Consider the following 71435-nt stretch of genomic DNA (forward strand, 5'->3'; position numbering starts at 1 on the left):
CCATGCGATGGTTCTGATCATCTTCGCTTTCTCTGTATCCGAGAGTTTGGTTGTGTTCGTCGCTCTGAGGACTGCCTACAATGCGCTGCGGTGCCATTCAAACAAGGGGCAACTTTCCGTTGCCATTCAATGCACCGCGGTGTCATTCAAACAAAGGGCAACTTTCCGTTGCCATTCAATGCGCTGCGGTGCTATCCAGACAAGGGGCAACTTTCCGTTGCCATTCAGAACGCCGCAGTGTCATTTCAAACAAGGGGCAACTTTCCGTTGCCATGCAGTGTCCTTCAGACAAGGGGCAATTTTCCATTGCTGTGGATCTGAGATTGTGCATCTCAAGAGTAGGTTCCGTGATCGTTGAGCAGTGGTCGTTCGCAAAAATAGTTTTTGAAAATTTTTACTAGGGTTGACTAAATCTTCTCGAAAAGTATCCCATTTTCAAAACTGGACCATTTCTTGGACCTAAAAGAGGAAAATTTTCAGTGCTCACAGCCTAACTTGCATGATTTTAAATCAGAAAATTGAACAAGCATGTTTATCTAACTCTCATTTTGGTCAAAATTTTTAGGAGAAAACTAAAACAAAAAAATGGTCAAAATGATGAACTAGGGGCACAGTTGAGTCAGGCTTCCTGTCTTTCCCATTGTCAACATACTTGCCAAGAAGGGCACTCTACCTGCCAGAATAGGGCACAACTGAAGTTAACAACAAAGGGCTGAAAGCTCTCTCATCCTCCAAGCAACGAGGTATCAAGCCAAGTGCGAAGCACGAACCGGAATGGGACAAGATATTCCACTCCCTTATCTGGACAGATCTGATCACGTCCGAACTCCCCAACAGAGCATCATCAACCGATGTTAGCTGCCGATTTGCTACACATCCTGTTGCAGCGCAACCCCTCTGAGAGAGGAACTCACTGCTATGAGCAGAAGAAAGAGAATCTAGCAGAATGCTAGGGGCGCGAGCCCACAATTTGCTGTTCATCCATCAACCACCCAGGGGAGGGATGAAAAACGAGAGATTGAAGAATAGAGAGATGTACAATGAGAGAAAAAGTGAGAAAAGGGCTTTTTCAGAAAACAAGAGATTGAGTGCCAGAGTGATGTGAGAATCACAAATGAGAAAGGGTGGGAAACACTACCCGGTGAAACAGGCTCCCTGTGCACGTCTGAGTGTCGTGTCTTTTTGTTTTATCTCGATTCTTGTTTTGAGTCGTTTCGAGTGTTACTCGATGTGTCTAGGTTGCGTGCCTTTTATTTCCTTGTTGAGTTGTCTTGCTGTGTTCAGTCGTAGGCTCAATACCTGGTCGAGAACTCATTTATCAATTTCAAAATAAAATCGTTTTGCGCTCCGAGTGCCGTGCCGTTCTCCACATCTGTGCAAAACAAGATTCATTCTTTCATAAAATCTCAGGATTCAACCCAGGTCACGTCAGAACAATAGGACTATGACCTATTTGAAGCTATATGGGTTCAAGACTACAAAGCAAAAGCAAAAGAGGAAAATGTCGAGTATCTGAGTTTGTTTCAACTTCAGTAAGTTCCGAGACTACATTCTGTGTGTACCTCTTCAAGTCTTGCCAAAGCTCCGAAGTATGAGTGTGCCTCTACCTCAAGCTCAAGATCAAGTCTGCTTCAAGCCAAAATGGCAATCGAAGTGCTCCCTCAGAAAACCAGCCCCTGCCAGATGCATCTTGGCTGTGTTTGCAATGAGTTCCTAGGAGACCAACTGCGACGGTGGAAACTAGAGTTCGGATGGCTATTGCCTAGAATGCAAAGGTTCGGGATTTCCGAGACTAAAGTCTGGTTTAAATACCCAGGGGTCTATCCTCGGCTTGAAATCTATATGGCAACCCCATAGATTGAGATAACAAGTGAATGCGCCTCGATTCTAGATACTGAATCAACCTAGTCTGTCACCCCGTTGGAGAATAGGGAAAGTTGTGAACATAGCCAGGAAGGAAAGGTAGTAACTGCGGTTTGGAAGTACCAATCAAGAAAGTGCAAGGAGAACCCACTCTTTTCAGCTCAAAATGTTTCTGCGGAATTTTCAACTCATGTCTTCGATGTGTAGCTCATCGTCAGTCGGCATGCACGAGGTGTATCCTTTTTGGAATGTATCGTGACCCCTCCGAAAGGTAAATCGAAGGTTGCGTTTGGAACTTGGTCTACTTAAGGCTTGTATTCCCTTATTCAGTATTTTTTTGTTTCAAACGGGTGTTGTCACGCGCGTTCCACTGGTATTGTTATGCTCATTCGTTGCATTGTTATACACATCTATCTGGCATTGTTATGCTCATTCGTTGCATTGTCATGCACATCTATCTAGCATTGTTATGCTCATTCGTTGCATTGTTGTGCACATCTATCTAGCATTGTTATGCTCATTCCTTGCATTGTTATGCACATCTATCTGGCATTGTTATGCTCATTCGTTGCATTGTCATGCACATCTATCTAGCATTGTTATGCTCATTCGTTGCATTGTTGTGCACATCTATCTAGCATTGTTATGCTCACTTGCATTGTTGTGCACATCTATCTAGCATTGTTATGCTCATTATTTGCATTGTTACGTACACTTCACCTACATCGTTATGCACCTTTTCACTTGCAATTGTCGTCTTTTCTCCTCTCGCATGCGATGCGTCAGGGCATCTTTGGTTTCGAACATTCGGATGAGTTCCGGTGTTCATTCATTCCTTTTCTCTCTTGCATGTGATATGCTGAGAGGTTTTCTCTTGCGTGTGATACGCTGAGAAATTTTCCTTTTCTCTCTTGCATGTGATATGCTGAGAGGTTTTCTCTTGCGTGTGATACGCTGAGAAATTTATCTTTTCTCTCTTGCATGTGATATGCTGAGAGGTTTTCTCTTGCGTGTGATACGCTGAGAAATTTACCTTTTCTCTCTTGCATGTGATATGCTGAGAGGTTTTCTCTTGCGTGTGATACGCTGAGAAATTTATCTTTCCTCCCTTGCATGTGATATGCTGAGAGGTTTTCTCTTGCGTGTGATACGTTGAGAAATTTTCCTTTTCTCTCTTGCATGTGATATGCTGAGAGGTTTTCTCTTGCGTGTGATACGCTGAGAAATTTACCTTTTCTCTCTTGCATGTGATATGCTGAGAGGTTCTTCTCTTGCGTGTGATACGCTGAGAAGTTTCCCTTTTCTCTGTTGCATGTGATATGCTGAGAGGTTCTTCTCTTGCGTGTGATACGCTGAGAAATTTCCCTTTTCTCTCTTGCATGTGATATGCTGAGAGGTTTTCTCTTGCATGTGATACGTTGAAAAATTTACCTTTTCTCTCTTGCATGTGATATGCTGAGAGGTTTTCTCTTGCGTGTGATACGCTGAGAAATTTATCTTTCCTCCCTTGCATGTGATATGCTGAGAGGTTTTCTCTTGCGTGTGATACGTTGAGAAATTTCCCTTTTCTCTCTTGCATGTGATATGCTGAGAGGTTTTCTCTTGCGTGTGATACGCTGAGAAATTTACCTTTTCTCTCTTGCATGTGATATGCTGAGAGGTTCTTCTCTTGCGTGTGATATGTTGAGAAGTTTCCCTTTTCTCTCTTGCATGTGATATGCTGAGAGGTTCTTCTCTTGCGTGTGATACGCTGAGAAATTTCCCTTTTCTCTCTTGCATGTGATATGCTGAGAGGTTCTTCTCTTGCGTGTGATACGCTGAGAAGTTTCCCTTTTCTCTCTTGCATGTGATATGCTGAGAGGTTCTTCTCTAGCGTGTGATACGCTGAGAAATTTCCCTTTTCTCTCTTGCATGTGATATGCTGAGAGGTTTTCTCTTGCGTGTGATACGCTGAAAAATTTATCTTTCCTCCCTTGCATGTGATATGCTGAGAGGTTTTTCTCTTGCGTGTGATACGTTGAGGAATTTATCTTTCCTCCCTTGCATGTGATATGCTGAGAGGTTTTCTCTTATGTGTGATACGCTGAGAAATTTGCCTTTCCTCTCTTGCATGTGATATGCTGAGAGGTTTTCTCTTGCGTGTGATACGCTGAGAAATTTGCCTTTCCTCTCTTGCGTGTGATATGCTGAGAGGTTTTCTCTTGCGTGTGATACGCTGAGGAATTTGCCTTTCTTCTTTTGCGTGTGATACGCTGAGAAGTTTACCTTTCCTCTCTTGCGTGTGATACGCTGAGAGGTTTACCTTCTTCCTCTCCTATGTGTGATACGCAGAGAGATGTTGTGTGTAAGACTCCGGGTATTCTCAGTAGTCGCTTTTAGCCTTCTCCGCGTGAGACGCAGTGAGAATTGCATAATTTTCTTACATTCTTAACTGCATGAAATGTAGTTGTTGCTTTGCATTTTTGCTTAAAACTGTTGCATCTATTGTGAATATGTGCTTCATTACAGCTTGCTGCATTTGCATGATCATTGAGTCACCTTCGACGTCTTGCATTACCAGTTGCATTTTGCCCCCCCTGCCTGCGGGCGCATCTCTGTTTATCTTACCTGTTTGTCTAAGTCTTCGGCCTTGTCAAAATTGGGTCGTCTCTGGGCTTTGACATTCACTCCCGTCACGTGTGACTTTCGAGTTCTGTCAAAGAGGGGCAACTGTAGACACCCCATTTTTGACCGACCTTAAGACTCAGACGTCACCGATTAAGCGCTCGGTGATGTTGCATATTGTGCTCGTTCAGAAGTTTCAGAGTCTCGGCTGCGAGCCTTGCCTCCGGACTTCCGGATTCTTTTGTACCTTGCCTCGGTTCGCGAACCAGACTCGATTTTCTCTGTTTCTTTTCCTGAGGGGAGGGAGAGGTCCCGTAGACCATCTCTCAGTGGCCGTGGGATACATTTCGTGGTCGTAGGCCATTTTGCCCGTTTCGGAGCCCGGTTCCCGATTTTCGGAGCCGTCAGGCAGTGTGCCTCGGTTCGGGACTGCCTAACCACTTCCATTTGCTCCGGTTTTTGGCATGCGTATTATTTGCTCCCTTTTGAGGGACACTGTGGTCCGAGAGACCAACTTCGTGGTCGGACACCACTTCCGGTGCCTAACAGCCCACTTTCGGGGCCCCGAACTGCGTGTTTTGGCTCCCGAACCTTCATTCTGCATTTTTGGGCTCCAACCCGAACTTGAGATAGTCATATTTTGAGGTCCTTTTCATGTTTGATTAAGGACCTTTTGTTGTTTGAGATCTCTTCCTATCACTTGCTTCTTTAACGCTCTTTTAGGCCTATTTTTGCGCGGTATTTTAGGCTTACTTGTGAGCTGTTTTGGACTTAGTCGTAAACTACAAAGTGTCTTGTTTTGAGCCCCTCTTCAACTTTGTTGAAGGGCTCTCGGTCATTTGGATCCAGCAGCTACCACTTGCCTTTATATCCCACTTTTTGGCTTTTTTGGAGGGAAACTTGGATTGTTTTCCCTCCATTTTTTTCCCTCCATTTTTTCCCCCCATTTTTCCACCCCTTTTGCCTATATATACAGCACCCCAGGTCTGTATTAAGGGTTAGAAAAAAAACTATTTGGAGCTCCTATATTGTATCTCTATCTCTCTATAATTCTAAGCTTCAAAATCCTTAAGTTCCTACACCCATTTCTTCACCACCACCAAGCACCACCACCACTACTCCATTCCAATAGATAGGAGTGGCTTTCCAGCAGCTAAGAGGCAGCATTTTTCAGTCCTAGAGGCAGCAAATGTTGGGTCTTCAAGGGTGAGCACTCTTCTCCCTCTTTCTAGCTCATTTTTGCCTCATTTTTTAGCCTCTTTGCTTGCTGTTTTGAGCTCCGACCAAAACATAAAATGCCATTTTTTTTAGCTATATTCCATGTTTCATTAAGGGCTCAACCCTGTTTGAGCCCCCCATCTTGTACTTGCTTCAATATCTTCCTTGAATGCTGTTTTCTTGCATGCTTTGGCAGCCCATTATGCTTCCATTTTTGGTCATTTTACAGAGCTATAAATAGTCTTATTTTGGCCCATTCTTCATGTTTCATTAAGGGCCTTTGGCTGTTTGATGGATATTTAGTATACTTTGTGCTTTGGCCATCTTTTGGCCCATTTCTTGCATAAGAGCTTAGCCATATCTATATTTGTTTTTGGGGTTTTTACAGTTCTGTAAATATGCATATTTTTGGTCCCTCTTCAATGTTGTAGAAGGGAATTTTTCAGTTTGGGCTTTGCATATACCACTTGCTTCTTTGGCCACCTTTTGGCCCATTTTCTTGCATAAGAGCTTAGCCATATCTATGTTTGTTTTTGAGGTTTTTACAGTTCTGTAAAGTGGCTTATTTTTTGCCCCTCTTCAATGTTGTTGAAGGGCCCTAACCTATTTGGAGTTAGCAGCTGTGAGTTGCTTCATAATCTCATGTTTAGGGCCATTTTTGCATGCCATTGTTGCCCTATCTTTGCTTGCTGTTTGGCCATGATTTGTACTGTAAAAATGCTTATTTTGAGGCTGCCTTGCTTCTGTATTTTCATCTCGTGTACCAATTATGCATGCTTTGTATAGCTGTAGTTCATTCTATGCGCCTAATTTGCATTTCGGGAGAGATTCCATGCATCGGGTGTACTTTCGCCTCATTTCGGGGCTGTTTTCCCCCACATTTCAGTGCTGAAATTCCATTAGCATGTTTGCATATCATTTTCCATGCTATTGCATTGCATATGTCATTGCCTCGGTTTGCGTGCCCGTGTGCACGCATTTCGAGGCATCTCATTTTCATAGCATTGTGCATGCTAGGCTGTATCTTAGTTGCATTCATGCATGTCATGCATATTGCATTGTGTTCGGAATAGGAGTTAGCCCGGGCACGGGAAACGAGGTGCGTTTCGTACTCCGAGTGACGGAACGCGTCTCAATTCCCCAGTCACCGACACTCCGGATCATCCATGATGGAGTTAGGTTTTGTTGTGTTTTCATGTACATTCATTCTACATTGAATTGCGCAATTCGGCTCCTCGGCCATCATGCATCAATATGCGTGATTGGTGGCACGAGGATCGAGGCATGCATATATTTGTGAAATACATTGCTATGCCCCTTTCCTGCTCTCTGTTGCAGCAAAAATCAAGAATCAGTAACTTTCCGGAGTTTGGGGCGCATTTCAAGAAAAAGTGCAAACAGAGGCTAATCGGGGCATCGCCATGGATTTCCGCGCAAAGGCAACCCGCACATGCATCATTCATCACCCGGAGAAGAGTCAAGGCAGTCCCTGGCTTGCATGCCAGTTTATTTATTTTTTTAGTTAATTCGTTAATTAATTAGGAATTTGTACATTATTTGGACTGTATTATTTGGACTGTACTATTCTTTTATTCGGGACTGTATATTTATTCGGACCCTCTGCGCGAGGGCACAACTGTAATAAGTGTGCGTGAGTGTGATGTATGTCTTCCAACCCCACGTCTTTCTTCCCTTTTATTTACCCGCTTATGATGGTTAGAATAGGGCATATTTCAATTAGCATACAGTATGACAGCATGTTTGCATCATTCATCTGTTTTGCATGCACCGGGCTCGGCGCATCATACTAACTGCATTGTATTTCAATTTCAAAGTTGAATACGTGTTAGCTGTAGCATTCCATATGCCATGTTTAGAGTAGCCGAGCCTGCTATAGTTGCATTTTTGCATGTGTTGCATTAGGCATTTCTGTATAATTAGGATCATGCATGGATTTCTAATTAACTTCCTTTTTTGGCTTGGAGTACCCGGTGAGCTTTATGCTTTAGCATCCTTGCATGCGTGTGAGTGACTGCCATGAATAGCATGCTTACCATGAGGCTATTTGCTTATATGATATAACTGCTTGAATGCCTGTGGGTGAAGGTTGGGTTGTTTGGATTGGGACAATTCATCAAATATTTGTTTTAAGCCCACTAGATAGTGGCAAAACCATCTTTTCTAAGCCCACCCGAGGGTGGCAAAATCTGCATTTTAAGCCTACTTGCGAGTAGCAAACCACCTTTCAAATAAACAAACATGAGATGCTTTGTTCCAATCCAGGCGACCTGGTCTATACTTGTATGCTGTGTGCATCACATAGTAACCTAGGCTAATAACCGGAATAAGGACACACAAAGTTTTCAAAAATAGATATCATGGTTAGTAGAGGCCGATCTTTGATCGGGCGAGCGGGGGTGCTCACGAAGTGACCTTCCCCAATCGTACCCAAGTTCCCGAACCGAGGCAACTTTGGTGATGACGGACACGTGGCCTTTGGCACCGAGTCAGGGTTTCCTAAATTTCCCAAAACAAAATATTTAGGTGGCGACTCTGTATCTGGCAAAGCAGTCCATGTTTGGCACTTCTTTCAAAAAAATCTGTTTTCTCAAAACGATTTGCCGGATTTGGACTCTTTGGTTCAGACTTAGAACCGTGACAAATTTGAGAGTCCTGAGTTGTAGTGACCCCAATATGAACGGAACGGGAGCTCGTTCCTCCCGGGGCGTTCGGGGACGTCTACAGTGCAGTGTAGAGTTTCTGTAATAGAAAGATCTGGATCCCTGCAGTATGGACTGGAGGATGCTATTCGCGCCCGTGGGACAGCACTAGCCTAGGTAACACTGAACTTGCTTCTTGTAAGAGGAGCTAATTTGAATCCGCTAAATTAATTAGGCTCAATAGCCCGAGATTGGCGAGCCCGAATTTATCGCAAGTTCAAGATTGGTGGGCCCGGATTAATCACCATCAAACAGGCCGAATCACTCTAAGCCTCGAAAGGATTCGGATCCACGAACTTAGAGACTTACTCGGGCTCGGACTCGAAAGGGTTCGGATCCACGAACCTAGAGATCCGAAGCACTTGGCTTCGAACGGATTCAGACGCAACCTAGAAGTCGCTCCGTTAATGAGTCCCAGAACACTTGCGGGCTCGGAGCTTTCCGGGATCTGCGAACCAGAACCATGGGCGTAATGGAGTCCGAACAAAGGACCCAATCCTGAGGACGATGAGTGGAGATAAATTCACTCTTCGGTTAAACTAGCCTATACCCGGGTCGAGGTGGCACGATCTAGGGGGTCCCTGAGACTCGGCAATATTTGCGGTAGGGCATTCTCTTGAACTACTCCTGACCCTTATGCGGCAGGACGTCCTCTGGGACTACCCCTGACCCTTTGGGATGATTGGGGATCATTGGTTAGGTGTGGCTAAGAAGAAGGGTTCGCCGAGGGGTTGATCTCCTATTCCGGGTTTTCCTCATCCTCGGAGAGGTCACCTCCTCGGACAAGGTGGTTAGAGAGAATATTCCCCATGTGCCTTGCACATGGGCTCCATCCTATATCATGAGGTGCCTATAAATAGCACCCACCCATAACTTTACAAGGGATGAATTTTGGAGAATTAACTCTTGGGAAAGAACTAATTTCCCTTCTCCATTATCAATCTTGAGAGTGAAAGTGAGAGATCCATAGGAGAGTCTTGCCATTATTCTCTCTCTAGCCATTTTACTTTCTTCACCCAATCTCTTATCTCCATCATCTCCTTTACTCTTGTGTTCTTGAGTTGAGACTATTGAAAAATCTAAACCTCTCATCATCTTCTAGAGAATTCGAAATTGTTCTTCAAAGATCTTCGAAGACATTCGAATTTTCCAACTCCTTTCTTGAACCCTCTCCAACACTTCTAGTATACAATGAAGTGCATGAGAACATCTATGTCTGATTACGTATTGCACAAATGAAATCAGACCTGAACATCTCAAATTTTCTCATTTGCCAAGATTCCAGAAGTGTATTTCTGCAGAAGATACACTCCAAAAATGAAAACAAAAAAGGCTCAGCCTTAAAAGAGAGAAGAAAAGTAATGATTTCAGTGTTCAGAAATGACTCCTGTGTCTGTTGTGGGAGTACTGAATTTCAACATTTCAGTTTTCATGTGGGCTAGATTGGATCGACCATGGTTGCAAGTTTGGAATCAACCCATATCTCACCATCTATGGTTTTTCGTGCGAAATGACGATCAACTATTGTTGGTTTCAATTCCTCTTCTTATGGAGGCCATATTAGAAATTCATGAGATTTGCAACATCTTGAATATTTTCACATCGGAGCACCTGATTTTCGCATCTATTCCAACTAAGATACTAACAACTAAGAAGTCAATAACTGTTTGATGGATCACAGAAGCAAAATTCCAGTATATGCGGAAGTAATAAGAATGACGATTAACTAGAGAATTGCAATTATTTGGTTGTGTTTTTTATTTTTTGGAAAACAAAAAATCAATTGTCTTTGTGAACTGTTTCTCAAAACAACCAAATTTTCTGGAAAAACCAAAAAGTTGTTTTTCGAAAACTGTTTTCTCACAACAATGAAAATGACATGAAAGCAATGGATATTTTTGAATTTCTCACAGACTACTTTCTTTCTTTAAATATCTTTATTATTTTTGTTCATTGGTTACATGAATTATGATTTTACTTGTTGATATCTTTATGTTAGTCAATTTTAAATTTAAATGTTTTAAGTGTCTAAATCCCCAACAGGACCTAGGGATGTTGTATATGCTTGTCTATAAAACACATATAATGAAGCAAGAGTGACACAAGACTCCTAATACATAGTAAAGGCAAGTACCTTAGTAACCTCACCACAATAGCATAGGACCCAACACAAAAAACCAGAAAGACTAGTCTGCAATTTAACAATGCAAGGATTTATTTGCGGGTATGATCAACGAGTCAATTTCACTTTCTCTACCATTGTATGTATGTACTTATCAAATATTCAATTAAAAATAGTGACTTTGGTCAAATGATTTTCCTGTGAATATTCTGATGTCTTTTCAACAAGCAACTGGAAGGAGATTCAATGAGGTAATCCAATACCTCATGAATTCTTGATGGTCAATGAAATACAGGAGAATTGTCCACTGATTACTGTTACCAACTTTGGGGAGAAGCTTTTTTGCTAAAATAACCAAAAAATGACAAAAGAGTTAAAATGTTACATTCTACGCATCAATCAATCACTTTTTTCCTCACAATAATCATCTATTCAACTAAAAAAACTATCCCAAATATACTGACTTTTTTCATCTCATAAAAAAGTCAGAAGTCAAAAAATTGCTAAAAAAACAACGTTTCCAAACCGGCTCTCAATATCGGATTTGGATTGGGATTCCAATTAACAAATAATTGGATCGGATTCTGTGAAATTAATCCAATCCCAATCCATTTACAGCCAACAATGAAATTCAAGAACAGTTAATTATATACCTGCTCAATATTAATTAAATAAATGTTATTTTATTTAATTTTGAGCGAGTTTTTCAATGCTACATGAATATGTACTTAGTCCCATGAAATTAATGGTGCAGTGCAGAGTTTCTGTAATAGAAGAAGAAGACATATTGCTTGAAAGATCTGGATCCCCTCCTGTCCATACTGGTGGATGCTATTTGTGCTCGTGAGGCAGCACTAGCCTAGGTAACGATGAACTTGTACAGGAGAACATCTTTGTGTCTGATTATGTTTTGCACAAACGAAATCAGACCTGAATATCTCAGATTTTCTCATTTGCCAAAATTGTTGAAGTGTATTTCTGCAGAAGATATGCTCCAAAAATGAAAGCAATGGGTGTTTTTGAATTCTTCATTGATTTTATTTCTAAAGACATGAAGATGAAGAAAAAAAAGTGAAAAAACAACCAACTAGACCTAGTTTCATTGAAGGATTCGTTTGGGAAGTGGGTTGACTTTTTGATTATTTTAACATGAAGTTAAAACGTCTGGTTTGAGATAGGTTTTTGGCTTTTTTGATTTTTGTGAGAGAAAGAATGTAATGATTATGGATTGGATGTGACATTTTGTCTCGCTAAAAACTATTTTATCTTTTGTGAATAAAATAACCCCCAAACTCAACCTAACCCAATCTAACTCAACCCAAGTTGCCAAACGAAGGCTTAGACAGGACTTTAAGATCAAGACTCAAGGATGACTGTAAGGTGGTTAGAAGTAATTAACCTAGTCATGGTGACCATGGTACCACTGATTATGATTGTGAGTTTTTGGCCCTTCTCTTTTTCTTTTCTTTTATTTATTTATTTATTTTTCGCTTTTTTTGTTTTTTTGGTTGCATGGGTTTATACGCGAAATAATGTAAACTTTTTAGGACTGCTATGTCATTGTTTATCATTGCTCTCTGTTTGAGTTATATAAATATAGGCAGGGGCGGAGGAAGGATTTCTTAATTGGGGGCCAAATTAATATTATAAATGTGGACTTAAATAATAAATAAATGAATAAATATCCACTAGCTATAACCATTTATGAAGCAACAAAGATTAAAATTCTTTATATATTAATACCATGATATAACGAAAAGTGTGTTACAAAATGACTATATCTTGTCTCCTTTACTGTAAAACTAACAAAAAGACACATAATTTCTATTTATGAAGTGTCTACATCTTGACATTCAACTTGTGGATTTTTTGAAGGATGTTGTTCAGGAATTGAAGTCTCAATATTTGAGTTCAAGTTAGGCACATCAGATGTTGAATTATCAACACTCTTTCTTTTAAAGAATGCATCAATTGTTTTTAGCTTCCCCATGACATGGACACATTTAAGCTTCTGATAACCTGCAAATTTTATTTATACATTATTTTTTTTATGAATCTGAACTTTTGATAACTTCAAATTTTATTTATATTACAAGCACATATCATCTTTAACAATATACAAAATATTAAATAAATTCAAATATAAAATATACAATTTATATAAACAGATTAAAATTAACAAACATAAAAACAGGGAGACTTACCTTCTATTGAGAAAAAAGGAGAAATACTGATGATAGTGATAAGTGAGAACATGTCCAAAAGCTGGGAGTCATCTTCTCTACTAATCATAAGGAAAAAATCAAAATAAAAATGAATATCTCATTCTCTATTTATTAACTAAATATTTTAATTTTAAAATAAATTAATAAAAACAAAGGGAGTTCATGAGTTATTGAATGTTACCTTTCTTTGTCAATTGCTTTTTAAAAGGTGGGTTTTGCCGTTAAGAGTTATTGGTTCTCCTAATTCATAGCAGAAAAAAAAGAAGAGAAAACCCTTTCAAATGAGAGCTCTATTATTATTATTTTTTTTTTGAACTGCTCTAATCTGAGATGTTTGCTTGTTTGTTAAAGCTCCAAACTTCCTCCACAAGCTTGACATCCCATTCCACCACGTGACTCGCTTGTGAGTTGTAACTTGTATCACATGACTTTTATTTGTTTGTTAGTTTTTTTTATTCACAGATATTGGTTTGTATCATTGGATGAGGTGGGGCCCAATCTTTGAAATGGGAGGGAAAGAAGACCAAAGGTGAATACAAACAAGGGGGCTACCGTTAAGAGATTACATAAAAAATATATATTTAACATATATATATGTATGATTTTTGTTGACTTTGCAGGAGCCGGGACACCCCCCTCCAACTGAATATAGGATTACTTGCTGATCAAAAATGTATATATATATATATATATATATGGGATTACTTGTGCCTAGGGGTGAGCATGGTCCGGATTGGACCGGATTGGGATAAAACCAGGACCAATCCGTTATCTACGGTTCCTAAAAAATTGGAACCAATCCAATCCGTTTAAATCATGGAACCAATCCGAACCAATCCATTTAAATACGGATTGGATCGGTTTAGGACCACGGATTCACATAATTAAATAACAAAAATATATTTATAACACTTTAATTTTATAAAAATATAAATATAGCACTATATTAGTTCCACAATAGCAACATATTTTTCTATAATAGCGACGTACTGTTCTAAAATTTAAACAACCATAAGAAAATTGGTTTCACTACAAGTATTTAAACCATTACAACTTAAAACTAAAAACCAACAAACAAGAGTAATAAAAGAAAATATTATACGATTTTAGGTTTGAGTTTAGATTTTATATAGAATTAAGAGAAGATACTATGGGGGGATGTATAATAAAAATATAGACTATTTGTATACGGTTCGGATCGGTTCCAATCCGGAACCGTGGGGTTCAATCCGGAACCAATCCGTAAACTACAGATTTTTAATTCTTCAATCCGGAACCAAACCGTGGATTCAAAAAACCAATCCAAACCTATCGGATTGGACTGGACTGGATCGGATTACGGATTTCACGGATCACTTGCTCAGCCCTACTTGTGCCTTTCATCAATCTCACATATTACTTACTGTCCTTAATTTTTTTATTATTTTTGTTCATTGGTTACATGATTTATGATTTTACTTGTTATATGTTTATGTTAGTCAATTTTAAATTAAAAATGTTTTTAGTGTCTAAATCCCCAACACTGCCTAGGGATGTTGTAGATCATTCTGTCTACATAAACATATTACCTTTATTTAAATGAAGCAAAGTGAGACAAGACTCCTAATACATAGTATAGACAAAAAACAGAAAGAACATAGGACCCAACACAAAAAACAGAAAGACTAGTCTGCAATTTGACAATGCAAAGATTTATTTGCAGATATGATCAACAAACTAACCACAACAACATAGGACTTAATACATAAAGCAGAATGACTCGTCTGCAATTTGACTAATGCAGAGATTTATTCGAATATATGAGCAGGAAATTACATCAATAAATTACTCATTTTTAGGACTGCTAGCAGGTTGTTGACGAGCTCTGAAGTAGACCATTAGTTTTCTCTTTGGGAGGCAGATTTTCTTTGATAACAGGGAAGTTAACATAGGCATTCTTCCATTTGCATAAAATGGCACTACTAGAAAAATCATTTTGTGCTACTATATAATTTGCGACCACTTAATCAACAGTCGCAAATAACCAAGTCATTCCTTATTTTTAATTTTTAATTTTTTTTTTTTTTGAATAACCAAGTTACCTAGTTCTAGAAAAATTAAAACAGTTGTTCTCTCTCTCTCTCTCTCTCTCTCTCTCACGCATTACAGACCTGCATAGCTCTGCTCTCTCGCTCTTCCGCTCGCCATTGTCATTTGAAGATCTCCATCGGTATGAATCGCTCTCTCAATCTCACTCTCTCTCTCTGTCTCTCAATTTCCCTTCCAATCTCTATCTATCAATCTCTGTCTCTCTCGATCTCTCGTTTTCTCGAGTTCTCAAGCTTGTAATGTACCTGTCAATTTGAAGAATTTTCAGGTGATTTCATTGCAAATTAGGTGATTTCATCGGTGTCTTGTGAGAATAGAAGTAAATTTGCAATCCTCAACCTCCTCTATCGCCTCTGCTTCTCTCTATCTGACTTAGGAAATCTAGGTGTTCAATTATTTGCAATTCTTTCTTTTCTCATCTGAAACGTTTCTATCTATTTTCAATCTCTATTGTTAACATATAATATACCTTATACTTTCATAGCTGTACATGTGCATTAGGAGCTGTAATGTACATGTGCATTAGGAACCAGCAAAGGTGTAAAGGAGGCCAACACCCACTACCAGCAAAGCTTTAGATTACACTTTTATATTATTGTAATATCTTACCTTATGCCTTCGTACTCCATTGTATCTTTCTCCTCTCTATAAATAGAGAGACCTAATTCTCTTGTAAATGTAGATACACAACAAGCATACATTATTCAATAATACAATTCTCTATTTATTTTTATACATTTATTCTAACATGGTATCAGAGCTAGGTTAAGAACCTAATAATTTTCGTTCCACCGGCGGGCGGCAATCTCGCCTTAGCCGCCCGCCGGACAAACCCAAAATTCCCTAATTTCTTCTTCAATGGCAGATTCTTCAACAACACCTCACCACCTCATCACCCACACACCACTCATACACCCACGGGTTTAGCTTCTCTAGGATACACACTACACACACCATTCACATATACACCACACAGCACACAACACACGGGGCTGGTTCTCTCCTTCCACACACAACACACGGCTGCCAACATACACATGCATGGACACACGGCAGAACAACACACATGGAGACCCGGTAGCCACTCTCTCCCACCATGCACACACGCACACACAGCAAACACACAAACCAACCACACCCACAGACACCCAAGCACATACCCACACAGCTCTCTCTCACCTCTCTCTAGCTGGGTCTCTCACGAGACACACCCATCACACAGAGATACACATACACGGCCTCTCTCACGAGACACACCCATCACACAGAGATACACATACACGGCCTCTCTCTCTCTAAAAAGAGGAGACCCAAACACCACTGAAGGATCCAGAAGGTCGGATCATCACCAACAACACCAGAGACGCCGCCGTCTCTCAGCTCAAATCCCTCCGCGACGACATCGTCTCCGGCAAATCCAAGTTCGATGACGTCGCCTCTCGTTTCTCCGACTGCAGCTCCGACCCAGACAGTCCTGTTTAACTTCGTCGTTGGTATTTTTTTTTTTTTTTTTAGCATCTCTCTCTCTACTCCCCTCTCTCTCTCTAGGGTTTTGGAATTGTGTCAATGGGGGGGTTGGACAGATGGCCGTTTAGACAGAGCTCACGCCTCTTTGTTCTGCTTTGGAATTTCTGTCTCTACTCCCCTCTCTCTCTCCACTATATCCCCTCACTCTCTGTCTCTCCTTATTTCACGGGTTTTTTTTTTTTTTTATGTGGGTCTGAGGCAACATTTCAGAATACAAAAGGACAGTTATTCTTTTCTTTTCTTTTCTTTCTTCTCCACCCAGGCCACCATTCAGAACACAACCACATGCTTCCCTTTCTTTTCTTTTCTTTATTCTCCACCCACACAACATATAGAATATATTCCCCACATGATTCTCATCATTCATCCCACTCCAAAAAAAAAAAAAAAAAAAAAAACCTCACCCCGATCTTTCTCACCTTACCCATCCAATAATATTGGCTTTTATCTATTTTCTTTTTATTATTTTATTTTATTTTTCTTATTCTCCAAAAACCCCAACACCAAAATCAACACCACAAACATTCCACACACTTGTCATTTCTTCATGCCGGGGATCAACCCCAATCACACTTTTCCACCAAAAAAAAAAACAAAAAAACAAAAAAACAAAAAAAAAAAAAAAAAAAACCAACAAACAAACAAACAACCAACCAAATCAACAACCACACCCACCGGCGGGATTTTTCTATCCCTTCTCTACTCTGCCGCCGGTCTCTTCTTCTTGCCTCCGTCCTGAGCGGGCCTTGATAGTGTTGCCTCCGTGTTTTCCACGCCGCCGAGCACGTTCACTCCCCCATACTCCTCCACTGCAGCATATGGAGGACCTCCAAATCGGAACATCACGGTGGCCTTCCGCTTCAGCTCCTTGTTTTCTGCCCTTAGCACGCTTATCTCTGCTCGCGCATCCTTATACATGCGTTGGAGCAGAGCCAGCTGGGAGTTTAACTGCTGCACCTCATTTGTCCTACTCTGCAGCCGGTGCGACAGATTTGTGACCGCCGTCATGGACTCCACACATGCCTTCAAAGTATTCTGATTGGCCTCCACATCCGACTGCACATCCATTTTTTGCTCCACAGACCGCATCGGAAAGTTCAACGGAGCAAAACCGGAAGCGCTTGGTTGAGTTTCACTGGCCACCGCACCAGCTCTCTCTCCTGTGGACTCATTGAGATCGGGAAAGAGGGTGAGCAGTCCACGGGAAGACGAGGCCATTTTCTCTCAGCAAAACGACCTCTCTTTCTCAGCAAAACGAAGAATTTTTCAGAAATCTCTCTCAGAAAACAGAGTGTTACAGAATCTCTCTCAGGATATCTCTCGCAGGTTTTTTTGCCTCAGCCTCAGCCTCCGTCTTATAGCCGAGGCAGCCATGTGCATCGCGCGCCTCTTACCACCAGCCGACAACACGGGCGCGCAAGCCAAGGCGCTCACGTGCCTCGCCATCATTTTGGCACGCCTTTTGATGCATCGGGCACGCCTTTTGACAGATTGGGCACACCTTTTGAGGGCACAACTTTTAAGGGCTCGATATCTACATCCATGTATATTTTTTGGGCAGCCTATATACACACTCATACAGTGTCTTCTACACCAGTCAGCTTTATCAATCCCTTTGTTTCAACCTCAAATAGGTTTCTACCTTCACACCTATTTGAGTTTGAGGGGGGGTTATACACAGTATCATGTATAAGTCGCCCATGGCGCACTCCCTAAGTCGCCCCCTTGGTGCACCACCACAAGATCCTATAACGGTCCGACATGACCCCGTAAACTGTCCCGACATTGATTCCGGTCAGCTGCTACATCGGTCCGACATGACCCCGTAAACTGTCTTCTACAACGGTCCGACATGACCCCGTAAACTGTCTTCTACAACGGTCCGACATGACCCCGTAAACTGTCCTGCTACACCGGTCCGACATGACCCCATAAACTGTCTTCTACATCGGTCTGACACGACCACACAGTGTCTGCTACAACGGTCCGACATGACCCCGTAAACTGTCCTGCTACACCGGTCCGACATGACCCCGTAAATTGTCTTCTACAACGGTCCGACATGACCCCGTAAACTGTCCTGCTACACCGGTCCGACATGACCCCATAAACTGTCTTCTACATCGGTCTGACACGACCACACAGTGTCTGCTACAACGGTCCGACATGACCCCGTAAACTGTCTGCTACAACGGTCCGACATGACCCCATAAACTGTCTTCTACAACGGTCTGACACGACCATACAGTGTCTCCTATCCCATTTTTAATTTTATTTGTCAGCTTATCTTTCTGTTTTGTTACTCTCTCCAAACTCAAGTTGGCTAGTACCTATCCTCCTTGAGTTTGAGGGGGGCTGTTAACATATAATATACCTTATACTTTCATAGCTGTACATGTGCATTAGGAGCTGTAATGTACATGTGCATTAGGAACCAGCAAAGGTGTAAAGGAGGCCAACACCCACTACCAGCAAAGCTTTAGATTACACTTTTATATTATTGTAATATCTTACCTTATGCCTTCGTACTCCATTGTATCTTTCTCCTCTCTATAAATAGAGAGACCTAATTCTCTTGTAAATGTAGATACACAACAAGCATACATTATTCAATAATACAATTCTCTATTTATTTTTATACATTTATTCTAACATCTATCTCGATCTGAGAACTTGTTCAGCTCCTTATGCGATCAGATTGATCATAAACTTTTGTTTTTATCGAGTGAGACTTGAATCTCAGTTTGTTTACTGTCAAAATGTAATAAAACGAGAGCAAAAAACGTCTTTTTATTGTTTTTTTTTTCATTTTTCAGAGCCAAAACAATACTATAACCAGATTTAGAAATTATTTTTCATTTTCTGTTCTTTTTCCATTTACTTCAGGAATACTGAATAAAATCGACAATTTTCCCATTCTTCTATCAATGCTATAGCTATATAGATACACATTATATATAAATATATATATATACACACTTTAATGCACACCAGATGCTGTAATTGTTTAAAAAGCTTCATTCACTGTTTCCATGTTCTAACTTGAACATCTGCATTCTGTTATGTCCAAATTATGGCTTTTTTTTTTTCTTCTTTTTTTGTCCCTAAATATGATGGTTGTGCTCAAGAAAAATGATTTTTTTAAGGCTTTTTATTTTCATTTATAGAAGGGATGAAGAAAAATAGTAGATAAGGAAGCAATTCAATTAGTTTTTCTTCTGCGATTCATAGCCACGTGGCATTTCTGACAAGTGTCTCTGCTTCCTAGGTCATCCTAGTTTCTATTAGACCATCCTTGCACATGTTGAAACTTGAAAATTTCAGGAATTGACCTTTGCTTTGTATATTTTTATTTTTTCCTTTAAATTATTTGTGTGCATGGTACTCTATTTTTATTATCTTATAATTATTTCCTCATTTGACATCTTGGGGATGTATTTATAATGATAGATTATTAGTAAAATGTATTTGATAAGTGTGCCTCAATTTTGTGTGATTCTTAAAGAAAGTTTCTTAGATGTTTCAAAATAAAAATTTCAGGTTGTTTCTGCATGCAATAACTTAAATGAATGCTTTAGATGTAATGACAAATTAATGCTTTTGTGAGAGTTAGGTGTTGCATCAAGGATTTTGCTTCATCTTGTGTTCACATGCAATATTGTGAACAGGACCATTTTTGGTCTGAAGTCTGCAAACTGATATAGATATACCTATTTTTTATTTTATTATTTGTCTCCTAAATGAATCAATTAAATGACAGCTTTATCTTAAAAAATTAATTTCTATTTGCTAATGATCTGTTGTCTGTTTGCAAGTTTCATGGTTGTGTAATTTAGAAACATAATATAGTACTAAACAAGACTTCTAAAGGCAATGTATGTTAATTATTTTGCAGACCCATTTCATTGAGATCTTAGATATGACACATGGGAGCTCAAGAAGCAATATGCACATTCTTAATATAGCAACAAGGTATGTCCCTCAGTTTAATGACTTTGTGTTACATCCTAATTGGTGTAGGCATCACCTCAGCATTTTTGTGCCTTCCCTTCCTACCCTTGACCTGCATTGATACCTTTGTGTCACCTGACATTGCTGACATTACTAAGGCCTAGTTTGGAAAGATTGAAAAAAGACAAAAAGTCAAAAAGTGACTATCCTATTTAAGTCACATCATCTTATTTAAGTCACATCACCTCTCTAATACATCACTTCAAACCCAACCCAAACTCAACCCATATTTCATAAAAAGTCAAAAAGTGCACTTATTTAGTCTTCCCAAACTAGGCCTAAAACACGTGTGCTTAGGCCATATGAGGGGAGTTGTAGCTACCCATCAGTGTGGCTTTAGGGATACATGGACAACTGGGCACTTGAGGCCTGGTCAATCATATATTTCTCGAATTGATTTAGTCTCTAATGACTATGATTGGACATGTGAGTTATGACAAATGAAGTTTCTGGCCAGTCCCACAGTCTTGTTAGTCCTTGTGAAGGACATTGTGTGTGTCAGTATCTACAAAATTTGATGTTCCATGCCTAATGATTTGGGAAATAAATTTGATTGAAAATCAATAGTTGTATGTCAATAATATACAAAATGGAGAGTCAAGTTTTAGATGTTTACATTTATTAAAGCAGATCAACAACACATTTGAGCTATAATTTTGTGCACGTAGAAGGTGCTAGCGTGAGGAAGGTCAAAAAAGACATCACTAGAGTAACTTTTTATTCCATCATTGTATGATATTACTTTAGGTGTTGTCAAGGCTACCATTATTGGAATGATTCTTTAGGAAAACTTGTGCTGCCTGTTGTTATTCTTTGGGCTTCCATCATGTATCTTTTTCTGTATTTAGTTTCTATCCTTCCAGTTGTCCAGAAGCAACACCAACTTCTTGTGACTTTGCTCCTATGTAATGCATGTGCTATGGAGATTAGTGAATGGAATTTATGTTTCTAGTAAATATATGAAACATTATGAGCTGTTAGATAGATATAATGTGGATAGTTTTGGAAAATAAAGGAGCATTAGTTACATATGTTGATGTAATTAAATATATATGTATATGTGAGTTGTAACTATTGTTTAGACAGAGGAGAAACATGTGAATTTCTAATAGTAATAGGTTTACATAAAAAAATCAATACCAAGCCCTTACCTTTTTGTAGTTCTGATCTGTGAGTACGGAAATTTGATATCAATATTACATTGGATTAGGACCATAAATCCTGTTTAAGGCTGATTAGTTATAGCAGTTCATCTTGTAGCAGAACACTGGGACACTATTTTGTTGCATGTGGGAGCTAACCTTTCTAATGTGACTAGTGCTGAAAGGCATACTCAAATGGAGTTGATAAGTTCGTATATCCTTGCTTGTTGCTTCCTAAGGAGCTCGTATTGTAGCCAAAAACCTCGAAGTTCTCATAAGCATTGTACATTAACGTCCTAGTGGTGCTGGTTCGAATCACGGAAACAACCTCTATAAAATAGCGGTTAGGTTATGTACATTTTGTCCTCCCCAGAACCCGCTTTACTGGGAGCCTCATCACTGGGTCAACCTCTTTTGTGTTAAATATGTTGGTAAATTAGCTTTGATGGAGGAGAAAGAATTTACGTATCTGTTGTCCATGAGTTGCTATAATTTATTCCTTGTAAGAATGCTCCTTTGTTATAAGACAATTATCCAAAGCTGAAGAAATTCCTAAATTGTTGGATTGGTGATTTGTTTTATATGGATGGTAGTTATTCTCAACCTCATGATTTATTAGTGCTATCTATGGAATACACTTGTGCTGTGCAGTCAATACTAATCACTCCAAGTGCTGCCATGTACTTCTGCCATGTACTTTTGTACTTTATTTACTAGCAGTGTTATGGGACCTTGGAGAGTCTCAATCATAGGATCAAGTTTAATAAGAGTGCCCCTTTATTGGCTCCATATGCAACATACTAATGGTCAAGTTCTGGCACTTATTTTTGCGTTGAAAATTTGAACACAATTGTCAATTTGTGACTTATTGGTTCTTATTTTTCAATATTTAAAATGACATGACACAAACTCAAAATCATTGGATTTCATACATTGACTAGTTTTTCCCCCCCACCCTTTGTGGTCGTGTTCTTTCTAGAATCCTAGATTGTGATACTTTTTGCACATTCTTCACTCCTCTAGGTGGTTTTCTTATCGGGAGAACTCTTGTTGTTCTTGTGACTATGACACTAGGGACATCAATGGCCGCTCATCAAGGAACAGTAGCTATGGCTGCTCATCAGATATGCTTACAAGTATGGTTGGCTGTATCTCTCCTTACAGATGCACTGGCAGCATCTGGTCAGGTACAGAATTCTGTTTGTAAAGAAATTTTCTTAAATTGTTATGCGCTCTCTCAATACACATTTACAATCTTTGGACTATCATTTTCCCAGTAAAAGTCATATTATCTGATTTGGGATGGAACTTTACTTGTTGATGCTGATTCCACTCAATACTGTTAGAACATGATCTATGGTTTATATATTCTATTTGTCTTATTATTTGTGATGTTCATGTGATTTTGATATTATCTATCATTTTTTTACTGTCCCATTTAAAGATATTCCTGTCACCTAGTTTTACTTGCCATAAATTTTGGAATTATACAAAATTCTTAGTCTCACTTCAGCATGAGGTCTGTAATCTCCTAATCACTGTCATTTTGCTTTTAGCCATATAGCAATAAACCATATGGGTTTGGGGCCAACTTGAGAGAGCAGCTGGCTTTAATGGGCCTGTTTTTGGAACAACTTCGGTGATCTAAACCGTTCACTTTTTAGAACTTACTAAGTAAATCACAATGATCGAATATCGATAGTTATATGTTTTAATCACATTTATCTTAAAAAAAAATACACAACAAATATAATTTCAAAATAGTATTGAATTTTTTTTATACAAATGTGATTCAAGACATATAGATACGGATTTTCGATCATCTTATGTTTTGTATGAATATTCTAACAAATCTTAAAAGGTAAAAGATTTGAATTATCAAAGTCGGCCCCAAAATTAATCCATCAAACCTAATTGTTCTCTCAAATTGGGTTTGGTGCTATTATTTTTAGCAGAATCTTATTTGCTATTATTTTCACACTACTAGAAATATAACTTTTTACATTTATTTTTTTGCGGTTGACTGTTTAGCGGTTGCAAAAAATCACTTTTTACATAAAAAAATAAAATAAAAAAATCACCCAATCGTGTTGTTAACTAAAACTTGACCTATCTCCCCTTTCACTCTTATTTCCCAAATCTGTCTCCAACGGTGGTGTATGAACTCTCTCTCAAAATCTCTCTCGCTCAACTCTCTTTTTTGACTCTCCACTCTCTCTCGCTTGAATCTCACTGTCCACAGTCAAAGCTTTTCGTATGTATTGCCATTCTCACACTCTTCGGAGCTTCCAACGCAAATTAATCAACCACAACACATTGCTCTGTATCTCTTCTTCATAAATATCGTTTCTTTATCTTTGTAGCGATCTTCTTCTTCTTCATCTCTCTCTCTCTCTCTCTCTCTCTCTCTCTCTCTTCAATCGCCAGAGTTTCCATGGCTGCTTATTCCGCTGCCGGATCGGCCTTCGTCACCTTCAAATTCGCCGAAATTTCTGCTCATTCTGGCAATTTGAAACTCTCTAATTTCCGACATTGCTCTCCGATTTCAAGCTGAGTTGGATCTAATTTCCGACATTGCTCTCCCATGGGAAATTTCTCATCTGTCAACAACTCTTCTGATCCCATGGCTTCCAGAAGGACTCCAAGCCGGAATCCGATAAAGTTGGCAACAATGTCTACAATTCCAATGTTTGTCTCCTCCGAAGAATTTGTTACCCTTGAGTTGGGCTTCTAGTGTTTTCAGGAGCTCACATGCTTCTTCCGTGGTCTTCGCTTGTTCATTGTCTTTGCTCCACCAAGCCTTCCATACTGCAGGCAAGTACTCATAGTGTAGAAGTCAGTATCTTTGAAGAGCAAATGCATGAACAACTGTGTGTGGTATATATTCAAATGCATGAAAAAAGAAAAGAGAAAGTAGAGTGTGTTATATATTCGAACTTTATATTCCACATCTAGAATAACTCTGATCCATAAATTTCAAATTTTGAGTATTTTTTTTTTTGAGTACCCGTATAGTACCGACATTGATTTGTCTGTCTTCTAAATTTAGTTTGTGCACGTAACATTATCATAATCCTAGTAAAGCAGCCCTCAAATTGTTTGAGATCACACCAGAGTGAACATACCTTCTCATCAATGTACTCCAGAATCACAACCAACTGGCAAATAGGCTTCCCATTGTGCAACAACACTGGAATCTTTTTGTGAACAAGGATAGTACTTAAGAAGAAGAGGACTCTTGTTAGTTATATCTTCTTCAATGACTTCATATTCGACACCTTTCATTTTCAGAGCAATCTCAACTCTGCAAACAAAGGGCTTCCCCAAACACCAAACAACTTGACTTGTTCTGCCATTTCAACACTTGTTATTTAGAGCTATTACTCTCAAGAGTGTGTTTGTATGTGTTTGAAACTTTGAAGTTGATTATGCGTCTGGATTTGATGAGTTCTTATAAAGGAACTTTGCTATTAGTTACTTAGCCAGCAAGATTATATGTCTATTTTGATGACTCCATTTACTATTTTAATCAAATACGTAGTTGGTAATTCGAAACCTCTGGTAGCCTTGGCAGAGGATATAAAATGATGGAAAAATGGGATAGTTAAAGACTCATTTCTGGTTTTTCATGTCCATTTACTATATTGATCAAATATGTTGTTGGTGATTGGAAACCTCCAGTAGTCTCAGCAGAGGATATAAAAATATGAAAAAATGGGAAAGAGTCAATGAATCTCATTTCTGGTTTATGGACCCATTTCAGTCCATTTTATGAAATCCACAAGAAATTTAACAAAAGTACTTCAATTTACTCGCAACACAAAACACAAGAACGAGTAATACATAGAAAAGAAGACCGGTCTGCAGTTCGAAACTGCATATTTTTATTTTGCAGCATAGATAATTATAAAAAAAAAACTAATTAGTTGGTTGGCTTGGCTTGTAAGTAACTTTGGCAAAGGCAAGTAGTTTTTCTCTGGGAGGCAGACATTCTTTGATGACATTGCAATTGTCATACTCATCGATGCATTTGCGGAGTCTGGGAAATTTCTCTTCTGTCAACAACTCAACACCCATTGCTTCCTGAATCACTCCTACCCAATATCCAAACAAGTTTGCGACAATGTCTACCAGACCGACGTTGTCTCCTCGAAAAAACTTGTTATCATTCAGTTGGGCTTCCAATGTTTGCAGGAGCTCACTTGCTTCTTCAATGGCCTTATCGTCTTTGGTAAAAAAAGCCTTCTTTATTGCAGGCAAGCACTATAATACACAGACCAAAGTATAAAATTAGAAAAATCCAATGCACCATATGAATTCAATCTAATGAAAGTATTAAAGTGTGATACAACTTCATCAAATCACATCCTCATGTAACATTTTGGGATTATTATAAGAGGCCAAAATATGACCACATAGACAGGACAAGGCAAAATTTGAAAAATAGCTGGTGCGTTGTGTCAATTAAGTCCAATTAATAATATTCATTAAGAAATTAGATAGAAATCAATGGCCAACTCACCATTCATTTTGAAGAGATGAATGGACCACTGTGCCTTCGATTTTTATCTAATTTGTAAAGGTGCATTATAAGGTAAAATTGATGCAGTTAGAACTTAGCATTATAACGACTAAAGACATACTACAGAGACTATGAGGTTAATTTGACCTTGGTTTTCTAGACACTTTTTCGCATGTAACATTTTTGTTTTTCAGAAAAAAGATATAATAACATACCTTCTCATCTATGAAGTTGGCCCAGAAACGCCCTATGGCTCTCTCATGAGGATCTTCAGGGAAGATCGGAGTGCCTTTCCAGGTCTCATCAATGTACTCAAGAATGACAAGTGACTCACAAATGGGCTTTCCATTGTGTAAGAGCACTGGAATCTTCTTGTGAATGGGGTTGCACTTGAGAAGAAGAGGACTCTTGTTTTGGAGATCTTCTTGGATGAATTCGTATTGGACGCCCTTCAATTTCAGGGCTGTCTCAATTCTGCAATTAAAAGGACTTGCCCAATGTCCCAACAACTTCACTTGTTCAGCCATTTTAGAAATTCTTAGCTCTTTTAAGTTTGAGGTTGGTTTTTTATTCATGGACTTGGTGGCTTCTTATAGAGGAGCCATACTAGGAGTTTCTTGGCCACCAAGATTATATGTATTTACTTGACAAGTATTCAATTGGTGGGTATTAGAAAATAGCAACTTTGGTCAAATGATGTTTATGTGAATTCCAATGTGGTTTTCGCAGCAAGCAACTGGAAGGAGATTCAATGACGTTATCCAACACCTCATGAATTCTTGATGGTCAAGAATACAAGAGGCTATGCCTATGATTACTTTCTCAAAACAACTGATTTATTCAGTGAACAATAAAATTCAAGAACAGTTAACTTATATTCCTGCTCAATATTAATTGATTAATAAAATGCTATTTAATTGATTTGGGCTAAGTTTTTCAATGTAACATGAATATGTTCATAGTCTCGAGAAATTGTCGGGGCAGAGTTTCTGTAATAGAAGATGAAGAAAGACATATTGCTTGAAGTTGCATTACAATGTCTCTTTCCTTGAAACAATATCCATCCCCTCGAATTTTGTTATTCATATAACCGACCTCATTTGATGAGACTTAAGACTTGGTTTGGTTTGGTTTGGTTTGATTTGCAATATTTAACAACTAACTTGTCTCCAGGATACAATGAAACTCAAGAGAGAACCCTTGTTTGTCTGATTCTGTGAATCTGGTGTGCACTCGGTAACAGGCCCAATTTTGGGAATATAGGACTTCAAGATCAAGACACAAGGATGACTGTAAGGTGGTTAGAACTAATAAACCTAGACAATGGCTTGGAAATGGGTTTATGGCTTTTTTTAGGCTAAAATCTACACACCAAAATAATAAAAAAAGAAAAAAAAAAAAGAGAAACAAAAACAAAAAACAAAAAACAAAATAGGCTAAATCAGCCAATAAGACACAATGTCACATCAAACTCATAATCATTTAATTTTTTCTCTTAGAAATATTACATCTAACTATAAAAAAATCGAACTATCTTTTCAAACATAAAAATTTTAACTTACTAAAATAGTCAAAAATTAAAATAGTCTACTAAAATAATAAATTTTCCAAACGAGCCCAATTTAACCAGGGCATCCACTTATGTGAGTTTTTGGCCTTTTTCTTTTCTTTTTTTTTTTTTTTTTTTTTTGGTATTTTTAGTTGCATGGATTTATACGCGAATTTGTCATGCTTTGTTAATGATGGTGCAGATGGGAAATCTTGTTGACTATAATTGCAGAATGAAATAAGGCAAACCTTTTAGGACTGCCCTGTCATTGTTTAGTACTCTCTGTTTTGAGTCCTATAAAATTTATGATTGAGAAAAGATAGAGATCATGAAAAGACTTTCATGAAATTGATCATGAAAAATTTATGATTCTTGGATTACCTTGACTAGTGTGTGGTGATTTTACTTGTTGATATATTTATGTTAAGTCAATTTTAAATTTAAATGTTTTTAGTGTCTAAATCCCCAACAGTCGCTGGGGATGTTGTAGATCAGCCTGTCCATAAAAACATATCACCTTTATTTGAAATGAAGCAAAAGTAACACAAGACTCCTAATACATAGTAACAACAGCTACCTTAATAACCTCAACTCAACAACATAGGACCCAACACAAAAAACAGAAAGACTAGTCTGCAGTTTGACAATGCAAAGATTTATTTTCAGATATGATCAACAAACTACTCATATTTAGGACCGCTAGTGGGTTGTTGGCGAGCTCTGAAGAAGGCCAAAAGTTTCTCTTTGGGAGGCAGATTTTCTTTGATAACTGGGCAGTTCACATAGGCATGCTTCCATTTGCATAACATGGGAAATTTCTCGTCTGTCAACAAATCTGTTGATCCCGTGGCTTCTAGAAGGACTTCAACCCAGAATCCGATGAAGTTAGCAACAATGTCTACAAGTCCAATGTTGTCTCCTCCAAAGAACTTGTTACCCTTGAGTTGGGCTTCTAGTGTTTTCAGGAGCTCACATGCTTCTTCCATGGCCTTCTCTTGTTCCTCATCTTTGCTCCAACAAGCCTTCCATAGTGCAGGCAAGCACTAAAAAACACTCACAAAGTGTAAAAGTAAGTATCTTTGGAGAGCAAATCCAAGAAACTGTGTTATACACAAAATTAATGCACAAAAAAGTGCACAGAATAGAGACACTTGAGGTCAATAAAATGAGAAATTTATTCTAAATGCACAAAATCGTACACAATTTCCTCACATAAGGTGAGACCTATTAATTGTGTAAGTCTCATTCTATGTAAGAGGGTTGTGTCGGATATTATCATTGGATTCGACGTATTCAGAAGAACCGATAAAATGTCTCAAATTGAAACTATTGAGCCATGGGCTTCACCTATGGTAGAGTATTATTCAAGTGCTAAGATTTGGGATATATCATTATTGCATATGTGAGAAGTCAACGAATCAAACTTAACTGGAACTATAGTTGATTTAAAGTACATCCCCAATCGGAGTTTTAATAGTTCATATAGTCAGAGCAATAATATTGCGCGCACAAAATAATTGTGTGATATTAATTTATTCTGAAAATTGTTTTGTACGATGAAAAAAGAAATGTCAAGATATACCAACACCAACATACCTTCTCATCGATAAACTTAGCCCAAAAACGTGCCATGGCTCTGTCATAAGGATCTGCAGGCAAGATGGGAGTGCCTTTCCAGGTCTCATCAATGTACTCAATAATCACAACCGACTCACAAATCGGCTTTCCATTGTGCAACAGCACTGGAATCTTCTTGTGAACAGGGTTGTATTTAAGAAGAAGAGGACTCTTGTTAGTTAGATCTTCTTCAATGAATTCGTATTCGACGCCTTTCATTTTCAGGGCAATCTCAACTCTGCGAACAAAAGGGCTTCCCCAAACACCAAACAACTTCACTTGTTCTGCCATTTCAAGACTTGTTACTTAGACCTCTTACTCTCAACAATGTGTATGGTGTTTGAAACTTTGAAGTTGATTTTGTGTATGGACTCCATGAGTTCTTATATACTAGGAGTTACTTAGCCACCAAGATTATATATTTCGATTTTTTATTATAAATGTCAATGTTTGATTATTTCATTTACTACTAGTCAAATATGCAGTTGGTGGTTGGTTGGCAACTTCTAGGCTGGGCATGATGTAAAATATGGAAAAATGGGAAAGATTCAAAGGATCTCTCATTTCTGATTTTTGAATCCATCTCAATGCATTTCTATCATATTATTGATATGGTTGGAAATTGGTCATCTCGATGCATTTCTATCATATTATTGATATGGTTGGAAATTGGTCGGGTTTACAATCCATATTCGATTGGGTCGTTAATGGTGGCATAATCCAAGACTATAAGGAAAGATTCAGTCAAAATGAACTTAGATTAACTTATCCTGGGGATAAGGTCTCGTTTGAAAACATATTATTTTAGTAACTTTTTAGCTAAAATATGAGGTAAAAAACTCTAGTTTGTTTGAAATGATTTTTTAATTTTTTCCGAAAATATGTGCAAAAAAGTAAAGACAAAAGGGAATCTTTAACTTTTTTGTATAAGTTATAAACTTTTTGATTTTTTTTAGTAACTTTTTAACTTTTAGGCTAAAATTGTTGCATGCCAAACAAGGCCTAAGTGTGATTAACTCACTACTCAATCAAAGTGAACTTGGATTAATTTATCCTGGGAAAAAGTGTGATTAACCCACTGTCTCATCTCTTAAAGAGATTGTGGGTGGTTATAACTCTCCCACATAATATATCTAATATTTTTGAGAGAGTAAGATTTTAGCTGTATAGATAATCAGTCTCTCTCTCTCTCTCTCTCTCTCTCTCTCTCTCTCTTTTCTATACTCTCTATTCTTTCTCTCTCAATAAATACACAGAATAACCTTTGTACTGTGAATAGTATGGGTAGTTCTCTAATAGTTCTATTCCATTGTTGGGAATTGTTCGAAGACATTAATGGAGACACGTGATTCACCACATGATCTATGAATTCAGTTTGAGCGTAAAATGTATGGATTGAATCCGCTAATCCGTTGTGTATAACTATTCCTACATTGGTATCAGAGCCAATGTTAGATGTTTTCATGTTATTTGTACATGAATATAGGTATAGATATAATTTGTACATAAAATTGATGCTTTTCGAACCATCTCTGATCATCCTAAATTTCATATATTATTTAAATCATATCTGCAAAGTTTTGCAAAAATCAGAAAGTCGAATTTTGAAAAAACTGGAGATTTATATATGATTTTAGTAACTTGATTGCATGATGGATTTACATGCTTTGTTTTCATGTTGTAAAAATATATATTTGAAATTCTTGTTTCGAGACCTTCAAAATGGTAAATTATGAGATTGATTCCGACTTACAATTGAGGAGAAAACTCAAATCTTAATTTTGAATAAGAGTTAGAGCCATTGAAAAAGAAGACGAATTTGCTGACATCATCGGCACTGTTGATTTGACGTTGATTGACACACTGACGTTAGGTAAGTGCTGATGCGCTATTAAGGCTCTGTTTGTTTGGTTTTAATTTAAAAATTACGTTAATTGCTTCTAGATTATTCATTATAATTCTGATTGAAGTATGACTTATACCATTGGACCTGTAATTCAGTTTTCTACAACATGTTAAAGTTTCATAATTTTTTGAAAAATAAAATATTTTTCATCAATAAATAGTTCAATATTTTTATGTTAAATTGCTCTTGGGGGAGCATGACTTGGATTCTAGACTTGAAATTTTTTCCAGTAGACTACTGCTATGTAATCTTATTTACTAATATGAGTTTTGTATTTTTTCAGATTCTATAATATTTAATTATGATTTTCTGTGTAATTATTAATTACTTGTAATTCTAAAAAATTTCAAAAATTATAAAAATATGTTATGACATTATTTAAATACTCTATACAACATGTTATTAGAACTTGTAGTATGTTGTTATTTTAAATAACATGATTTATTTATATTGTGAATTTTAATTCTATGATTAAATATTCTATTATGTTTTCTTTTATGAATTCACATTGAGATGCTATTGTATGAAATTAATATTTTATCATACTTTAGACATGCCATAGTTAGTGGGAGGTTGTTCGGTTGAGAAATTTTTTTGTAAATTTACTTCCGAAAACCAATATTTTTGTGTATGAAATAAATTAAATTTTGGATAATTGTCACTTGTGGCGTAAGAGATGGTTACGAGTATAACGGATTTTCGATCTTACGACTTGTATAATATTGTCACTATTTAATTTATATTTTTGTGACAAAACTATATTATGATATGCTAATTAAATTAAGTGGGTGTTTGGGAAATGAGTTTTTTTGAGATTTTTCTGTGGTTTGAGTATTTTAGTATGATATTTTAGTTTGTGTATTTGGGAAGAGGGGATGGATTTTTTTAAAATTATTATATTGAAAAATATATTTGAAATGATAGTGGAATGTAAATTGACCAAATTGCCTCTATTGCTATTTAATTGCAAATATTTGTTAATGTCCACGTGGCCGCCATTTATACCAAATTACAAATTGAAAGCAGAATTGACACGTGGCCACCATTGTAATCTGTCAAAACACAGGGTGCAAACAATTGTTACCAAAATAAATTAAAATGAATTAATTAATGAAGTTGTTGTTAGATTGCCATATTAAAATTAATTAAAATTTTCATTTAATTGAAAATTGTATCTATTTCTTCAGAAAATAAAAACCATTTGTTTGCCAACATTTATTTTAATTTTCACATATAAAAATTAATTAAAATTTTGTTTGGGTTAGTGAATTTGTGCAAAAAAATAAAAATAAATCACTTTCTATCTCTGATACATCAATCAATCACTTTTTTCTCACTCCTCTCTCATTCACAATCACTTTTTCATACACACACATCTATTCAACTACAATAAAATTATTTTCACAACTCCTGTACTCCAAAATTAGTTCGAAAACATACAACCCAACCAACCAACTAAATTTCTAAACTCTTTCCCCATAATTAATTTTCAAAATTTATCTCTGAAAACAAAACCAAACAATTCCTAAGTATTTATTCGAATATTTTTTTGTTCAAAAATATTTGTATCTTCTTAAAAATTAATGAAAAAAATACTACGAATTTTCTATTTTGATTTATCTTTTTAATTCATTAATACTACGAAATATACAATGAGTTTAATTGATTTTTTTTTAAAAAAAAATACAATTTCAGAAAGGGGAAATGGTGATTTTAAGATAAATTAGTTAAGTAAGAAAAGAAAATTTTACAGAAATAGACAAATGTGGTTACCAAATTTCGCGTTTACTTATAGAAGCACTTAATAAAAATAAAACAACAAATTACACAAGCAATCTACATTTAAATAGTAAATGATAAGATGTAGTACTTCAAAAAAATTTAAATTTGCAACACACTTGCATTGTCCTTACATGAATTACAAATTTAAATAATTTGTTACAGTCACATTGCAATGCGGAAATAGAAATTACAAATTAGACAAACACATAAATTAGATAACAAGCATTTCACAATAGTCCTTGATTCCGTATGTAAAACAAATGTTCACGGATGCGGACGCGAACTCTTGCCATATCTACATTCGTATCCCCAACCATGAGGCCATCATCCATATTTTGTTCTCCTTCTGCGGCGGGCATGTAATCTGGAACAGAGGAACAATTGACATGTTTGTTGTGTGCATTAGCAGCTATCTCGTGCCTACGGATGAAATTGTGTAAGGCCATTGATACCCCAACCAATGGCACCTGCACCGTCACAAAATCACAGTCGGGCATGTCCTTCAGGAACTTCCAGTGTGATTTTCACACTCCAAATGTTTTTTCCACCACGCTCCTCAATGATGCGTGCGTCTCATTAAACAATTCTCTTGGGTTATCGGGTCGTCCACGATCCCGGAACTGTACTTGGTGATACCGAGACCCTTTGTATGGTGCCAAATACCCCTTTTTGTTTGGATATCCCGCATCTACATGGTAATATTTACCTACATTTGGTATATCACTTTAAGATTTTGAACAAAATTAATAATGAGTACTTAATTTAAAATGTGTTGCCTTCTTGGGGGTGCGGGGACGGTGCATGTTTGTTCTCAATTATTTCGTTGAAGATGCGACTGTCATACATGCTTCTTTCCCAACCACAAGATATGAAAATGAAGCACATGTCGCAGTCGCATACTGCTAGTATGTTTTGGGTTGGATATCTTTTGTGACCGTAATATGTGCCGACATCACGGGCAGGCAACACGACTTCTACATGAGTACCGTCCAACGCTGCAATACAATGTTACACCAATAACGTACATCACATGAGGTTTACGTACATCACATAAAATGAAAAATAACCGATAACGACAACTAATATGCTAACCTTGAAGGCACGTATTTCCCTCTGGATCGCAAATATGGATGCCTATTATTTTGATCTTTGGTGGGCTTACAATGCACTTCTGTGAACAACTTCATTGCTTCCAACACTGCATGGAAATGTTGCGACACAATTTCTCCCGAGTGTTGGAATTGTTCCTGAAGTTTTCGGTTAGTGCAACCGTCCAACGTATGGATGAATATCGCAACACTTTTTTCAATGTGTAATCCATGGGGTCTTGTAGGTACCCGTAAACCGAAGTCGCTTCACAATGTGTCACACAACGCTTGAAACACATACAGCGACATATGCAAATTTTGTTCACCCCTGCCTATGTGCCCATCAAATAATTCTTGAATCCAGGCACGATCGGTTAGAATAGAAGTTTGGCATGGGATCTTCTCCATGTGCTTCAGGTAATATTCCATTGCATGTTGCGCAGCGTCCCCGATTACGCTGTTTTGTAGGTCTTCTTCTTCCTTAGCGAGTTCAATGATTACATCGTCGTAATTTCTATAGTTGCTACTTTGACCTTTTCACATTATTTGTTGATGACTCCTACAATGCACACAACACACAAATCAATTATCCAGTTGTAAACTAAGCATATTTGGATCATTAAAGTTCAACCATAAAATTGGAACACATCAACTATCCATTACATTACATTCAACCATTAAAGTGAACTATGCCAAAAAAGTAAAGGTTATACCATGATCCCATATTGCGCAAGACAAAAGTAGGTACCGTTCACAAAAGTAAAGTAACAGTAACTACAGCGCTGTGCAACCACACAAAAAAACAAAACAACTAAAAAAAGAGACCCACAGAACTAGTCCACAAAAACCACACTACATCAAAACCAAACAGGTCCCATTTTTGCGTGAAAGACCAAACCTAAGTACTCACAGGCCTGTTGAAGCCTACAATGCCGCAAGCCAACCGACTGCATTCTCATCATCTGGCATGCACATCAATATTTCCCGATAATCCACGTTCTCTAACACAATGCAGGCGAAATGGAACAGGGGGTACTGATGAAGTCCGGGATAGCCATAAGCCACTGCATATATGGCTCAATGCCATACTTCTGTGATGCACCAGTTCTGTGCTTGACCGTTAGGTGCTTTTGTGCTTCAACCGCCTTAGACAGATGGTTAAAACTATCCGCAAGCACCGATGCTTCACTAGAGATCCTCTTCGACTTTCCACTAGGGCTACCTCCCTTTTTCCTCTTTGTCCCGGGGTCTGCTTCTTCAAGGTGGACGGTGGGGGAGTTTGGAGGTGAGTTAATGACCGGTCTGTATGGCTCGGTAAATGGTGCCAACCCAAAAGAGTCCACTGAGTCTGATTCACCTTCGCCAACATCCACATCCTTCTCCCCCGGCGTCCGATGGTGTTTGCCAATCGCAATTGCACTGGTGAATACTTCGCGCATCAAATCTTCATGCTCCAATGGTTTCATCTTGAATTTGTAAGCGATTTTGTTTGTCTGCAAATGAAAAATCAAAGTACAATTTATTTTTTCCTTCACAGTGGCATGGGACATTCAACGAATAAGTTACTTTCGTTTACATGTGTGTACAAAATTAAAGGGGCTAGTTTGACATAAGTTAAATGTAGTTACTTTTTTATGTTGTACAGTGTTCAAATTTATAGTTATTTTGGATTGAAAGGGTTTGGAGTTAACGTAACGTACATATGTGAAAATTTTACGACAGATAATGAATAATAACAAGTACAAGTTGCCATTAAACTTAGAGGACTTATTACGTAAAATAAAATATATGTTCGTGCATACCGATTTAAGATTGTCCCACCATTCTTCCGACGCTGTGAACAACCCAGTTTCCCTGTCAAACCCAATGCCAATCACACTCTTACTGCTATCCATCAACTTGTTCCAAGCCTGCCATTCCTTTTTCAAACTGCTACACTTGTTGTTCAGCTGTGTAATTTCATGACGTCTACCCGTGCGCTTAGCGAATTTCAGTGCAATTTCATTATACCCTGTTTTGGTAATGGTTGTGCCAACCCGCCGCCCCGCTAATATTGCGTTCCTAACACACTGTAGGAAGATTTCTGTCACTGCACTGTCCCAGTTCGCCTTATGTGCATGATTGAAGTTATCAACAATTCCTTCAGTACCTGATGGGCCAACCCCTTTATTCTTAGACGGGGTACGGGGGGACGACCGTGTTGTAGACATTCGACTAATGTGAGAGGACGTGTTGTATACATTAGAACGCAGTTGATGAATACATTTTCAGACAATAAACTATGAACCATATGGAAAAGACAACTTCCATAAAGCTTATCAAAAGTAGTACAATAATTACTAACAACATATAGCGTTTACATACAAACGATCACAATTCAGTTACTTGTTGAAAATAGTACTTCTTCAAAACAGTACTTATGTACAAGGCTAATGATTTACGGGGTTTATATGCACAATAAGAAGATGATGACCATGATGCACAACACACAAATCATCGTTTTCATTACACGCAACGTACTAAAAATGTGCACGACATCAGCCCGTAACTGCATGACATCGGTTGACCCAGAGTCATGGTCGGGGCTCCATCTCCCTGATTCGTTACACCAACCAATCCAATTAACACATTACTGATGAGTAAGAAATGTAAAACATTTATTAGTTATGGGAATTACATTGTGCAAACATATGGAGTGACAAATAATTAGTTGTTATAACTCACCACGGGCCAGGGGCAAACATAATATGCACGGCCAGGATTTTTGTGAGATTTGGTTACCTTCACAAAACAATGGCCATAGCCACAAGCACACATGCGTTGTGGCCATGTCGACGTGGCAGTGGATAAAGAAGAAGCCATATTATTACACACAGACCAAGCACATGACTAAAACAGCACCACAGATTGGGGTTATAATTGCAATGCACGTATATTCGCTGAAATGTAACAATTAATTTATAACAGCATAACAGATTAAATGAATAGCAATCTACATTTATAACAACAGTTGATTGTTAACAGCATAACAGATTGAGTGAATAGGTAATTAAGCTAACTCGGAAAGCTTTGGGAAATCCAATTACTCACTGTACAGTTCACATTTGCCCATTACTTTACATTTTTTTGTGTCAATCACTTTTAAACATTTGTTTGCACTGGAAAAAGGGTAAATGAAAGCATATTTTTTTTAAATCAATTAATTAGTAATTTATCAAATCTATGTAAACTGAAATCAAATTACATAATCGGGAAAAAAAAAGTTGATGAGAAGTGCGAGATGCTCCCAGCAATTAAATGTTGGTTTAAGATTTTATTTACATGGAAGAAATACATACAAAAAAATTTAGAGTCAAATGGCCAGAAATGAAACAGGTAATTTATAATGGCATACCCACAGATTGAAAGAATAGGTGTTTAAGTTACAAATTTTACTACTTCTGATTATCAAATAAGGGGAAAACCAAAATGAAGAGAAAAAAAACTTGTGTACGATCGTGGGTTGTAGGTAGGATTTTGCATCAACAGAATACAAATTCTAGCTCCGTCGTGAACACTATCACGGCTCAACAGATAAATATTAATGCTCAGTTTGGCCCTTTAATGAAGATGCAGTTTTTCTATATTAATTGCAAGACCTAAATGGTGCTAAATGATAATGATCTTAACTGGAATATGCAAAGCAGATACAAAATACACATGGCATTGGTCCATTGTAACAGAAGGATGAGGATACCAATGAGGCTCATATATTACGGCTGAAGGTCTCAAAGTAAAGGTAGTAGTTACATAAAATTCCAATACATCACAAAATTCCAATAGAAATTCCAATACATCAGAAAATTGCAATACATCAGAAAATTCAAATAGAAATTCAGAAAGTAGCATATCACAAAATTCCAATACATCACAAAAATGGGCATGAGAAACAGTAAAGTTGCAAGATATGGTGATGACTCGTGACATCGAAATAATGTACAGAGAGATGCTCCAAATAATGTGCAAAGCCCAAACCTATTTGAATTGAAAATCAAATTATATTCAAAAAAATTATGATGATTAAAACAGACAGATGCTCTAAACAAGTAAATGTTCCTTTTAGTTTTAATTTACATGGAAGCATGGAAAAAAATTAACACTGAAAAAAGGTCGCAAAATCATAGGTAATGTTTTTTTGTCCATTACTTTATGATAATTTCTCAATCACTGAAAAACAGGTTAAATGAAACAAGATTTATTTATCTTTTTCCAAATAAATAATTCATCAAATGTAAATTACAAATTTTATTAAATTTTGATGAAAGCCAAATTTTATATATGAGAATAATTTTGAAAAAGATTTTTACAAAAAATTTCAGTACGAATTGAAATATTTGTTATTTTGTCCAATTTTTTTTTTATTTACAGTGAAAATCAAATTAGGGAAAAAAAATTACTAACAAGATTGAGAGATGCTCTTGCACAATTAAATGGCTGTTTTAGTTGTTATTTAGATGGTAGAAACGAAAAAAAAAAATGGTGAAGAAAATCGCCAGAAAACCCAAAATGAAGGAAGACCTCAAAGAGGGAAAATGGTTTGCTGAGATTAGTTTGAAACAAGTTATTTATATGTATTTTTTGTTGGACATGACATGGTGAAGAGAACAAGGAAGATCTTAGAGTTAACGACCGAAGTTGAAGCAAGAAAAAAAAGTTACAGGGGAGTTTATCATCATCGGCGCAGATCGGTGAAGAAAAAGCACAGAAATGGTGTTTCGCAACCGTACCTTTAAGAATCCTCGACCATCGGCTACTTGGTCTTGACCGTCAGTTCCGCTGGAGAGAGCTAGTCGACTCTGCTGTAAAAGCGTCCAGGTAGAAGGTAGAGCCTTTGGTGAGAGATATGAGAGATATGAGACATGTGAGCGTGTCTCCAAACAGATCAAAGCAACGAAGGGTAAAAATGTCTTTTTACCAATATAATGCCATACAGCTGGACTGAGCCCTTTCACTCAGCTATAGTGCGAGGTTTTGAAATTTTTTCTGTTGGGGCCTAAAATATGCACCAAACCATGTTGCCAAACACTGCTTAATTCCAATGCGCATTTTTTTTCTCTAATTGACTTAGCTTATGGAAGTTAATTTGGTTGACTTAGAATTAGTAGAGATGTTCAAATATTAATAACGTAATCCTATTCTTTAGATGAGTAGAAAGTCTTGCAGACTTTAGGTCATACCTTAATTGAGCCAAAGTAAGGAAATATGACTCAACGTCGCCATGGTTTTGTTGCCTTGTTTGGCACAATAAAAACTGATGTGTGCACTATGATTAGCGGCATGCTAAATAGTTTTGATTGGTGAGTTTGGAGTTGTAAAATTAGTAAGCCCTTAATAGATCTAGATATGATGCTGATTATTGAGCTACGCGGATTGACTTGGTAATTTGACTTGTAATAATATTGCATCATTGGATGAAACAACATCCAAGAGTCACGTCATCCAAGAAATGCGAGCTTAAATGAGTTAGCCATTAAGTGTAAGATGAGTAGCCAGTATGGGCAATGTTTTGCTCTCTACCCAATTGATGGGAGTGGATGGAGCAAAATTTCACGCACTATGATAGTGTGCGTTAAAATATCGCTTAAAATTAAAAGATTAGCGCTTAGAAACTGCAAAAATGTATTAACACTAAGTGAGAAGATTAGCGCATAATGGCTAAAAAATCTATTAGCTTTGCTAACTTGTCTAAGTCTAGACATTTACTATTTCCACACTTGAGTGTGAGACATGGGGAGGTACTTCTTTGTATGATTCCTTAGCTAGGCTAACACTTTTGAATGATGTTTACCACTAAGCGCAAAAGTTGCAACATAGTAATGAAATGGTCATGGCTAACAAGGTTGTTGTGGCTCTAAGAATTTGATGCATCACTTGTGAGAGTACTGTGTTGAATTAGACTCTTTAGCCTAATTCCCGCTTAAGTTGCTTCAGGAGCTGTCATAGATTGATAGCTAATTCTCTCATTCATGTGGATAGTAGAATTAATTGCAACTAACTATGAAGCGAGAAACAGAGATGGCAAGAGAAGTATCATTATATTTCAACTAGATACAGTAAAGTGTATGGAGAATAAAATTGACTTGAAGGTGTAGGAGATTAGTACTTACTAGTTAAATTTGCGACTTGGGCACACTTGATATCACTATGGCATCTTTTTATGATCTAGTGAACATTAGTTAGTCATGAGTCATTACCTAGTTGGGCCTAAATCTTTACACTTGTCTTTGAGAACTCACACATTAGCATGATTGAAATTAGTTTATGACATTGGTCATGAACCAATGGCTTATTGTATTTAATCACATTGATGAGAAGGTGAAATGGATGGTTTGAGTAGGCCCTCTTGGGCCCACTCGCTTGCGGCATCTCGCTCTCATGTGAATGTGAAACTTTGTTCGCAATAACTATGCACAAGTAAGTTAGAAAGCTGTAAAAGGGCATCTGTATTGGCGCATTTGGTCACATAAAATTTTCTTAGCAGAGGTGACATGAATAGAGTTTTGGAACTTTACAAGATAGAGAATTCTAAGTATGGTGCTTTATGTAGCCTAGTTGAGAATGAAAAGAAATTTTTAATATCCTAGAGACAGTAGGAGCGACGTGTCTACTAGTGGTTACTCCATTACAGAAGAATACTCTTCGTTCTTAGTTGCGTGGTAGCGAATGTAAAAATTTTTCATATCATCCCTAGGTGATTGAGAAGGAAACATTTATGATTACTCCGTGTAATGATAAAGAGCCTAGAATAGTGTCAAAGGCTCTCTAGTCCCCTATTTTTAAAAAGTGGATCGATGTTGCGCATTTTAAGACGAAATCTTTAAGGATTAACCATTTCTAGGATTTGGTTGACTTTCCGCTATGACGCGAAATTATTCTAAAGTTATGTGCAATTTAGATAGTCAATTTTTAGGCATAAGGCTTGCTAGATACTGAAAAATCGCACCATTGAGGAAGGTGCAAACCATGAGAAAACTTCATCTTAGGAAGTGATGCTTACTTTGACTTAGGCTATGATTGACATTAGTTCGGAACTTTACTTTGTGGACATTGTGACCCAACTTCTCATTGGAGAATTAGATAAGTAGATCCGTAGAGGTTTTACCTTCTGCTTTTATGGCGAAAAGATAGAAGCGCAAAAGATTGCTAGTTCCAATAAATCTTTTACGGCCTAAAATAGTTATCTAAATAGTGGTTCTTAGATTTCATCGAGCCATGATGTTCCAACAATGATCGATGAAGACCATTGAGGTATGATCAATGGTCCAAATGAAGTTTTGCTTATAAGCCAAGAATGTATAGGGTTGGCAGTCCTTTGTTTTAGACATAATAGACATGGGTGATGTAATTTATATGGTCAGATGTACGATCCTTAGGGATTGTTCTGGAAAATTCTTGGTTTGTCTTTGATAATTTACATAAGGAATATCCTAGAATGATTTTAGATGCGAAATTACAAACCCATTGACTTACCTATTGGTAAAAGCTAGAACCTCAACTATTGAGTGAATCCTCTAATTGTCTCTGGGAAAAAAACAGATGACCTATATTCCTTGATCTTTTGTTGTGGGAGCCTAAAGTACGCTATGTGGGTGTATTCGGCATGAAGAGTGTTATCTTTCATAAATGGTCAACTGAGTAGTTTAGATCATAACCTTGCTCATTAGATTATCGATAGGATGCTCTGTTGGTTGTGTATAAATTTGTCCCTTGTAAGATTTACTGCACTAGTCGGGCGCATCTTGAATGAACGCAAATTAGTCACTAGAATGTCTTTAGAGAGGTAGTTGTGCAAGAGATAGTGATCTTGAACCATTTTATGTGAGGCGCACATGGTGAATTCCGTTGTATATTCTTATCGTAAGAGGTGCTGATAAGGCCTATGTTTAAAATATAGAATTACGTAAACTGTGGTTGTATTTTTCAATCGATCACTTATTTTTGTAACATTATGGGATATTGATGCTATTATAGTTTGTGTCATAATGATTAGCAGATGATGATGTCAGTAGGTAAGATTGGCTCTCTCCCACAAGCAATCGCCTTTGGCGCTTAGGAGCGAGTGAGAATGAGACTAGCGGTTTATTTTATTTTAGAGACAAGAAAGACTTAAAATTATCCTTTATGTATGTCGCCTTGGCTACAACCAAGTTAAAGTTGTGTTAAAGACCAAACATGGATGTTAGTACCCACTTTCCATGTCGTGTCTGTTATGATTAGCCGGATGTGAGATCTTATTTGGTGCCTAGAAAGCGAGCATATAGAGAATTCGGGTTAGGCGCTAGAAAGTGACTCATACGCTTAAGGGAAACTAGATTAAGATCTATATGGTGTATCGAGTATGATGTCACTCTTTGGAAAAGTTGCTACATTGTAGCATGTATTCATATTATATGTGATTGGCGACCGAGTAATGAGGTGAGAAAATGGATTCCTGCTTCTTCACCATGTCATTCTTACATGTCATACTTTAAGGGTTGATGTTTTATAACTTTGGTATGTTGCCTGCAGTCATGTATATATGATTCGGCCTTAAGGGACATCACTAGGAAAACGGTCAATCCTAAATTAAATGGCATGAAGGCAAAGGGAAAATCATCTAGTATTACACCTCTATTGTATATTCACTGCCGGCAACTCACATTGCTTTATATAAGAGGCTGATTGAGTGTGAATATATTGTATGATATGAGAGGATCGAGTATGCTCTATGAGGGATTATAGATGTTTTTTGGACCGGTGTAATTAGATGGGTCTGAGGTATATGAGACACTATTTTTATTTTCGGGTTAATATCTCTATGTTGGCTCTTTTTGAGTTTCTAGTGTAGAGCTCCCACATACAGGTGTTCTTAGCGGTCGCACGGTCCCTTGACTAATATAATCATGTTTGATGGATAGATTTAGATAAGGAAACGCGGTGTCATGCCAGCACATGTTCGAGTGAGAGTTGTTGGAAATTGGGTCGGATTTAAAACCCATATATGTTGGCTACATATTTTGTGTAAAGCCAATCACAATTCAACACGTAGTACGTTGAGGGTAATACGAGAAGACAATTCAAACCTTCGATCATGATCGTCCACGTGGCAGTTAGTATTGGTTCTTATAAGATCTGCGTCACACTGGATCAGCAAAGAGGTGCGAAGTGATTTGGCTTCAACGGTTACTCACGTTCAAATTCAAAATCAGGAGGGAAGCCTAACTGCAAGTAATGGCACAGTGGAGCTAACTATAAGGCAACATGATCAGCGATCATGGAGGAGCGATTTGACGGTTAGAAGTGCAGTTCGATGGTCATCCTTGAGAAGTATAAATAGCAGAGATGGCCCCAGAAAAAAGCGCGGACTGAGATCCAAAAAACCAGTTTTATCTACTTTATTTCCTTTCCAGTTTTACATTTCCTGTTCTTTGTATTTCTGTATTTTAAAATTCCTGCACTGCACTTCGTTCATAGGAGTAGTTTCAAGTAAATTATTGCTGTAAACCTCTATGAGGCTGAATTAGATCGTTGTAAGTATTTCGTTTTACTTAATGAAATACTGCAATTGTTCTTCATTTAATCATTGTTAGTTTATTCCTCCTAAGTAAAGCTACCAGTAAAAGTCCTCTTCATTGAGGCTGAAAGAACTAAAACACAATCGTCTGATAATTAGTTGGCAATTAAATTTCTGTAAGGACTGATTGATCCTTGCTGGCACGCTCACAATTACAAAAATAACCTTCGAAAGCCAAAAAAGCCAACCTATATTTTTGGCATGCCCAGTGAGACTAATTGAAATGGCTAGACGTAGGAGACAAAGAGAAAATGAACGCTTGGAAAAAGGCGTGGAAGGAGAGGTAGAAATACCTAATCCAGAGGATAATGTGATAACACATCCTATGGAAACACCAATTTTATCAGAACCTATGGTCGAACATACCAGCACTTCGGAACAAGTATCACATGTTCATAATATTGGACGAGGCCAAGGAATTGGACCATCCACTGTTCTATCTACTCAGCCAATGAATCCATGGGGTGTCCTAGTAGATGCCATGGGACAGCAGTTAATGAACACAGTGGAAATGTGGGCAACATCCTTTTTGGATCGAATGAATACCCACCAACCAACAAATGCAAGGCATATAGAGGAAAATTCAAATGCCCCTTAGCAAAGATTGGCTAGAGATAAACAGCCTATGCAGAGTAATGGGCATACTAATGGTCAAACTAGTAACCAAAACCATGAAAGACCACCACCTCAGTCTTGGTATGAGCCTCTTTCGAGGCCTATGGCAAATCAAAATGCTTCATTACTTAACAGTGAAGCCATGCAAATTGGTGGATTTGGCCCAGTATAAGAAAATAGTGTAAGGATGGTTCCAAATCCCATGTTCAAAGCCATACTTGGCACGAGGGGGTTCACTAACCCTTTATTCGAATTTATACCTAGGGGGTTGGAAGGTTTTCTTGCAATTGGAAGAGACACAACACCTATTCTAGCACCTTTCGCAGGTCCTTTTATAGGACAGGCTCAAAGAGGTCATCCATACCCTCAACAGCAGCCAGCACCACAGGGACAACCAGTTCCAAACATACCACCCTATGGACCAAGAGGACCCCAGGCACAGGGTTGTCCACTAAATCCTGTGTTTGTTCCTCCAGTAATGGTTCAACAGGCACAAAATATGGTCCCTGGGACCAAATTATTGACATTGTTAGAGAGATGTGTGGACCAATGGCTCGGGGGGTTCAAACTCCTGTGTACAGGAAGCCATATCCAGAATGGGTAGATAGGGTACATGAATACCTAAGGGGGTTTAGGATACCCGACTTCGCTCTTTTTTATGGAAATAGAAACCAGTCAACGGTTGAACATATTGCTAGGTTCGCTGCTCAGTGTGGTGAATTCACTAACAATGACTATATGAAGTTAAGATTGTTCCCAAACTCTCTAACTGGGGCAATATTTGTATGGTATATTAACCTTACACCTGGCTCTATCCAAACTTGGCAACAAATGGAAGAGGCATTTCATGCTCAATTTTTCTAAACAGAGCTAGAGGTTTCCATGATAGACTTGGCAAGATTGAGTCAAAGGCCTGATGAGAGGGCTACTCAGTTTATTGGCAGATTTAAAAGAGCACGAAATAAATGTAGGATCATCTTACTAGAGTCTGAATTTGTGAGATTGGCTCAAAATGGTCTAGAGTTTAGGCTTTGAAAGAAGTTTGACTCAACTGAGTTTAGAGACTTAGTGGAATTAATCTATAAGGTGTCTAGGTATGAAGCATTACTAGAAGAAGAACAAGATCATAGTAATGCATCATACAAGACGTATTATAGGGATCCTAATTATGAGATTGGTGCAGGAGATATTGTAGGGAAAGAACCTGTGATCTGTGAAGCATTAATTCATAAAGACACAACAATTGACCAGCAGTTTAAAAAGAAAGACCTTCATAGGAAATACTCTTTCGATTTAACAAAGGCAGATGACATTTTTGATCGTTTGCTTGCTGCAAATTTCCTAAAGTTACCAAAAGGAGTCAAAATTCCGTCTCCAGAGAAACTTAAAGGAAAAGTGTATTGTAAATGGCATAATTCTTGGTCTCATTCAACTAAAAACTGTATTGTTTTTCGAGATAGGATCCAAGAGCAGATTCGAAAGGGAAGTCTAAAATTCCAAGCTAAAACAGAAAAGGCCATGGGGATTGACACTAATCTGTTTCCAGAAATTAGAGAAGTGGTAGCCAATGTTATCATGCCAGACTTCCAGAACTTGTCCTTGAAAGAATTGGAAGAAGTCAATGTGTAGATGCATGTTGCCAGCCAAACAACTGTCAAGAAAGACAATGGAAATCTACCAACTATTGGACAAAGTTTCTCACACCAGAGGGAAGACTCTGATGAAGAAGCACTGGATGACGACTCTTTAGAAGCAGCTGTCATGCAAAGAATATGTCCCAGATGCAAGCTAAGCTACAAATAGTTGAAAGGGCTTCCAATTGATGGGAAGCAATATTATGAGGTTGTGCAGAGGCGTCCTAAACCAACCAGTGCTTATAACAAAAGGCCATATCCAACTAGTATCAAGCAGCAGCCATTAATGGCTGAGCCAACAGCCGCTAAAATGCATTCTAAAGGCAAGAGGCCTTTATATGAGTCCAGACCACCTAATTATTACAGAATGGAGAACGGTCATCCTGAAAGGAGACTAGAGAAGGGTTCAGTTTATGGGATCAAAGCCAGAGATTGGCCTCCTAGACCAGCCTCACGCAGGACGGAAAATGGCCACCTTCATCAAAGGCCTGAGTTAGGCCCAAAGTAGGGAGCCAGAGCCAAGCAGTGGCCTTCACAGCTAGCTTCGAAGATGGCTTCGAAGGAAGAAAGAAACAGTTCAACAGCTGGGTCAGTAGGTTCGTGGGTACTTGGAGTTCCAGATTGGTTTTTCATGCAGAACAAACTTAGGGAAATGTCTACTCAAAGAAATGTTGTTGGAAACCAAGATAGGATGGTCAAACCTCCTTTGGTGGCTCCAAACAATTGGGTATTGCTTAAGCACCCGAAAACAAAAGAACCAAATATGGTCCCAGTGATTTCTAGGTCCCAAAGAAGGAAGATCCAACGAAGGTATACTCAGTACCAGAAAGATCTGAAAAAAGGTGGAGAAAGTTCTTCATTGGTTCAGCTAAAGAGCCAGGTAGAAGGAGAAGAAGATTCAAAGTTAGACCATAATCTAAAATCGACTCTTCCAGACAAAAGAAGTTGTAGCAGGGAGCAGTTGGCCAAAGTTCATTCTGAACTAAAGACCAAGGAAAGGTCTAGCTTGGTAGGATTGGAAAAAGCTTTGATGGAAAGTGATAGGGAGATAGAAGATGAAGTCATCCCAGGCCAAAGAAAAAGGATGGTTAAGGAAGAAATGTTTGAAGCCTTCATGGCTGAACAGACATTTTTGGTCGAAAAATGAACAGAAACAGACCATTCGAAGGAAGTTACTAATATAGAAGTGCCAGAATGCAGCATGAAGGACGCTTCTGAAGTAACTGAACAAGTTGACCAAGAAGGAAAACAGGTACAGCTAGTCGTCCAATTTGGCTCGTTTCCTCCGGTGTCAGTGAATATGGTGCTTATATTACCACAGGAGTTTCAAGCTGAAGATGAAAACCAAGGTCAAGAAATTGACCCAATTCCAGTCTCCAGTGAAGACTCACAAGTAAGTATGGTGCAAGACGAATTCGAAGTAGCCACACCAATGGAAACTGAAGACGAGAGTGAGGAAGATGTAAGTATTAACCTCTTATACCCTTTTGAGTATCCCACGACGTCCATGACACAGCATGTCAAACCCTTATATGTCAAAGCCTTCTTCGATGGCATACAGATGAATCGGGTGCTGGTGGATAACGGGGCAGCAGTAAACCTGCTTCCAAAATCTTCGTTGAAGAAACTAGGAAAGAAGAACCCCAGACTAATCCCAACCAGTACAGCCATTGTTGGTTTCGCTGGAGACAAACAGATGACCCAAGGTATTTTGCCCATCAACTTGAGTGTGGGAACCAAGGACTGCATGACAACATTCTTCGTTATTGACAGCAATGCTAAGTATAATGCTTTACTTGGAAGAGATTGGATTCACACCAACAAATGTGTGCCTTCCTCTTTACATCAGAAAATCATGATGGCCTTGTGCAATGGAGAGACAGAAGAGATCAAGGCAGATCCTCAATCCTTCATACCTTGTGCAGATTTCGCAGAGACCAAATTATTTACTGAAGGAGTGGCACCACTCAGTATATTGAGAAAACTTGATGGATCAGCTGACGTGACAACTGATGAGGAATTTGCACATCTAAAGCACTTGGTCCAGGAGAGTGCTGATGAAGAGTTTGTCGTTAAGGATGACAATGATGCCTGGTTGTAGGCAAAGAGATGAAACCGAAGAAGCTAGGTCTTTGGCTCTAATTAAGTTCTCAGCGTTGGATGTAAAATCAATAGTCCAGAAAGTGCAAGAGCAAGAGAAAGAAGCCATGATGATTGGTTGTATGAAGGAACAATAACAAGTCAGATGCTTGGCCTTGTATAAATACTATGCTTTGGATATTGAAATAAAAATCCAAGAGATATAGGAGGAGGATGCCTTGTGGACAGACTTTGTCTATGAGAAGGAGGATAAGGATGTCGAACCAAAGAAACTAGGAGCAGAACAAAGCAAAGAGATTGCTTCGAAGTCAGAAGGAATCAAAAAAGGAGCATCAGTAAGTTCTTAGATACAAGACCCCTTGGAAGAAGTAAATCTAGGGGAAGGTTCTATACAACAGCCCACCTATATAAGTGTTTGGTTGAATGCTCTTGATAGGGACCATTTGTTGGTTGTTTTGAATAAATATAAAGATTGTTTTGCATGGTCTTATAATGAACTACTAGGATTGGATAGATCATTAGTGGAACATAAGCTTCCTATGAGGCCTAATTTCAAGCCATACAAGCAAAAACCAAGAAGAATGAGTCCAGAAGTGATCCAGAAAGTTAAGGAGGGAATTCTTAGACTCCTCAAGGCAGGCTTTATTAGGACAGCCAGGTACGTTGAATAGCTATTCAATATTGTGCTCGTAGTTAAGAAGAATGGTAAAATGAGGGTATGCATCGATTTCAGAAACTTGAATCTTGCAATTCCAAAAGATGAGTATCCTATGCCTATAGTGGATTTATTGGTAGACAGTTCAGCAGGGCATCAAGCTTTATCAATGATGGATGGGCATTCTGATTATAACCAAATCTGTATTGCAGAGGAGAATATCCACAAGACAGCATTCAGATGTCCTGGGAATATTGGTACCTTCGAATGGGTCAAAATGCCATTTGGCTTGAAGAATACTAGAGCTACATATCAGAGGGCTATGAACACTATCTTTCATGACCTCATTGAAGGGTATTTAGAGTGTTATATTGATGGTATTGTAGTGAAATCCCAATCCATGGAGGAACATTTGTTTCACCTAGAAGCAGCTTTCGAAAGAATGAGAAAGGTTAAGTTGAAACTCAATCCTCTTAAATGTGCTTTTGGCGTATCATCTGGAAACTTCTTGGGCTATGTAATACACAAGAAAGGAATACAGATTGACCAGAATAAAGCCAAAGCCATCATTGAAGCCAGACCTCCATCAAGTAAGAAAGAATTACAAAAGTTCCTTAGACAGGTTAATTTCCTTCGAAGATTCATTTCTAATACTGCAGGGAAAACTAAGTATTTTCTTCCTTGTTAAGGCTAAAAGATGAAGAGGAGTTTGTGTGGACAGCAAAGCATCAAACTGCTTTCGAAGGAATCAAAGCCTACTTGGCCAACCCTCTAGTGCTAATGCCACCAAAGGGTGATAAGCTCTTGAAATTGTACATAGCTGCAGCAGATGATTCATTAGGAGCTTTCTTAGCCCAAGACAATGAAGAAGGCAAGGAGCAATCTGTTTATTACCTTAGTAGGTTTCTAAATTCTTGTGAATGTAAATACTAAACTGTAGAAAAGCTGTGTCCTGCATTGTATTTTGCTGCAATGAAATTAAGATACTATCTTTTGCCTACAACTGTCTTGGTAATTGCAACCACAGATTTAATTAAATATATGTTATCTAGACCCATGTTGAGGGAAAGAATTAGCAAATGGATACTAGTTTTATCAGAATTTCATCTAGAATATGTTTCCCAAAAGGCAATAAAAAGACAAGTTTTAGCTAATTTTTTGGCAGACCATCCATGTCAAACAGAAAGCGAAGAGATAATGGAACTTGGTATGGCTACTGTTGAACCATGGCAAATGTAGTTCAATAGATCAAAAGCCAATGGTCTAATTGGAATTGGTGTAGTAATTAAGTCACCACAAGAAGTAGATACCGTGCATGGTTTTCAGAGTGGATGAAATTACTTGTTCCAATAATCAAGATGAATATGAAGCCTTAATAATGGGACTGAAAATACTTATTGGAGGAGATTCTCAATTGGTAGTTAACCAAGTGAAAGGAATTTTCAAATGTCAAAGTATAAGCATGTTGCCATACTATGTTGTTGCATTACATCTGCTTTCTCAATTTCAGATAGCAAATGTAACTCATGTCCCAAGATTCTTGAATAATAAAGCTAATGATGTGACTCAGAAAGGTTCGAATTTCATGAGAAGGGATAATACTCAAAGGGACATAAGCCAAATAACATATCAGAAATTAATACCACCCTTAAATAAAAAGAATGTGGTCCTGGAAGTCAACCATAATGACTTACAAGAACAAGATTGGAGGCATCCAATAATGCAGTATATGGCTAGCCCATCTTTGAAGGCCAGCAGAAAAGTTAAATTGCAGTCTATGCAATACATGATGTATGGTAATGCTCTCTACAAAAGGGGGGAGATGGGTTATTGTTGGAATGTTTAGGCCCAAAGGAAGCATTGATAGCTATGGCTTGTAGACACCCCATTTTTGACCGTCCTCAAGACTTGGACGTCACCGCTTTAATACTCGGTGATCATCCATGTTCGTGTTTGTTTTGAGTTCCCGGAGGTCTTGGCTGCGCGTTTTGCCTCAGGATCTCTTGACTTGCTTGTTCTGTGCTTGGTTTTACACCAAGGACTTGTTTGTTTTTGCACCTAAGGGTAGAGAGTAGCTTGCTAGCTACCCCTGATACCCACCGGCCATCGCTTGAGGCCACCGGTCGTGTTTTGAGGCTACCGGCCATTGGTGAAATAGTCCATTGGCCGGTTGGCATTTTGTGTGGCCGGCTGACCACACCTCGACGATCAACAGGAGAAACACCATTCTCCTTAGCCTACGGCATGGAAGTAGTAATCCCGCTGGAAGTTGGCCTCCCCACAATTAGAAGCGAAAATTTTGATCCAGACTTGAATGGAGAAGCCATAGCATTGGAGCTCGACCTCGCCGAAGAAAGGAAAGAAAAACACTGGTTCACATTGCCTCATACCAACAAGAGTTATCCAGAAAATACAACAAGATAGTACATCCAAGACAATTCAAAATCAGAGATTGGGTACTGCGCAAAGTAATGGGAAACACCTTGGTTCCAGGATATGGCAAATTAGGGCCTAATTGGGAAGGACCTTACAAAGTGGTCGGATTAGTAGGAAAAGGTGCTTACCACTTGGAAGACGAAGACAGCAAAGCAATTCCCAGACCATGGAACACTGCCAATCTCAAACTATTTTATTTTTAGCTTTACTTTAAAATACTTGTAATTTTTCTTTTTCCCAATAAAACAAGTAGTTTTCTTTTCAGCATCAGTGTTTTTATTCTATAAAAGTTGTTTTAGTAGGCTAGGGGCATTGAAAGCATAGTTGGCCGGAAAAACCAATTTAGAGGTTGGCTGGAAAAACCAACACCCTTTCTAAGCCCAGGATAAGGATCCAGGCTGCAGGACGTTCGGTCGAAATAACCAAACACTTTACTTTAGGTTGGCTGAAAAAACAAATCTAAAGGTTGGCTGGAAAAACCAACACCCTCTTAAGCCCAGGATAAGGATCCAGGCTGCAGGACTTTTGGTCAGAATAACCAAACACTTTACTCTGGGTTGGCTGGAAAAACCAATCTAGAGGTTGGCTGGATTAAACCAACTCTTAGTACTCTTTCGCCGAAGTAAGGATATCGGCTAAAGAGTGGTTGGCTGGATTAAACCAACTCTTAGTACTCTTTCGCCGAAGTAAGGATATTGACTAAAGAGTGGTTGGCTGGATTAAACCAACTCTTAGTACTCTTCAGCCAAAGTAAGGATATCGGCTAAAGAATGGTTGGCTGGATTAAACCAACTCTTAGTACTCTTCAGCCGAGGTAAGGTTCTCAGCTAAAGAGTGGTTGGTTGGACTAAACCAACTCTTGGTACTTTTTAGCCGAAGTAAGGACATCGGCTAAAGAGTGGTTGGCTGGATTAAACCAACTTTTTGTATTCTTCAGCCGAGGTAGGGATCTCGACTAAAGAGTGATTGGCAGGTATACTTATAGTTGCAATGTTACGATCGGGATAAAGTATCTCGGCAAGAGAATGCTAAACCTCATGCAAGACATCAGTTAGAAAGTAAAAGTACAAGCATAAAGATCAACAGAAATAAGAGTTTGAACAAAAAACAAGCATTCATTCAAAGTTCACAAGTATAGAAGGATGTTACTTCAGCCCGGTTACAAATGTCCAAAGGTTGAAAAAAAAAAAAAAAAGGTACAGAATCAAGCAAAAAGGTCGTCTATTTCCGCGTCAAGTACAACTCGGAGTTTGGTTTCATCTGGTAGCCCGGTCTCATCTGGTATCTCGGTCGTCAGATTTTCAACCGGTGGCTCCAACTCAGTTGATTGGAAAACAGGTTCATTACCGACCGGGGCATTATTTAGAACAACCGGAGCATTGTCTGGCTCGGTTTCTTCTTTGTCATCCTCAGACTGAAGAAACTATTGCTGAACAGACGCAGCGTACTCCGTCATCAAACCCGGGATAAAATACGGAGGAGGATTGAAAACCTCAGTCTCTGGTCCATGACCGAGCTGGGCCATGGCCGCCCTCTATCCGCATTTAAAGAACAAGTCTTTGGCTGCCTCACATTGTTTAATGTAAAGAGCCTCCCCCTTCTTGAAACCTTGAGCATCCGCGTCATCTGCCTTCTTTTGTAGCTCGGCGATCTCAGCGTTCTTCTTGCCTTCAAGCTTGGTCAACTCACGCAGGTATTTATCTTTCATCACAGTCAGGGACCTTTGTTTATCAGCGTTAGCCGAGGTAACTAGTCCGGTCAGACGGGTGACCTCGGCCTCTAGCTCGGCGGTCTTCTGTTGAGATGCTTCTAGCTCGGCCGTTTTGGTTTCAGCTTCTGCCATGACCTGCCTTGTTGCTTTCCTTAGTTCCAACACTCGCTTGTGAGCGATGTGGTTTTTCTGTATGGCCTGCAAAAGGATGGTAAGACACTTTTTCAGTATAACCGAGTTGAAAGTTAGACAAATTTCTTTAGGAAAAATAAAGTAAAAGGGCAACTTACCAGCACCATGGATTTTGTGGACGAGCGAAGGGCCTTCAACTTGGTCAGGTGGTCGTGGTGCCTCATGTCGACTGGAAGACAAACACCTTTAGCCAAGTTGAAGGCCATCAGGTGGTCTTTTTCTGTGACCACTGAGTCCGAATCCGTGATAGCACGGTTCTGAAAGGTGATTTTTGGAGCCCACTTGGAGGAGGTAGCTCGGTCAGAGCGCTCCGGTTGTGGGCTCGGTGGAGGGCTTGGCGGAGTGGTTTGAGGAACCACGGTTTCGTCTTCATCAACCAAATGTTGCTCGGTTGGAGTAGTCCGGGCACGCTTCTTTTGGCGGGATGATGAGGGTTGGTGAGATGGAAGGGCCACCACGGTCTCCTGAGGTTGACCGGCTGGTGGTACCTCGGTTGGGTTTGTTTCGGTGAGAAGGGCTCGCATGGCTCTCTTCTTGGCCATTTCTTGTTCGGCAGTAAGAAGGATAAGGTTAATTTGAGGCAAGGATGGGTCCGGTTCGGGAGAAGCTTCTAAAAGAAAGTCAGTTACCCTTGTCCTTCGTTTTCCACTGTATCGATAGGTAAATAAAGCCCTAGCTCGGTTACGCAGTTTTAGCTCCGTTTGAGCGAAGGGATTTAGCTTGGTCGAGCCTTTGGGACAGCTTTCTTAATCCAGTTTTACCTAAGGAAGTTGGTCTAGCCCTAACTTTTAGCTCGGTCAGCGTTGAGGCTCTCTAGTGTGGCATTGCGCAGATCTAGCGCGGTTCAGTAGTTCGGCTAGTTGAAACAAACGGTGGTTTGACTTAAGGAAGCTACAAGTATGGCGCAAGTTTCAGTTTGGTTGCCAGATATGGCTAGGCTTACGACCAAGGCAAACAACTTCCTAGTTCGGTTGGATATTTATTTGGGATCAAACCCAGTGTTTCTACAGATTGTTTCGTGGGTTCAAGTGGTTCTATTGCTAAGTTTTTTCCAGAAAAACGCATGACCAAGCAGAAAATGTGTTTTGCAAAAACACAAAACAATATGCCCTGGATTGTAAAAAACAAAAACAAGACAGATTTGAGTAGCTTAGCTTACCAGGTCAAGAGGAGGAAACTGAAGATGGAAGCAAAGACAGTGAAGAACACGAACTCAGCAAGCTCAGGGTCGAGGAGTGTCAGGAACTCGCAAGAGAGAGAAGTTTGAATAGTAAAGTGAATGATTCAAAGCATTAGGGCTTGTTTTGTGAAAAGAGATGGGAAAAAGGCAGGAACTGTTCAAAAAACACGAGGTACGAAGACGGCGTGACAACTGCCTTTAGCCAATAAGAGCATGCCGCGTGTCCTTGGAATGAGAAGCGATTCAATCTCTGTGATTGAAGAGATGTTTCAACCAGACAGGTACAGCCCGGTGTAAATTTAGCTCGGCTGGAAAGGCTTAAGAATTTAGCTCAGCTGGAAAGGCTAAAGGGTTTTTAAGCTCGGCTGGAAAGGCTAAAGAGTTTAGCTCGATTGTAAGGATAAAGTTTTTAACTCGGCTAGTAACAGGTAATCCCTAGCATGCTATGCAGATGGAATTAAGGGGCAATTGAGAGGGTAATTTTTATATAAATTGGGCCGAGCTAGGTAATGGGCCATTCATTGGGCCACGGTAAGAAGGGATGGATAAAACGGAGCTTGGAGTTAGCCCGGTCCGGAGAACGCCTTTATTATCCCGGTCCAAAAGAGCCTTGAAGTTATTCCGGTCTAAAGAAGCGTAGTGATTAGCCCGGTTGCCATACTCAGAGTTAGCCCGGTCATGGCATATTATGGATAGCCTGGTCAGAACCTAGCTATTTGTTAGCTCGGTCAGGACCTTGATATTTTGTTATCTCGGTCTAATCACGCCAGGGTTTGTGCAGGAGGAACCGGGGTAAGAGCAGTGAAAGGAAGAACCAAACTAGCTATAGTTCGGTCTACTCTGCGGCTCAGCATAGCCATGCTTACCTCAGTCATATTGGAGTCCGACCATGGTAAAACCATCTCACTTGGTTCAAGCAGTAAGGAGAGTGTTGAAGGATAAGCATTATCTTTCAGGAATGTGATTCCTAGGAGGACTCTACATGGAGGAGTAAAAGTCCTACTAGAATTGTGCTACATGGAACCTATAAAAGCTCATAACTTTGGTAAAATGATTTTCATTATTCTATTGTTGTTTTTTCGCAAGCAACTGGCAGGAGATTCAATGAGGTAATCCAATACCTCATGAATTCTTCATAGTCAATGAAATACAGGAGAATTGTCCTATGATTATTGTTGATACCAACTTTGGGGAGAGGCTTTGTTTGGCTAAAATAGTCAAAAAGTCAAAAAAAAAAAAGAGAGAAGCTAAAATGTCATATTCTAAATATCTATCGATCACTCTTTTCCTCACAACAACCATCTATTCAATTAAAAAAACTATCCCAAACAAACTGATTTTTTTCATCTCATAAAAAAGCCAAAAAGCCATTAGAAAAGCCAGTTTCCAAACGGACTAGATTTAGGCAATTTGGATTGGGAGATTTGGTCAAAGCTCCTCGTAATAAAACTTTAATTCATCAAGGACAAACCCAAATAGTTTTTCTTGAAAAGTTTAACACATCACTATTACCAAAATATATTTAGTGACTAATTTAATATTTTAAACCTTAAAATAATATAACTTTGATCTACGTGTTGATTTTTAATAAAATTAGTACTTTTAAAATCTATCAAACAAGATCTAGGTTGACTAAATCCGGATCCATTTACAGCCAACAATGAAATTCAAGAACAGTTAATTATATACCTGCTCAATATTGATTAAATAAATGTTATTTTATTTAGTTTTGAGCAGAGTTTTTCAATGTTACATGAATTTGTACATAGTCCCATGAAATTATTGGTGCAGTACAGAGTTTCTGTAATAGAAGAAGAAGACATATTGCTTGAAGGATCTGGATCCCCTCCGGTCCATACTGGAGGATGCTATAGCCTAGGTAACAACGAACTTGTACAGAGAACATCTATGTGCCTGAATATGTTTCGCACAAACGAAATCAGAGCTGAATATCTCAGATTTTCTCATTTGCCATGATTCTGGAAGTGTACTTCTGCAGAAGATATGCTCCAAAAATGAAAACAATGGGTGTTTTTGAATTCTTCATTTAGTTTATTTCTAAAGACATGAAGAAGAAGAAGGAAAAAAAAAAAAAAAAGTGAAAAAACAACCAAATAGGCCTAGTTTCAGAAGATAGGACTTCAAGATCAAGACTCAAGGATGACTGTAAGTTGGTTAGAAGTAATAAACATAGACATGGTGACCATGGTACCACTGATTATGATTGTGAGTTTTTTTTTTTTTTTCCCGCTTTTTTTGGTTTTTTAGCTGCATGGGTTTATATCCAAAATAAGGTGAACTTTTTAGGACTGCTATGTCATTGTTTATCATTACTCTGTTTGTGTTATATAAACATAGGATTACTTGTGCCTTTCATCAATCTCACAGACTACTTTATGTCCTTAATTTCTTTATTATTTTTGTTCATTGGTTACATGAGTTATGATTTTACTTGTTATATGTTTATGTTAGTCAATTTTAAATTAAAAATGTTTTTAGTGTCTAAATCCCCAACAGTACCTAGGGATGTTGTAGATCATTCTGTCCATAAAAACATATCTCCTTTATTTAAATGAAGTACAGTGAGACAAGACTCCTAATACATGGTAAAGACAAAAAAACAGAAAGAATATAGGACCCAACACAAAAAACAGAAAGACTAGTCTGCAATTTGACAATGCAAAGATTTATTTGCAGATATGATTACCTTAATAACCCCACCAAAGCAACATAGGACCTAATACATAAAACAGAAAGACTCGTCTGCAATTTGACTAATGCAGAGATTTATTTGAATATATGAGCAGGAAATTACATCAATAAATTACACATTTTTAGGACCGCTAGCAGGTTGTTGACGAGCTCTGAAGTAGGCCGTTAGATTCTCTTCGGGAGGCAGATTTTCGTTGATAACAGGGAAGTTAACATAGGCATTCTTCCATTTGCATAAAATGGGAAATTTCTCATCTGTCAACAAATCTTCTGATCCCATGGTTTCCAGAAGGACTCCAAGCCAGAATGGGATAAATTTGGCAATGATGTCTACAATTCCGATGTTTGTCTCCTCCGAAGAATTTGTTACCCTTGAGTTGGGCTTGTAGTGTTTCCAGGAGCTCACATGCTTCTTCGATGGTCTTCGCTTGTTCATTGTCTTTGCTCCAACAAGCCATCCATAGTGCAGGCAAGCATTCATATAGTGTAGAAGTTAGTATCTTTGAAGAGCAAATGCATGAACAATTATGTGTGGTATATATTCAAATGCATGAAAAAAGAAAAAAGAAAATAGTGTGTTATATATTCAAACTTTATATACCACATCTAGAATAAACTTTATATACCACTCTGTGTGATACGTTTTCATTTTCATGGGTGTTTTTTGTTTAGGAGTTGTCAATAATCACACAGGATAATCTGGGGAAGCGTGACCAATTTTGTGATGAGCCATGCCACTTGCCCTGTGACCATCTTCAAGGATCCAGATTTTCAAAAGCACTGAAATGTCCAAATTTCAGGAATTGATTCTTTTTAATTATTTATTTTTATAATACTAATATATATTTGGATTTTCGCTATGTATGAGCACACGATTGGTCTTTTTTTTTTTTTCAAATGTTTATGTTTTGACATTATTATGTCTTGAGATTCGAGGCAGACTTTCTCTGATGGCATTGCAATCAACATTACTCATCTACCCATTTGCAGAGCCCAGGAAATTTCTCCTCTGTCAACAACTACACCACACCCATTGCTTCCTGAGTGACTTGAAGCCAAAACCCTATCAAGTTTGTCACGATGTCTACTAGAGTGATAGCCAATTTTGATGTGGACTAGATTGGATCATCTATGGTTGCAGGTTTACAATCAATCATATCTATTAGGGATGAGGATTAGCTATTGTTAGTTTCAATTCTTCTTCTTATGGAGGCCATATTAGAAATTCATAAGGTTGCAACATCTAGAACATTAGAGTACTTGATTTTCTCATTTATTCACAAGCAAATTTCCCTGTGGCAGATATAAGAAAGATGGTTGCTCTTGTTTGATTGTGTTTTTGTTTCCTATTTACATTTTCGGGAAAAGTCAGGGAAAAAAATATTTGGTGATTTGTTCATGAAAACAACCCATTATTCACAAACCACCAAAAGTTGTTTTCGAAAATTATTTTCTCATAAAAATGAAAACGATGTGCAAACAATGGATGTTCTTGAATTTTTCAATGCTTTTGTTTTTGAAAACACGAAAAACGAACAAAAGAAAATGAAAAACAACCAAACAGGCCCAATTTTGAGTAGGTAGGACTTCAAGATCAAGACTCAAGGATGGCTGAGGCAGTTAGAACTAATTAACCTAGACAAGGTGACAACGGCACCACTGGTTCTCTCCCTCACATTTGATTACGAGCCACACAATGGTCACAACCCTTCTTCATGGTTGAACTTGAATTAATTAAGCTAAAAATGTGGGGGAAGAGGTGGTGTACTGATACATGACACTTCCTTCTGCACAGATCTTTTGCCGAGTCGTTCTTTATTTATTCTTTTTTTTTTGTGTAGAAAATTCTTTGTTTATTCATTGTTTTGTGCAATCCTGACTCAACTGCCATTCTTTATCAAGATTTTGTGGCTAATGCACTTCCATATACAAATTCTGTTTAACTTTTTATTTTTATTTTTTATGTTTCTATATCATCACTCTATTTCTAATGCACACCATTACTCTTTCACATCTTGCATACAAAAATATCACTTCTTATTTGAAATGAAACAAGAGCGATAACTAGCTCCTTATACATAGAAATTTAAAGTACTTCAATTAATTTGCAACACAAAACACAAGAACTAGTAGTACATAGAAAAGAAAACCGGTCTGCAATTCGAAACTGCATCTTTTTATTTTTGTTGAAAATATGTTTTGGCAGAGGTGAGTAGTTTCTCTCTGGGTGGCAGATGTTCTTTGATGACACAGCAATTAACATAGTCTTCGATCCATTTGTAGAGTCTGGGAAATTTCTCTTCTGTCAACAACTCTACTCCCACTACTTCCTGAATCACTTCAAGCCAATATCCGATCAAGGTTGCGACAATGTCTACTAGACCAACACTGTCTCCTCCAAAAAACTTCTTATCATTCAGTTGGGCTTCTAGTGTTTTCAAGAGCTCAATTGTTTCTTCAATGCCCTTATCGTCTTTGGTAAAACAAGCCTTGTTTATTGCAGGCAAGCACTGTAATGCACACACCAACATATAAAAATTAGAAAAATCTAATGCGGCATATGAATTCAATCTAATGTAAGTATTAAAGTGGTATACAACTTCATCAAATTGCATGACCACATTGATAGGACAGAGCAAAATTTGAAAAAAGATGCTAGATTTGTAAATTTTTAGATTGTCTCAATTAAGTCTGATTGATAATACCTATAAGAAATTACGTAGAAATGAATGGCAAAATTATCCATTCGAAAGAGAATAGATCATTTCAAATTTGATGCCAACTCATCATTGAATGGACTAATTTGCTCATTGATTTTAGTCTAATTTCTAAAGTTGCATTGTAAGGTAAAATTGATGCAGTTAGAGCTATAACGATCAAAGACAAATTAAGGAGACTATGGGGTTTAATTTGACCTTGAATTTTCTGGACACTTTAATGTGCACGCAACATTTTTGTTTGGAGAAAAAAAAAATATAATAACATACCTTCTCATCTATGAAGTTGGCCCAGAAACGTGCTATGGCTCTCTCATGAGGATCTTCAGGAAAGATGGGATTGCCTTTCCAGGTCTCGTCAATGTACTCAAGAATGACAAGCGACTCGCAAATGGGCTTTCCATTGTGTAAGAGCACTGGAATCTTCTTGTGAATGGGGTTGCACTTGAGGAGAAGAGGACTCTTGTTTTGGAGATCTTCTTGGATGAATTCGTATTCGATGCCCTTCCATTTCAGGGCAATCTCAACTCTGCAATTTAAAGGACTTGCCCAATGTCCCAACAACTTCACTTGTTCAGCCATTTTAACAATTCTTTGCTCTTTTGTTACTCTTTAAGAAATTACAAGTTTGAGGTTGGTTTTTTATTCATCGACTTGGTGGCTTCTTATAGATGAGTCATACCACGAGTTTGTTGGTCATCATCAAGGTTAGATGCATGTACTTAATCAAATATTCAGTTGGTGGGTATTAAAAAATAATTACTTTGGTCAAATGATTTTCATGTGAACATTCCCATGTTTTTTCAACACGCAACTGGAATGAGATTCAATGAGGTAATCCAATACCTCATGAATTCTCGATTGTCAATGAAATACAGGAGAATTGTTCAATGATTACTGTTAATTAATACCAACTTTGGGGGAAAAAAGTCAGAAAGTCAAACGTGTTAAAATGTCACACTTTAAACATCAATCAACACTTTTTTCCTCACAACATCCATCGATTCAGCTATAAAAACTATCCCAAACACACTAACATTTTTCATCTCATAAAAAAAAAATCAAAAAGCTAAACAAGCTGAAATGTCACATTTTAAACATCAATCAATCACTTTTACCCTCACAACATCCATCAATTCACCTACAAAAACTATGCCAAAAACATTAACTTTTTTCATCTCATAAAAAAGTCAAAAAGTTGCTAAAAAAAGCCAAGTTTCCAAACGGGCTCTCAATATTGGATTTAGATAATTTGGACTCCGATTCCGATTAACAAATAATCCGATCAGATTCTACGAAACCCATTCCAAACCCGATCCATTTACAGCCAACAATGAAATTCAAGAACAGTGAATTATATAACTGCTCAATATTGATTAAGTAAATGTTATTTTACTTAGTTTTGAGTGGAGTTTTTCAATGCAGCATGAGTCCCATGAAATTATTGGTGCAGTGCAGAGTTTCTGTAATAGAAGGATCTAGATCCCTGCAGTATAGACTAGAGGATGCTATTCGTGCCCGTGGGACAGCACTAGCCTAGGTAACACTGACCTTGCCTCTAGTATACAATGAAGTACATGAGAACATCTATGTCTGATTACGTTTTGTACAAACGAAATCAGACCTGAACATCTCAGATTTTCTCATTTGCCAAGATTCTAGGAGTGTGTATTTCTGCAGAAGATGCACTCCAAAAATGAAAACAAAAAAGACTTAGCCTTAAAAGAGAGAAGAAAAGTAATGATTTCAGTGTTCAGAAATGACTGAATTTCCTGTGTCTGTTGTGGGAGTACTGAATTTCAACATTTCAGTTTTCATGTGGACTAGATTGGATCGACCATGGTTGCAAGTTTACAATCAACCCATATCTCACTGTCAATGATTTTTCGTGCTAAATGACGATTAGCTATTGTTGGTTTCAATTCCTCTTCTTATGGAGGCCATATTAGAAATTCATGAGATTTGCAACATCTTGAATATTTTCACACCGGAGCACCTGATTTTCGCATCTATTCCAACTAAGATACTAACAACTAAGAAGTCAATAACTGTTTGATGGATCACAGAAGGAAAATTCCTGCATATGTGGAAGAATGACGATTAGCTAGAGAATTGCAATTATTTGGTTGTGTTTTTTATTTTTTGGAAAACAAAAAATCAATTGTCTTGAAGCCAAAACCCGATCAAGTTTGTCACGATGTCTACTAGACTGATAGTCTCTCCAAAATAACTTTTTATCGTTGAGTTGGGCTTTTAGTGTTTTCAGGTCCTCACTTGCTTCTTCCATGGCCTTCTCTTGTTCATCGTCTTTGCTTGACAAAGCCTTCAATATTGCAGGAAAGCACTATACACCAAAGAGGACGGAGCAAAATTTCAAAAAACTCGTTAGATTGTAATCATATTCACATAATTTAACAGATGGGATTTGCAAGTTAGCAATTTGGGCTAGATATTTTGATTATTCTGTGCACGTAGCATTACTATTTGGAGAAAAAAGATGTGTACTGACATACCTTCTCATCTATGAAGTTGGCCCAGAAACGTGCCATGGCTATCTCACGAGGATCTTTAGGTAAGATGGGAGTGCCTTTCCAGGTCTCGTCAATGCACTCAAGAATGACAAGCGACTCACAAATTGGTTTTCCATTGTGCAAGGGCAAATGAATCTTCTTGTGAACAGGGTTGTACTTAACAAGTAAAGGACTCTTGTTGGCAAGATCTTCTTCAATGAATTCGTGTTCTATACCCTTCAGTTTTAGTGCAGTCTTAACTCTGCAACTCATAGGCTTGCCCAAACTCTTGAAATTACAACTTTGGGGTTGGTTTTTTTCTTCCTGGACTTGATGGCTTCTTATAGTTTCTTGACTACCAAGATTATACATACATATATATATATATATATATGTACTTATCAAATATGTAGTTGGTGGGTATTAAACAATAGGAATGGATCAAATGAATTCTTGATGGTCAAGTTGTTGTTTGTTGGCTCTGATCTGATGCTTGGATGTCAAATTTGGCTGCAAATGAAGAAAAAGAAAGGATACGAAAGTGAGTTACAGCCTACAGATTTGGAGCCTGCAGTTTTCTCTTCAAATAGTGAAATCCACAGCTGGTAGGCGCATATTGCTGAAACCACGTAAATCTTGTTTGTCTTCATTGTGGGGGTGTTTTGGTGTTTGTTTTTGGGCCCGGGGCACAACACAAGCAATATGATACACATACAGGAGGGTTGGCCTATGATCACATATATCAACAACTTGCTTATTCAGTGAACAATGAAACATGAATTTGTGTGTAGTCCCAAGAAATGCCGGTAATTATAAAGATTGTGTTGATTCTTCATAGAAATTTTGGTGTGGACTAGATTGGATCATCTATGGTTGCAAGCTTACAATCAATCATATCTATTAGAAATGAGGATTAGCTATTGTTAGTTTCAATTCTTCTTCTTATGGAGGCCATATTAGAAATTCGTAAGGTTGCAACATCTAGAACATTTTTTACATCAGAGTACTTGATTTTCTCATTTATTCACAAGCAAATTTCCATGCGGAAGATATAAGAAAGATGGTTGCTCTTGTTTGATTGTGTTTTTGTTTCCTGTTTACATTTTCTGGCAAACTCAGGGAAAAAATATTTGGTGATGATTTGTTCATGAAAACAACCCATTATTCACAAACCACCAAAAGTTGTTTCCGAAATTTTTTTTCTCATAAAAATGAAAACGATGTGCAAACAATGGATGTTCTTGAATTTTTCAATGTTTTAGTTTTTGAAAACATGAAAAACGAACGAAAGAAAATGAAAAACAACCAAACAGGCCCAATTTTGAGTAGGTAGGACTTCAAGATCAAGACTCAAGGATGGCTGAGGCAGTTAGAACTAATTAACCTAGACAAGGTGACAACGGCACCACTGGTTCCCTCCCTCACATTTGATTATGAGCCACACAATGGTCACAACCCTTCCTCATGGTTGAACTTGAATTAATTGAGCTAAAAATGTGGGGGAAGAGGTGGTGTACTGATACATGACACTCCCTTCTGCACAGATCCTTTGCCAAGTCGTTCTTTATTTATTCTTTTTTTTTTTTGGTGTAGAAAATTCTTTCTTTATTCATTGTTTTGTGCAATTCTGACTCGACTGCCATTCTTTATCAAGATTTTGTGGCTAATGCACTTCCATATACAAATTCTGTTTACTCTTTTTCTTTTTTCTTTTTTTCTTTTTTTTAAAAAATATTTCTATATCATTACTCTATTTCTAATGCAAACCATTACTCTTTTACAGCTTGTCTACAAAAATATCACTTTCTATTTGAAATGAAACAAGAGCGATAACTAGCTCCTCATACATAGAAATGTAAAGTACTTCAATTAATTCTCAACACAAAACACAAGAACTAGTAGTACATAGAAAAGAAGATCGGTCTGCAATTCGAAACTGCATATTTTTATTTTGTTGAAAACATGATTAAAAAAAAACTACTGATTGTTGTAATTTGCTTTGGCAAAGGCCAGTAGTTTCTCTCTGGGTGGCAGATGTTCTTTGATGACAGAGCAACTAACATACTCTTCGATCCATTTGTAGAGTCTGGGAAATTTCTCTTCTGTCAATACCTCTACTCCCACTGCTTCTTGAATCACTCCAAGCGAATATCCAATCAAGTTTGCGACAATGTCTACTAGACCAACACTGTCTCCTCCAAAAAACTTCTTATCATTCAGTTGGGCTTCTAGTGTTTTCAGGTGCTCAATTGTTTCTTCAATGCCCTTATCGTCTTTGGTAAAACAAGCCTTCTTTATTGCAGGCAAGCACTGTAATACACACACCAAAGTATAAAAATTAGAAAAATCCAATGCGGCATATGAATTTAATCTAATGTAAGTATTAAAGTGTGATACAACTTCATCAAATTGCATGACCACATTGATAGGACAGAGCAAAATTTGAAAAAGGATGCTAGATTTGTAAATTTTTACATTGTGCCAATTAAGTCCGATTGATAATACCTATAAGAAATTACATAGAAATCAACGGCAAAATTATCCACTAAAAAGAGAATAGATCATTTCAAATTTGACGCAAGCTCATCATTCATTTTGAAGAGAAGAATAGACTAATTTGCCCATTAGTTTTAGTCTAATTTCTAAAGGTGTATTATAAGATAAAATTGATACAGTTAGAACTATAACAATGAAAGACAAATTAAGGAGACTATGGGGTTTAATTTGACCTTGAATTTTCTAGACACTTTTATGTGCACACAACATTTTTGTTTGGAGAAAAAAAAATATAATAACATACCTTCTCATCTATGAAGTTGGCCCAGAAACGCGCTATGGCTCTCTCATGAGGATCTTCAGGAAAGATGGGATTGCCTTTCCAGGTCTCGTCAATGTACTCAAGAATGACAAGCGACTCGCAAATGGGCTTTCCATTGTGTAAGAGCACTGGAATCTTCTTGTGAATGGGGTTGCACTTGAGAAGAAGAGGACTCTTATTTTGGAGATCTTCTTGGATGAATTCGTATTCGATGCCCTTCCATTTCAGGGCAATCTCAACTCGCCAATTAAAAGCACTTGCCCAATGTCCCAACAACTTCACTTGTTCAGCCATTTTATCAGTTCTTAGCTCTTTTGTTACTCTTTTTGAAATTACAAGTTTGAGGTTGGTATTTTAGTCATGGACTTGGTCATCACGATTACATGTATCTTATAGAGGAACCATACTAGGAGTTTCTTGGCCATCAAGATTCAATGTATGTACTTATCTAATTTTCAGTTGGTAGGTATTGAAAAGTAGGGACTTTGGTAAAATGATTTTCATTATTCTATTGTTGTTTTTTCGCAAGCAACTGGCAGGAGATTTAATGAGGTAATCCAATACCTCATGAATTCTAGATAGTCAATGAAATACAGGAGAATTGTCCTATGATTACTGTTGATACCAACTGTGGAAAGAGGCTTTTTGGCTAAAGCAGCAAAAAAGTCAAAAAAAGAGAGCTAAAATGTCACATTCTACGTACCTATTGATCACTCTTTTCCTCACAACAACCATCCATTCAACTAAAAAAATTATTCTAAATATATTGATTTTTTTCATCTCATAAAAAAGCTAAACAGACATTAGAAAAGCAAGTTTCCAAGCGGACTCTCAATATCAGATTTAGGCAATTTGGATCGGGAGATTTGGTCAAAACTTTTTATAATAAAATTTTAATGCATTAAGAATAAACCCAAATAGTTTTTCTTAAAAAGTTCAGCACACACCACTATTACCAAAATATTTTTGGTGACTAATTTAATATTTTAAACCTTAAAATGATATAACTTGATTTACGTGTCAATTTTTAATAAAATTAGAACTTTTAAAATTCTTTCATTGATATCTATCAAAGAGGATCTAGTTGACTAAATCCGGATTCTTTTACAGCCAACAATGAAATTCAAGTACAGTTAATTATATACCTGCTCAATAGTGATTAAATAAATGCTATTTTATTTAGTTTTGAGCAGAGTTTTTCAATGTTACATCCCATGAAATTATCGGTGCAGTACAGAGTTTCTGTAATAAAAGAAGAAGACATATTGCTTGAAGGATCTGGATCGCCTCCAGTCCATATTGAGGATGCCATAGCCTAGCTAACGACGAACTTGTACAGAGAACATCTATTTGGTCTCTAGTAAATTTTTTTTAAGCTTAGACTTTCAAACAATTTTTTTGACATTTGAAAAAAAAAAAATAATTTGACAAAAATAAATTCATATATATCATTTTTTAGTTTTTTTGGGACACTTTTTCATAAATTCTTTTTTACTTACTTATGTTTTATTTAGTCCACATTATTTTCTTATATTCCAATAAGTCCTATGGATGACATAGTTACCAAAATACCCCAAATAATATTCACATTTACAGTGCGAATGTTCCGTGATGTGAATGTTTACACTGTCAATGTGAATGTTCACACTATCAATGTGAACATTCACACGTCAATGTAACTATTCACATTGTAAAATATGAATATTCACATCATCAAATTGCTAACCGTTCAAAAAATATTTGTAAGGGTACAAATGTTCATAAAATACCTTAAATATGAGAATTATGACTTGATAGATCAAATGTTCAAATAATAGGACTTGGAATACAAAATATCTTATGGACTAATTGGGTTACAAACACTTGAAAAAAGATTTTCTAATAAATCTCCTTTTTTTTTAAAACCAAATTAACTTCCAAAATTTAAAATAAAAAAATTCTGAAAATAAAGTTTTAGATCAAAACCAAACGAGTGGCAGATTCATTATTTAGTCATCTGTTTTGTACTGAGGCCTAGAAATTTTGTTGGCCTAAAATGTTGTTTAATTTATTTAGTGGGCTCCGAGTTCATTCAGTAGTCGGGTTTCTTTTTGGACTAAGGCTCTAGAAATTTTGTCGGCCCAAATTATTTTCAGATCCAAACCAAGTAAGGCCTTAATTTTTTAGCCCCAAAAATAAAAATTATGTTGGCCCAAATTATTTTTTTATATGTTTATAAACTGATTTATATTACCTCCAATTCTTGTCAACCATTTTGTCTGAATAAAATTTTATTTATCTATTTATTTTCTACATAAAAAATTAGTTATTTGAATCAATAAATCAAACAGATAACATGCAAACATTTATTACTATCAAGCATATAATATAGGTACTAACCAATAAAATCAGATTTTAATAGAGATAATAATAATATTTATAATGAAAAGAAACAATGATTAGCCCTAGGTTAGAGTTTTACATACTTAAAACAAAATTGGTTTCTAATAATTGATATATCATAATAAATAAATAAATAAATAAAATACTTGAGAGAGAAAAAATCAATTGACTATCCACAACTACATTGTGGATCTCATCCTCAAACATCGCATCGAAACATTTCACTCTTACACAATAGATATCACTACACATAATAAGAAATTGAGAAAAGGAAGAAAAGAGAGTAAGAGCAAGTGTACTCGGGCTAAGAGAGCAGCAGCGCGAGCGAGAAAGAGAGCAGCAGCGCGAGCGAGAAAGAAAGCAGAAGTGTGAGTGAGAGAGATTTCTTTGATAGATGGACTGATTTCAGTTGGAAGAGAAGAAGAAATGGAAAACAAAATTCTCTTACTAGTAATATATAATAAACATTCTCTTAGCGATAAGATAATCCGCATTAAATAACCTCCAAGCCCTTGTAAAAAAAAAGACTACCATTCCACATCCACTTACTCCACTGTCTGAAACTTATGGCCAACGTAACAGATGGTTATTTGTTTGTGTTTTTGATTGGTTTTATGTGGGGTATTATTTTATGTTTGTTTTGTTTATGTATATATATAATTGTTAATGAAATTTGTTTCGTAAAATCTATATATGTTGTTGATGTGGAACTCAGCAGATCTCCACTAGTGGCTCAATTATCAGTTCTCATTTCATATTCCAGTTCTTCACTAGTGGCTCAATCTTCACCTCTCATTTCACATAATGTCGATGTTTAATGCGAAGAATTTAATGCTTGACTTGTTTTAGTTTTTTTTTAGTTTATTTTTGGTAAATATTTTTATTTTAAAAGGGTTGATTTTCAGTTAAAATTAATGAATTTTGTACTGACTGTTAAAATAAAAAACAGTCCGTAAAAAGTTCATTAATAATATGTACGAAAGACTTATTTTGTAAAAGATAATGTTTCAATTAAATTTGATGAACTAAAAAAAAAAAACAATCAATGACAAGTTCATTTAAATAATGTGTAAAAATATCATTTTGTACTGAATTAGTGATATATATTGTTATTTTATAGTCAACTTTGCAATTTATCTCTTATTTTTTTGTCTTTTTAATATTAATTATTATAATCATCTTATTAAACAAATTTAAACACTAGAAATTATATATGCAAAACACAAAATTATACAAAATAATTTTTTATGCACAAAAATTAAAACATTGCTAAAAAAAATAATTCAGATTTATTGCTTCATTCCACTATCAAAATAAAAATTTACAAATTCGGACCAACTGCTCCATTCCACTATCAAAATAAAAATTACAAATTCAAACCAACTGCTTCATTCCACTATCAAAATAAAAATTACAAAATACTAAACAATGCCTATTTATAACTACTTTAGCCCATTATGAAAAATGATCCGTTGCTTGAAATTGTTGGCTCGAAATTGGCCCGAATACCCAAAACGACGTCGTTATGGGTATTTTTTTTTCTTTCTTTCTCTTGTGTTCAAATACAGAGGGAAGAGACGAGGAGAGAGAGAGAGAGAGAGAGAGAGAGAGAGAGAAGAGAAAAGGAAGAGAGAAGAGGCGATGGCGAGAAAGAGAAGGAAGATCGGCGGTGATAGCGGTCTCTCTCTTCTGGTGGGTATCACCCCTTTGTTTTCTCTACTTTTTTTTCCCCCCTCCCCCTTTCCAGTAGATCTGGATTTGAGGATGAAAGGGTTTTTTTTTTTTTTTTTTTTTTGTTGATGAAGATGATGATGGTGCTGTTGCAATGATTTCAAAATCTGAAGATGAAGGGAAAAAAAAAAAAAATTTGTTGATGAAGATGTTGATGAAACCCAGCAGCAAACAGCAGACACAGCTCTTTCTTCTTTTCCTTTTTCTTTTTCTTTTTCTTCTTCTTCTTCATCTTCAGAAAAGCGCGAAGGAAAAAAAAAAACACCAAAACGACGTCGTTTTGGTGTCGAGCCACTCTCGAGCCACACTCTTTTGAGCTACGAATCACTATTGAGCCCATTATTATCTTCCCCCATTGACACCAAAACATCCACCTCAACAAATTTGGATAATGCCTATTTATATCATTTGTAGTCCATTATTATTATTTTCCTTTTAAAATAATACTAATAATAAATCCAATAGTGTAAAAGATATATAGAAAAAAAGAAGGTAATTAGTGTGTTTGGTTTCAGTTTTCTGAATTCAGTTTTTTAAAAGTTGAGTTTTTTATTTTTTGTTTTTAGTAAATATTTAAAAAAATTTAAGTTTTTTTTATTATTTATTTATTTTTTTACATCTTATTTATATGTATCTAAAAAATAATGGGGTTTTTTTTTAGGGTCCCTAGTATTAAGATTTTATAGCATAAAGGACACCAAATATTTTCATAATGTCTAAGGTTCCTCAATTTAATCCAGAGAAATTTCATCCAGAGAATTTCTCTGGACTTTCCAGAGAAATTTCTCTCTAAAATTTCTCTGGACCTCTGAGAGAATTTCTCTCAAGAGAACAAATTTCTCTGACTTTGTTTTATTGAAATTTCACTGAGTGTACCAAACAAACAAAACAAACAAACAAATAGTATAAATACATACATATGACTTCACCAATTTTACTCAATTAATGGCAGAGAAAATTAAACAAACTGAGTTTAAACTAGAGAAATTCAGAGAATTTCTCTGAACCAGGAAAGAATTTCTCTGGACTCACTTCAACTCAGAGAAATTTTCTCAAAACCAGAGAAATTTCCCTTTAGAACCCAGAGAAATTTATTCAAATCAAAGAAATTTTCCCTCTCCAAATCACTCAACCTAGAGAAATTCACAACTCAGAAATTTCATTTTCTGTCACCATTCGAACCCGACCACTTAGCTTGCTTGATCTTTTCAAGCTGAACCTGAGTATCCTTGAACAACTGCATCATTTTAATCTCTAAATCTTTAGCAAATTGCATCATCTACTTCTCTAATTCAATCATCTGCCTCTACTTCTCCAATTTCTCCTAAAATACGAATCATTCACCACTGGAGACAAACGTTTCTGAGGAAACACCACCGGCTGGACCACCAGTCCTGACAACGGCTACTGGTCACATTCGGAGACGATTTAGAAACCCTAAACCTCCCTTCAAGCACGCCTTGTTTTTGCGGATTGATTTGATCACCTTCGAAGACGCGTTCTTTATGTCGCCTTGGACTTGGTAGCGATCTAAGTACACCGACGCATGCATTGCCTCCATGACCTGCTCGATGACAATGGTGACCAGAAGTCCGATTCCGTCTCCGAAAATCAGAGTGATGGCTCTCGGAGCACCATCTCTTTGTCGGGGTATGTACTTTATTGATCTTGATGGTGATCGAGTGCAGAGTTGTTTGAGGATGAATGTGAATCGACAATCCATTCTTGTGAAGGACTTTGATTCAGTTTTTGATTGGATTTCTTGGTAGAATCGGAGAGGTCTGAGAATAGAGAAGTTTAGAGAGAGAGAGAGAGATGAGTTTTGATTTGGTAAGGTCAAATTTCTCTGTGATATATTGGTGTAGAAGTTGAGGGACCTTAGACATCATAATATAATATTGTGGATCTCTTTCATTACTAAAAATGGAAAATGGACCTTAGACTAATTTTCTCAAAAATAAAATATTTGTGAAAAAATATTTCAAAAAATTAATAAATACATAAAAATACAAAAAAATTAAATATTTTTTTCACAAAAATTATAATTTTTAAGTGTATTTATGTTAGGTGTGTCTAAAAATTTTAAAAATTGTTTAAAATATTAAAAAAATTCGTAAAAACAAAAAAATATGAAAAATAAGAAAGTAGAATTTTTTGAAAAGTATTTTTAGAAAATCCAAACCAAGAAAAGTGAATGTAATTCAAAATAAATAAAAAGTGTAGAGAGTTTTCTTAACTAAAATCACATATATTGTTTTGTACTGACTACGAATCGATGAAGGCGACCATTGCACTGTCCGGGCCTAAAACAATCTCCGGCAAAATAATATTTAGTACAAAAACATAAGTGTTTGTTTGGTTTAAATTTTAAATTAATTTTGTTAAACCTATTATCAAATAACAATGATTTATCTGTCACATCAATTCATTAATCAATTACTTTTTTTATAACGCCAACTAATTCAA

General features: G+C 37.3%; 6 protein-coding genes and 1 long non-coding RNA gene across 13 annotated transcripts; 1 reads left to right on the forward strand and 6 right to left on the reverse strand.

Annotated features, from left to right (window-relative positions):
* Positions 1–14388: 14388 nt before the first annotated feature.
* LOC145822352 (uncharacterized) lies at positions 14389–27067 on the forward strand. 7 transcript variants are annotated; one of them, XR_014363479.1, is made up of 4 exons: positions 14389–14961; positions 20263–20339; positions 22544–22707; positions 26772–27067. It is a non-coding gene; the product is annotated as an uncharacterized LOC145822352 (long non-coding RNA). The 7 variants fall into 7 exon arrangements; XR_014363484.1 differs by having other exon boundaries at positions 14560–14961; positions 22595–22707; XR_014363483.1 differs by lacking the exon at positions 26772–27067 and adding an exon at positions 24812–25785 and having other exon boundaries at positions 14561–14961; positions 22595–22707.
* On the reverse strand, positions 25230–26603 carry LOC114313656 (putative glutathione S-transferase). Its single transcript, XM_028260063.2, has 2 exons — positions 26258–26603; positions 25230–25783 (listed from the first exon to the last, which is right to left on the reverse strand). The coding sequence occupies exons 1-2, from the start codon at positions 26567–26569 to the stop codon at positions 25439–25441; spliced, it is 657 nt and encodes a 218-aa protein (XP_028115864.2). The 5' UTR covers positions 26570–26603; the 3' UTR covers positions 25230–25438.
* A 1023-nt stretch (positions 27068–28090) lies between the features above and the next one.
* Positions 28091–29595, reverse strand: LOC114313619 (putative glutathione S-transferase). The gene is made up of 2 exons (XM_028260021.2): positions 29188–29595; positions 28091–28634 (listed from the first exon to the last, which is right to left on the reverse strand). The coding sequence occupies exons 1-2, from the start codon at positions 29497–29499 to the stop codon at positions 28272–28274; spliced, it is 675 nt and encodes a 224-aa protein (XP_028115822.1). The 5' UTR covers positions 29500–29595; the 3' UTR covers positions 28091–28271.
* A 3528-nt stretch (positions 29596–33123) lies between these two features.
* LOC145821343 (L10-interacting MYB domain-containing protein-like) lies at positions 33124–36194 on the reverse strand. Its single transcript, XM_082917849.1, has 4 exons — positions 35787–36194; positions 35021–35477; positions 33797–33891; positions 33124–33363 (listed from the first exon to the last, which is right to left on the reverse strand). Exons 1-4 carry the CDS (start codon positions 36192–36194, stop codon positions 33124–33126), a joined length of 1200 nt encoding a protein of 399 aa, XP_082773975.1.
* A 22632-nt stretch (positions 36195–58826) lies between these two features.
* LOC114313620 (putative glutathione S-transferase) lies at positions 58827–62548 on the reverse strand. The gene is made up of 4 exons (XM_028260022.2): positions 62042–62548; positions 61708–61872; positions 59799–61605; positions 58827–59321 (listed from the first exon to the last, which is right to left on the reverse strand). Exons 3-4 carry the CDS (start codon positions 60108–60110, stop codon positions 58989–58991), a joined length of 645 nt encoding a protein of 214 aa, XP_028115823.1. The 5' UTR covers positions 60111–61605; positions 61708–61872; positions 62042–62548; the 3' UTR covers positions 58827–58988.
* Positions 61482–62311, reverse strand: LOC114313659 (putative glutathione S-transferase). The gene is made up of 3 exons (XM_028260065.2): positions 62042–62311; positions 61760–61872; positions 61482–61605 (listed from the first exon to the last, which is right to left on the reverse strand). The coding sequence occupies exons 1-3, from the start codon at positions 62309–62311 to the stop codon at positions 61482–61484; spliced, it is 507 nt and encodes a 168-aa protein (XP_028115866.2).
* A 1274-nt stretch (positions 62549–63822) lies between the features above and the next one.
* On the reverse strand, positions 63823–65371 carry LOC114313621 (glutathione S-transferase U8). Its single transcript, XM_028260023.2, has 2 exons — positions 64839–65371; positions 63823–64348 (listed from the first exon to the last, which is right to left on the reverse strand). Exons 1-2 carry the CDS (start codon positions 65148–65150, stop codon positions 64016–64018), a joined length of 645 nt encoding a protein of 214 aa, XP_028115824.1. The 5' UTR covers positions 65151–65371; the 3' UTR covers positions 63823–64015.
* Positions 65372–71435: the final 6064 nt, after the last annotated feature.

This window comes from Camellia sinensis, chromosome 3 (genome assembly GCF_055761805.1).
Source record: "Camellia sinensis isolate YWXY chromosome 3, ASM5576180v1, whole genome shotgun sequence".
Classification (NCBI taxonomy): Eukaryota; Viridiplantae; Streptophyta; class Magnoliopsida; order Ericales; family Theaceae; genus Camellia; species Camellia sinensis.

Excerpts from the sequence above, each read along its gene's own strand:
- LOC114313620 (XM_028260022.2), bottom strand. The coding sequence starts at position 60,110 with ATGGCTGAACAAGTGAAGTTGTTGGGACATTGGGCAAGTCCTTTAAAT. Across the intron at positions 59,322-59,798 it reads CCAACTTCATAGATGAGAAG|TGCTTGCCTGCAATAAACAA; the intron begins GTATGTTATTAT and ends TGTGCATTACAG.
- LOC114313656 (XM_028260063.2), bottom strand. The coding sequence starts at position 26,569 with ATGGCTGAACAAGTGAAGTTGTTGGGACATTGGGCAAGTCCTTTTAAT. Across the intron at positions 25,784-26,257 it reads CCAACTTCATAGATGAGAAG|TGCTTGCCTGCAATAAAGAA; the intron begins GTATGTTATTAT and ends TGTGTATTATAG.
- LOC145821343 (XM_082917849.1), bottom strand. The coding sequence starts at position 36,194 with ATGTCTACAACACGGTCGTCCCCCCGTACCCCGTCTAAGAATAAAGGG. Across the intron at positions 35,478-35,786 it reads GGTGGGACAATCTTAAATCG|ACAAACAAAATCGCTTACAA; the intron begins GTATGCACGAAC and ends TTTCATTTGCAG. Across the intron at positions 33,892-35,020 it reads GGCTATCCCGGACTTCATCA|CGTTGGACGGTACTCATGTA; the intron begins GTACCCCCTGTT and ends ATTGTATTGCAG.
- LOC114313621 (XM_028260023.2), bottom strand. The coding sequence starts at position 65,150 with ATGGCTGAACAAGTGAAGTTGTTGGGACATTGGGCAAGTGCTTTTAAT. Across the intron at positions 64,349-64,838 it reads CCAACTTCATAGATGAGAAG|TGCTTGCCTGCAATAAAGAA; the intron begins GTATGTTATTAT and ends TGTGTATTACAG.
- LOC114313619 (XM_028260021.2), bottom strand. The coding sequence starts at position 29,499 with ATGGCAGAACAAGTGAAGTTGTTTGGTGTTTGGGGAAGCCCTTTTGTT. Across the intron at positions 28,635-29,187 it reads CTAAGTTTATCGATGAGAAG|TGCTTGCCTGCACTATGGAA; the intron begins GTATGTTGGTGT and ends AGTGTTTTTTAG.
- LOC114313659 (XM_028260065.2), bottom strand. The coding sequence starts at position 62,311 with ATGAGTTGCAGAGTTAAGACTGCACTAAAACTGAAGGGTATAGAACAC. Across the intron at positions 61,873-62,041 it reads CCAACTTCATAGATGAGAAG|TGCTTTCCTGCAATATTGAA; the intron begins GTATGTCAGTAC and ends TTTGGTGTATAG. Across the intron at positions 61,606-61,759 it reads GCCCAACTCAACGATAAAAA|GAATTTTCCTTCTGTGATCC; the intron begins GTTATTTTGGAG and ends CCACATATGCAG.